Source organism: Rattus norvegicus, chromosome 19 (genome assembly GCF_021556685.1).
Source record: "Rattus norvegicus strain SHRSP/BbbUtx chromosome 19, alternate assembly SHRSP_T2T, whole genome shotgun sequence".
Lineage (NCBI taxonomy): Eukaryota > Metazoa > Chordata > Mammalia > Rodentia > Muridae > Rattus > Rattus norvegicus.
The window spans coordinates 44611365-44662263 of NC_141552.1; the positions used below are offsets into that span (position 1 = coordinate 44611365).

The 50899-nt window shown below is 44.2% G+C and overlaps 1 protein-coding gene across 1 annotated transcript; it reads left to right on the forward strand.

Moving 5' to 3' along the window:
* The first annotated feature begins 24453 nt into the window (after window positions 1–24453).
* Pou4f2 (POU class 4 homeobox 2) lies at window positions 24454–28085 on the forward strand. The gene is given in 2 exon segments (NM_134355.1): window positions 24454–24980; window positions 25413–28085. Coding segments are annotated over 2 exon segments (1239 nt in total). The 5' UTR covers window positions 24454–24683; the 3' UTR covers window positions 26355–28085.
* Window positions 28086–50899: the final 22814 nt, after the last annotated feature.

Genomic DNA, 50899 nt, shown 5'->3' on the forward strand with positions numbered 1-50899 from the left:
CACCGTTGTTTAGCTGAGATCACATAGCACTGAGTTGCCTTCTCAACATTTATGTTTATGCCCATAGATACATGTTACCCTCCGCAATAATCAGACAAGCCTCTCCTCCCGGTGGTCATCGGTGAGTAAAGAGACTCATGGCTGTAAATGGTGCTGAAAATAAGTGACAGATGAGTGCTCAGCTCTAATAAGACACTTAGACCATTTAGGGAAGATAAGGGGAATGGTGAGGAGTCAGCTTCTGGGCAAGACTGTGGTTGTAATCACAGCTCACATCAGCTGAGGGAACCTGGTCCGGACCTCAGTACAAATGGGTATGTCCATGTCCAGACATGGAAGGAAGAGGGGCTCGGAGGCCTGATCTTTCTCTCCCCAACCATTTGCTACCAATAGATTAGGGTGAGGGACTCATAGTCTTCTACTGTGACCTACAGATGACTTCATCAAACTTCATTAGAAAGCTCCAACCCAGTATTCTCACAGACTGCATGGTTAATTGAAACAGATCTTAAAACATGTCCGTGTTCCAAACAACACTGTTTCACTCTGGCCCTCTTCTCCCTCTGGCTCTTATAGTCTTTCTGCCCCTCTTGACCGATCATTCCTAAGCCTTCAGGGGAGTGGGTGTGACATAGATGTCCCACTGGCATTTATTCTCTAGGCAGCTCTTTTAAAAGAACTGTGTAGGATTTCTTCCTTCGGAAAGGCTTCTAAATGGGAACCTTCAGTGAACAAAATGTGTTGCCTCTGAAGCTTCTTACAGGCCTCCCGCCATTGCAGAAGACTCGAAGGCTGCCAACTGCTGCAGGCGTACATGTTGGTTCTCAGAAAGGACATCTCCACCACCTTCCTTTCTCTCTTGCATTGCCAGAACAACTGGGACAGGAGATAGGAACAGATATTTGGCAAGATTCTCAAGTTGCCAGAGGAATAAAGGATGAGACGGAAAATTAAAATTAATTTACACCTGGGAACGTTGTAACATTCCTTAGTAAAGGGAAGGAAATTGCAAAGAGGTAATTAAGCATCTAGCCCTGATGGGACCAAACCCTTTTCTCTGTGTTCACATACTTAACTATTGAGTGGGTGCACACAGTGTCTAAGGCAGTCTCAGAGAAGTTTTACCGCAGCGTACAATGAACTAAAGTTTAAGAGGATAAGGACATCCTATTTCGATGTATTTTTTGGGAATTGTTACTGGTCAAAATAGTATTTTAAAGTTATGTACTTGCACCCATTTAGCAGCCAAAAGAGTTCAAGGGAGAAATAATTAAGAGCATAAAAGTAGGTACTCCACATCCTGCTGGGAGAGATCTGGTCTCCCAGGAGCGCTGACATACAGGCTTGCACTGTCAGGCCACTGTCAGAAAGAGCAAGACCAGCTAACACCAGAGATAACCAGATGGCAAGAGGCAACTGCAAGAACCTAAGCAACAGAAACCAAGGCCACTTGGCATCGGCAGAACAGAGTTCTCCCACCACAGCAAGTCCTGTGTACCCCAACACACCGGAAAAGCAAGATTTAGATTTAAAGTCACATCTTATGATGATGATAGAGGACTTTAAGAAGGACATAAATAACTCCCTTAAAGAAATACAGGAAAACAGGTAGAAGCCCTCAAAGAAAAAACACAAAAATCCCTTAAAGAGTTACAGGAAAACACAACCAAACAGGTGAAGGAATTGGAAAAAGCCATACAGATCTAAAAATAGAAATAGAAATAATAAAGAAATCACAAAGGGAGACAACCCTGGTGATAGAAAATCTAGGCGAGAGATCAGGAGTCATAGTAACAAGCATTACCAACAGAATACAAGAGATAGAAGAGAGAATCTCAGGGACAGAAGATACCAACCATAGAAAACAACACAACAGTCAAAGAAAATGCAAAATTCAAAAGCTTCTAACTCAAAACATCCAGGAAATCCAGGACACAATGAGATCAAACCTAAGGATAATAGGTGTAGAACAAAGTGAAGACTCCCAACTTAAAGGGCCAGTAAATATATTCAATAAAATTATAGAAGAAAATTTCCCTAATCTAAAGAAAGAGAATAGAATAGATTGGACCAGAAAAGAAATTCCTCCCATCACATAACAGTCAAAACACCAAATGCACTAAACAAAGAAAGAATATTAAGAACATTAAGGGGGGAAAAGTCAAGAAACATATAAAGGCAGACCTATCAGGATTAAACCAGACTTCTCACTACAGACTATGAAAGCTAGAAGATTCTGGGAAATATCATACAGACCCTAAGAGAAGACAAATGCAAGCCCAGACTACTATATTCAGCAAAACTCTCAATTAAGGTAGTTGGAGAAAACAAGATATTCCATGAGAAAACAAAATTTACACAATATATTTCCCCCCAAACAGGGACTAAACAAAGCTGCCCACTCTCTCCCTACCTATTCAATATAGTACTTGAAGTCCTAGTCAGAGTAATTAGATAATAAAAGAAGTCAAAAGGATACAAATTGGAAAAGAAGTCAAAATATCACTTTTTGTAGATGATATGATAGCATACTTAAGTGACCCCAAAAATTCCACCAGAGAACTCCCACAGCTGATAAACAATTTCAACAAAGTGGCTGGATCTAAAATGAACTCAAACAAATTGGTAGCCTTCCTCTACTCAAAGGATAAACAGACTGAGAAAGAAATTAGGGAAATGACACCCTTCACAATAGTCAGACATAATGTAAAATACCTTGGCGTGTTAAACAAGCAAGTGAAAGGTCTCTATGACAAGAACTTCAAGTCTCTGAAGAAAGAAATTGAAGAAGATCTCAGCAGATGTAAAGACCTCCCATACTCATGGATTGGCAGGATTAATATAGTAAAAATGCTCATCTTTCTAAAAGTAATCTACAGATTCAATGCAATCCCCATCAGAATCCCAAGTCAATTCTTCACAGGATTAGAAAGAGCAATTTGCAAATTCATTTGGAATAAAAAAAAAAACCAAAAAACCAGAATAGTGAAAACTATCCTCAACAATAAAAGAACTTCTCGGGGAATCACCATCCCTAACCTCCAGCTGTATTACAGAACAATAGTGATAAAAACTGCATGGTATTGGTACAGAGACAGGCAGGTAGATCAATCAAATAGAATTGAAGACCCAGAAATGAACCCACACACCTATGGTCACTTGATCTTCAACAAAGGAGCTAAAACCATCCAATGGAAAAAGACAACATTCTCAACAAATGATGCTGGTTCAACTGGAGGGCAGCATGTAGAAGAATGCAGATCTATCCATTCTTAAATATTTGTTTCTATTTTTAAATATTTATTTATTTTATTTATAGATGGTTGTGAGACACCATGAGGTTGCTGGGAATTAAAGTCAGGACCTCTGGAAGAGCAGTCAGTGCTCTTAACCACTGAACCATCTCTCCAGCCCAAATCGATCCATTCTGATCACCCTGTACAAAGCTTAAGTCCAAGTGGATAAAAAGAAAAACCAGATACACTCAAACTAACAGATACTAACAGATACTCCACATAAAACCAGATACACTCAAACTAACAGAAGAATAAGTGGGGAAGAACCTCAAACACATGGGCACAGGGGAAAATTTTCCTGAACAGAACACCAATGGCTAATGTTCTAAGATCAGTAATCGACAAATGGGACCTCATAAAATTGCAAAGCCTCTGTAAGGCAAAGGACACTGTCATTAGCACAAAACAGCAACCAACTGATTGGAAAAAGATCTTTACTAATCTGATAGAGGGCAAATATCCAATATGTACAAAGAACTCAAGTTAGATTCCAGAGAATCAAATAACTCCATTAAAAATTGGGCTACATGTGGGTGTTGCATGAATCATGCATGGATGATGAGTACAACTTTTCGAGTCTGAGGTCCACATCAAAAAAAAATTGGGCTACAGAGCTAAACAAAAAATTCTCAACTGAGTAATATTGAATAGCCAAGAAGCACCTAAAGAAATGTTCAACATCCTTAATCATCAGGGAAATTCAAATCAAAACAACTCTGAGATTCCACCTCACACCAGTTAGAATGGCTAAGATCAAAAACTCAGGTGATAGAAGATGCTGGTGAGGATGTGGAGAAAGAGGAACACTCCTCCATTGCTGGTGGGATTGCAAGTAGGTACAACCACTCTGGAAATAAGTCTGGAGGCTCCACAGAAAATTGGACATAGTACTACCTGAGGACCCAGCTATACCACTCCTGGGCACATACCTGAAAGATGCTCCAACATATAACAAGATCACATGCTCCACTATGTTCATAGAAGCCTGATTTATAATAGCCAGAAACTGGAAAGAACCCAGATGCCCTTCAACAGAGGAATTGATACAGAAAATGTGGTGCATTTATACAATGGAATACTATTCAGTTATTAAAAACAATGATTTCATGAAATTCATAGGCAAATGGATGGAACTAGAAAATACCATCCTGAGTGAGGTAACCCAGTCACAAAAGCACACATCATATGTATGCACTCACTGATAAGTAGATATTAGCCTAAAAGCTCAGAATACCCAAGACAGTTCACAAACCACATGAAGCTCAAGAAGAAGGAAGACCAAAGTGTGGATGCTTCAGATCTTCTTAGAGGGGGAACAAAACTACTCGCAGGAGGAAATATAGAGACAATGCGTGGATCAGATACTGAAGGAAAGGCCATCCAGAGACTGCCTCACCTGGGGGATGCATTCCGTATACAGACACCAGACCCAGACACTATTGGGGATGACAATAGGTGCATGCGGGCAGGAGCCTGATATAGCTGTCTCCTGAGAGGCTCTGCCAGAGTCTGACAAATACAGAGGTGGTGCTTGCAGCCAACCAATGAACTGAGCATGGGATTCCCAATGGAGGAGTTAAAGAAAGGACTGAAGAAAGCTTGCAACCCATAGGAAGAACAATATCAACCAAGCAGACTCCTGAGAGCTCCTGGGGACTAAACCACCAACCAAAGGGTACACATGGAGTGATCCATGGCTCCAGCTGCATATGTAGCAGAGGATGGCCTGTTGGGTATCAATGGGAGGAGAGGCCTTTGGTTCTCTCAAGGATCTATGCCCCAGTGTAGGGGAATGTGAGGGTGGGAAGGTGGGAGGGATTGGGTAGGTGGGTGAGGGAGCACCCTCACAGAAGCAGGAGGTGGGGGGATGGGACAGTGAGTTTCTGGAGGGGAAACTGGGAAAGAGGATAATGTTTAAAATGAAAATAAAAAATATCCAATAAAAGGAAAAATAACATTAAAGTATTACCAAATCCATGTTAATTATGTTAGAAAAATGCTGTATAAAAACCCATATTCTAGGACTTTGGACTCACAGAAGAATAGCTATGATTCTAAGGCAATATTTCATCAATAAAAAGGAAATCCACAAGATGAGTATCTTACCATTGACATAAAAAAATTACAGGTTACCTTCAAAAGATTCTGAGAGCCACTAGCTACCTGGATGATGAGTTTATGTAAAAGTTGAACAATGAGGACCATAAAAGGGATCAAAGATCCTGAGAACGGATGCCTGGGGTTCACTTTACTCAATACAAGCTTCTGTGCATGAATCAACCATGTAGCAGGACAGCTCTGTTCAGTGAACTCTCCATCGGCATCAGGAGGTTCAGTTGGGCAATGTCTTATCTCACTTTCTTAGAGTCCTGCCTACTCTACAGCAGCATAAATTTGTTCTTGTGGCAGTTGAGTAGCTGGTATCTTTACCCATCCTCCACTGTCTCCAGACTAGCATCTTAAATCACTACAATGAGCCTTATAGCCTCTGTGTGTTCTCCCTGCCCCAGTCAGGACCTCTCTCATGCCTCCGTCCTGTTCTTTTAGAATTTATTTTCATGCATGTGGATGTTTTGCCTGTGTGTATGTCTGTTCACCAAATGTGTATCCAATGCTCTTGGAGGCCAGAGAGGGCATCAGATCGCCAAATTGGAGTTATAGACAGTCGTGAGCTGCCATGTGGGTGTTGGAATTGAATCTAGGTCCTTTGGAAGGGTAGCCAGTGCTCTTCACCATTGAGCCATCTCTACACCCTCTCTAGCCCTGTTCTTGGTTCCTTTTGTTTTCATAAACACATACAAATTTTTTATGAGTAGTGCTGCACCTTTATGAACTTGCAAACTGCTTTCAGGATGGCACGGGACAATGGCTACGAGAAATGATAGGCCTGTCAGGCTACACTCGATTGCTCCCTAACCGTAAGTTTGATCAAGGGTGGTAATAGTTGAATGGATTGCATTTAAAACCGACTCAGAGCAATGTCATACTCTGACTATAGATTTCTTATAAATAGACTTTTATGACGACTAAGGAAATTTAGACTGTATGAAAGAAAATGTGTTCTAAGCTAAAGTGAAATGTGGCATGAATCAACAGCCCTGAATTTTGCAATATGAATGCGTATAGCCAGTGATTCTTGCTAGAAGCTGAACCTTATTCAGGATAGCCTCAGCCCCTGTCTGTCTTACTTGATATCTCTCAGATGTAAGGGTCTCGGAAGCCCACACAGTGCAGTTCTAGATCTGCACATACATACAAATATTACTCAGTAAAGGCTGGATTTGGAGCCAGAGTTGCCTGGTCTGCGTTTACTGTCAGGCTTGAGTAAGCCTCTCCTCTGTCCTATGAGTTTCTCTGTGGTAAGATGGTCATTATATTTATTTATTGTGCATTGCAGAAATGAAGCATGGGCGAGTTTATCAAATATCAGTGTAACTGGTACACACTAAACTCTAATTACATACTGTAATTATACCTATATCTATGATCGCCATCACTGTTTAGAGCAGGGAATGGAAAATGATGGCTCTTGAGCCAAATCTGGCTTATCCAATCTCTATAATATGCAAGCCAAGAATGATGCTTACATATTTAAAAGTTCATAAGCAAGAATAAGAGGGAAATAGCCATCAAAGATTTATGTGGCCCATAAGTTAAGAATCATCTGTTAATTAAGCTGGCCATTTTCTTGACCAGAGGGTGATTTTTTTTTTTTTTTGGTTTTTTTTTTCGGAGCTGGGGACCGAACCCAGGGCCTTGCGCTTCCTAAGCAAGCGCTCTACCACTGAGCTAAATCCCCAACCCCCAGAGGGTGATTTTTAATTGGAATCTATTTACAATTAATGCAATTACTGGTCCAAGGTTTAAAACATCCACATGACTATTAATTTTGTTTATTACCTGAGAAAATTGTTCCCCATTACTAACTCTCAAGTCTTCTTTGGAGTTCACAGGACCTGTTACATTTTCATTTTTTCTTAAAAACCAACAAACAAACTCAAGCCAGGTGTAGTGGCTCATGCTTTTAATCCCAGCACCCAGGAGGCAGAGGCAGGCAGATCTCTGTGAGTTCAAGGCCAGCCTGGTCTACAGGGTGGATTCCAGGACAGCCGGAGCTATGTGGAGAGTCTGTCTCAAAGCAAAAGCAAAACCTGTTAGTAGTTATCTCAGGATGACATCATGAGCCTAAACATAGTGGAGTTTACTGAGCATTAGTACTGTGTCACCTCTGCATAATGATACTCTCAGAACACTTTATTTAATGCTGTCTTAGCCTTCTTTGCTCTAGTTATAATAGATTTTAATTCTGTATAGAGTTTTGTTTACTCCGTATTCATTTTTTTAATGCTCTCTGTGCTCCTCAAACTTCAGGGCCTGACTTTTAGGCCTTTTCTTTTCTGAAGAACTTCCTCTAGAATTCCTTTGGATTTGGTTTGGTTGCTGAGAAATTCTTTCCAGATTTGTCTGGAGCGTCTTTCGTCTTCGTTCCAGAGTCTATCGTTCGGTTACTGGGTCACAGATGGCAGTCACCGTCTTTTAGTGCCTCACACACACTGAACACATTGTTTTTGAAGTTTCCTGTGAGTCTTGTTGTTCCTTTGAAGTTCCTGTGCTCTTTCCTCTGGCAATGTTAAGATTTTCTTTGCTTTCAGAAGTGTTCCTGTGATTGCTTAAGTATTGTTTCTCTGTTTTATCCTGAGAGCTCGTGAAGCTGTGGTTCTTTTTGTATCTTCATTCTCTTTTCTGGTTAGTTCAGATTCATATTCCAGTCAAAAATTTTATCTACTGCGTGGCCTAATTTTATACTAAATTTGCTGTTTCATGTACTATTCCACTTACTTCTAGAATTTTCTTTAGTCTTTTAGGGATTGAAGCTGGCATTTAGTTTTTTAATATTTATTTATTTATGTATATGAGTACACTGTAGCTGTCTTCAGACACACCAGAAGAGGGCATGAGATCCCATTACAGATGGCTGTGATTCACCATGTGGTTGCTGGGAATTGAACTCAGGACCTCTGGAAGAGCAGTCAGTGCTCTTAACCGCTGAGCCATCTCTCCAGCCCAGGCATCTAGTTTCTTAAACCACATTAATTATGTGTATTTAAAAGCCCCTATCTGTCTAGGCGTGATGTCAAGAACATTTAAGCCAAGCTTTTGGGAGGTAGAGGCAGACAGATCTCTGTGAGTTCAAGGTCAGTTTGTTCTTCACAACAAACTCCAGGACATCCAGGGTTGCATAGGGATACCCTATCTCAAAAACAAACGAAGTAAATAAAAGCCCATACCTGATCATTTAAATACCTGGACTCTTATTGTAGTTAATTTTATCATCTATTACTATTTTCTGGTTATTTGGCCCTATTTCCTGACATGGATGATAATTTTTCTTTAAGTTCTTCAGGACTTCCATATGTCATTTTCAACTTCTATATTGGCTATTCCAGGCATCATCTCCCCCCCCCCCCACATGTTCAAGCAGACCATATGAGTCTCACGTATCCTTCCACTGGTGGATGTGGAAGAGAGGCAATTCAGGAGGGCACCAATTATGTCAGAAGAGAATTCCAGAAAATTTATTAGGCATAAAATATGTCATTTGCGTTTATTCTATAAAATTCTGAACAGTACATTGAATTCTATCAGGAAAAAAGTGGCACATTTTTATGCACGCCACTGATAAACCCTGCATTTGACATTGTTGTTAACTAGACATGCTAACAGCATTTGAGAATGGAAGCAGGCCTTACAGCTAGCAGGGTGGGCGGCATGGGAGCTAAAGCAATGGTGCAAGCTGCATGAATAAATGGTGCTCTTATGAACACACACAAGACCGTGCAGAGATAAGAGCGTGTACGCTCTTTGAACGCTTGACGGTGTTCCAAAAGCTGCTCCATTCTTACAGCGGGGCTATGAAACCGGTGAGGAACAGTCATGAACAGGAGGAGTAGGAGGTATTGCCAGCCTGTGTAAAGACTGGTTCCATACACGCACAAGCAGGCAAGTATCTATCCTAAATCCCTGTCAAGAAATCACTGTGCACCTCCCGCGGTCATGATTTTATAATAACATATACTTCGGGATCAGGTTGGCTGTGCAGACAAAGGCTATGCAGACAAAGCCCGCATATTGGTTGAGCGATCCTCATAGGTTTCTCTCTCCTGTTGGCAGAGTTGAGCTTTCAGGGGTTTGAAATGCAGCCTTTGCCTTTTCACCAACGTGAGTCCAGAATCTGGCAGAACTTCCAGTCTCAAGATTATAAGACAGCAGAATATTTTATTCTGCTCTTCTGGCCCAGAAAAAAAAATACACTGTTGTATGGGGGGAAAACAGCCTCCCTCAAAAAATCAAAACAAAATAAAACAAACAAACAAAAAAACAGAAAACAAAACCAAAACAACTATGGGCTTGATATCCTGAGTTTTACATGAACAGTCACAAAACTTCTGGCTCCTCCTCCCAGGCATGCCCTGTGCCTGATGATGTGTCAAAGGGTTTCAACTTATGCCTCAAATCACCAACATTCCAGGTGGGATACAAAAGAGCCTTTGACCTTAGCTTAGCTAGAAACATCACTTTTTCTAAAGTTCACAGTTTCCCCAGCTCACCATGCTCTTTAACACTTTCATTGTTTTCTAGTTGCTTTTTGCTTGTTGTTGATTTCGTTTGTTTTGGTGGATACAAAAGGCCCCAGAGGCTCATATATTTGAAAACTTAATCATCAGAGAGTGGCACTGTTTCAAAAGATTAGAAGGATTAAGAGATGTGGCCTTCTTAGAGGAAATATGTCACTAGGGGTGGGCTTTGAGATTTCAAAAGCTTGTGGCAAATCCAGAGTGTCTGTCTATCTGTCTGTCTGTCTGTCTGTCTGTCTGTCTGTCTGTATCTCTCAGAGGATGACCTGTCAAAGGCTGTGTGGGGGTGTGGGGAGGGGAAAGATGTACTCATGATACATTGTATAATTTTGTGAAATTGTTAGGAAATAAATGAAAATATTACTTAAAAAAGAGAACAAGAAAGAAGAATGTTTTAGTCTTCCAGGTTCCTCCATGATGCATTTCAATTTGAAGAAATGTAACCAATTGGCTTAAATGTAACCTGGACCAGCCAGAGAGCAAGCATTCACTGAACCGAGGCCCCTTACACATTTGTAGCAGATGTGCACCTTGGGCTTCATGTGGGTCCCCTAACAAATGGAGCAGGGACTGTCTTTGACTGTGTTGCCTGTCTTTGAATTCCTTTTTCCTGCTGCACTGCCTTGTCTGGCTTTAGTGGGAAGGGATGCGCTTAGCGGCACTTGCTGAAGCTTGATGTGCCAGGGCAGATTGGGACCTGTGTGGGGCTTTCCCTTCCTGAGGAGAAGGGGAGGGGGTAACAGGGCAGAGATTTATAAGGGTGGAGTTGGGAGGAACGGAAGGAAGGGGGTTAGGATTGGGATGTAAAGTGAATAAATACATTTAAAAAATGTAACCTAGAGCCAATTATTAATGAAAGGACACTAAGAAATGTTAGAGAATGAAATACGGCTCCCATCAGTCCTAGATCAAAATGAGGCAGGCAGCTCACGTGAATGGCTCACTGCTCATGCTTCCTTCGGCTGATGGAAGAATGTAGTCCACACCAGGGCAGTTTACACCTTTACCCTGAGGTATGACGGGATAGCTGAATTCATATCTGTAAAAGAAAACGAGGCAGAAACAGTGTCCTTCCTGGACACTCATGGGCGTGAAATGAGTGCCTTCCTTGAGAGTGAAGTACTGTGTGTCCTGCCTCCATTTCAGTTTCCTGTAAGTGACATGGAACGTGGAGCCACCGGTCTTCCTTCTCTGCCACCAGGATCTGCTTCCATAGCATTTTACCTGACCATGTCATGTGTCTCAGCTGAAGGACGGTCAGAGTGGCACTGCTGGGCCACCTAGAGTATGAACCCAACTGCTGAACATTGTTTTTAATTAAAACATAGTAGTGTTTAAAAATTCTCCAAGTAGATGTCATTTAGGAAATAATTTGGCTGGTAATAGAGATGCCATTTTAACTTTCTTAATAATGTGTCACTTTCCTTTAAAATAACCGAACATCCATTCGTTCTGAAGTAAACATCAGGGAGAGAGAGTGAAGACAATGCCTGATATCACAGCTCTCATTCCCTCCTCTTACCCGTGGAAGCATGTGGTCAGCAAAGACAAAGGGAGATTTGCAGAAGTGATTTAGCCTGTATTTAAAGGGTCATTTTGTGGGATGCCTAGCTAAGCATGTGGTAGTCAAGACTGACTCCTTTTATGAGCTGGTGAGCTTTTCTGCATTTCAAAGATGCACCATAAAACCTAGATGGCAAAATGCCCTCTGATACCTGTGAAATATCATTCCAATCTGTGAGTATTACCACGCTCGTCACAGTGAATGGGTTCAGCTGGTGGGTCAGTTATTTACAGCACTTTAAATGAGAGACGCCATGAATCTTACATGACAATCACACACACACACACACACACACACACACACACACACACACACACACACACACACACCTACATCCAAATCTAAACATGTATCGAAGTCTGGTACTAAGGAGACTAATGTTTGTTGTTGATAGTTTATAAAATTAATCTTAACACTGTCATGCATTAACAAATGAAAACCAATTTTCATGATTCGGACAACAGCAAACGCCACATTGTTTTGCTACATTTGCTTCCCCATTAAGCATTTCCTCATGTTGTTAAATGTTCTCCGAAAGGGCCGATAGTGGCCGAGCATTCCTTGTTAGCACAATTGCACTATAAAATGGGTTCTAGTCCGTTTCTGTATTTTTTTTTTTTATTGGTTCTTTTTTTCGGAGCTGGGGACCGAACCCAGGGCCTTGCGCTTCCTAGGCAAGCGCTCTACCGCTGAGCTAAATCCCCAACCCCCCGTTTCTGTATTTTACACGTGTAAGTTGTCTCAATTTTATACAGCTAGGAATACCTTTTGTCCTTTTAGCTTATGTTTTCTTATTTTTATTTTTCACGACTTTTATATATAGAGAGTAGCACTCTATTTATAACCAAGACTTCTTGGAACCTTATAGCCCAGGCTAGCCTCAAACTTATAGTCCTGCTGCCTGTGTCTAAGTGTTAGGATGACAGATGTGACTCACCAAACCCATGGCTTAAACAACAACAACATCATCAACAACAATAATAATAACAACAAAAAGAAACCCTACTTCTATAAGAAGGTCCCAGAAAAACACTCAGAGGGAGAAGTGACCTCCTAAGGTCTATGATAGGTTTTCTGTGGTTGTTTCTCAGTGTCCTTCCTGTCAGCCAGTAGTGCATGTTTGCTATGGTTTGCATGGTGGAATCTCCCCCACACTTCGTGTGTTGAATGAACTTAATAGCTGATGTAATAGCATTAAGAGGGATGATGCTGGCCTGGATGTGTTAATTCACTTGGTAGAGTGCACAAGGCTCCAAGTCTAATGTCAGTGCTGCAAAAAGAAAAAAAGTAGAAAAATGAAAGAGAGATGAGCCCTTTGAGTGATTAAAATGACTGGTGATCATTGAAACAGGGAGCCATTTCCCACTTCCTGTGCACTGGGGTCCTCAGAGATGAGCCATTATGATTGGATGAGGGAAACTCAGGAAGGCTGTGAATGGTGAGTTGACTTCTCATCCATGTGAGGACACGGTGTTCTTGCCCTCTGTCCTCAAACCAGACAGACCAAAGTGCTCATGTGTCAGCACGTGATTTCGGACTTCCAGCTCCTAGAACCTTGAGAAAAGACTTCTGTTCTTTATAAATAATCTGATCTAGTTATTTTGTTATGGTAGTAAGGAGCCTCTAAGGAGCTGAGTATATTCTTCAGGCTTATATGTTACATATACATAACTTTATGTTGGATGTACCCAAATGTTTTGTGTATATGTGTATCAGTGTGTCTTGCATATATGTTATCAATGTGTTTTGCATGCATGTTATCGGTGTGTTTTGAGTGTATGTTTATTATAGTGCTCAGCCTTTTAAGACTATCCTATATTTTCTTGGGTTATGGCTTCTGCCTGCTGCCTCTACCTCTTTTCCATGTTAAGCAAGACTAAGCTGACACATATGCAAACTAGCAGTAAAATGGGCTTTCACGATCATTTCTACTGAAGACTGTTAGCTTGGTTTTGCAATGACCATACTATAAAGGTATTGATATTATTTTACGGTTTGTCCATCATATCTCCAATAACTACTGATGTGGTCTGCCTTCTCGGTTTTAAAGAGACTATTTATAAAGTGGTCCATCACTGTTTTAATTAGTACTTGTCTAATACTTGGTAAGATTTGGAATTTTCCCTAGCCTATCTAGACCTTAGCTTTACCAAACCTGTAAACAACTACCGAGTTCTTTGTTGGGCTTTACTGTTGGATCTCTTTTTATGTTGTTTTTCCAGAATACTTCATATAATGAAGGCTTTTCCTCATGATTTTCTTCTCTCCATTTGTCACCTGAGTTCATTCTTCAGAAGAGAGCAAGCAAGCTTTAGAGTGACTTTAAGACTTGACATTCATGTCCTTTATCAGAGCCACCATTCAGTCAGCCTGCAGCTACATATCAGATACCTTCCGCACCCAGGGCCTAGTGGCAGCCTGTTGAGTTCACAAGGGGATGCTAAGCACAGATTCTGTCTTCAAGGATCTTAGGGTTTTGTAATACTGGTGAAGCGAACCAACAAGGAAAAAGAAAATAGGGAATATATACAGACAGACAGACAGACAGACAGATACCTATCGTTGCACAATAACTACCTTTCTGGAAGTGAGAAAGTAGCAGAAAAAGGGAGAAAAGGAGATGGCTTCTCTTCTGGGAGAAGCTGTAAGAGTGCGCTCAGCTTTAGATATTCACTATTTTTCTTTCAGTCTTTTTTTTTTAATGGAATAAATTAGAAATGATGTGAAACTCGTAGGAAAACCACAAATTCAGGTTCCCTTGAGCAAGATAAAGCACTTAACCAGTAACAATTAGCCCCTCGTTCTATGAATACATCTTTGAGTCAATGAATAAATGATGTCTAAGTTCTTACTTTGTCTACAGCAGCCTAGAGGAGACACGTCACTGGGGAGCTGGCCTTGTTTGATGGACAAGAGCAGGCGGGAGACCTGGGAGAAGAGACGAAGCCTGGTTTAAGGCTTGATCTGCTGAGGGTGGCCTGTCTCTCCTGTAGAGATCAGATGCTGAGCTGCATGGCAGTCTGTTTCAAGACTGAGAGATTGTTAGCCTTCGGTCTCCAGAGGCTGCTGCTGCTGTGGGTATTGTCTGGTAGCTCTCATTACATGCTTAGTAAATACAAGGACATATGCTAAGCCCTTTGCGTGCAGCGTGCCATCTAATCCACTTGATAACTCTGAAAACCAAGAGGCAACGCTGACACCTGTCTTCCTTCACAGAGTCAGAATCTAATCAGAGTCGACTATTGGCTGGCAAGCCAGAGAATGTTAACTTTGGGGGGAAAATGCCACAAATTTATAACCTAAAGGGTTATTGGTACCCTACAAGACAGCACCATGAGAAGGAACTTAGGGAAACAAATGACCTCGGCAGAGGTTAAGAAATGATTGTGTTGGGCTGGAGAGATGGCTCAGCGGTTAAGAGCACCCGACTGCTCTTCCAGAGATCATGAGTTCAATTCCCAGCAACCACATGGTGGCTCACAACCATCTGTAAAGAGATCTGATGCCCTCTTCTGGTGTATCTGAAGACAGCTACAGTGTACTGATATGTAATAAATAAATAAATCTTAAAAAAAAAAAAAAGAAATGATTGTGTTAAGAACACACGGAGAGAGCTAGTGAGATGGCTCCGTGGGTAAGTGGACTTCTTCCAGGGGTCCATGGGATGCTTGCCAGCAACCACAAGGAGTCTCACAACCATTTGCAATTCCTGTTCCAGATTCAGGAATACCCCATCTCAGAAGCCTACAACTGTTGGCTCCAGAGAAATGACACTCCTCTTAGATTCACAGTCACTGGCAATGTGAGCTCACATTCCTGTCTCTCAGTCCCAGCTGTAAGTCTTAGAAACGTAACAGCCTAAGAGAGTCACACCAACAGTGTGGTGCGGGTGGCGAGTGTAAAGTCTTTATTACATACATGAATAATACATATGTGATATGTAATATGTAATATGGGATATGAAATTAGAATATAGAATTATATGTACTATAGACTACAGGCAACGGAATACAGAATAATATATTATATAATGTGCAATATGTATAATGTGTAATATATAATATGTAATATAATATACAATATATATCACAGGTCACAGCTTTGAATGAAAGTAACCTAATATTTTTACACTGCCCAGCAAAATCAGTAATCACTTGACAAACGTGGAGAAACATGGAAAAATACAGGATCAAAGCAATTAAGGTGTTTCAAAGAGACATTCTAATAGTAACTGCTTGTGCGGCTTAGATTAGGTATATAAATGGTAGCCAAGATGAGCAGTAGTGTAGCAGGATAGAAATATATCCAATGAGCACAACCTTGACTTTGGCATCGAAAGAAGGACCATAGTGGGCCCGAGACATCACAACCTCTATCGTAGTAACACTGAGGATGGGCGTCTTTCATGCTTTTATGTACTGCATGCTTGTCAGGGCGCTAAAGTAAATCCACGCTTTGGACTCCTGTCATGCAAATCAATTCAGATACAAACCTGCAGCTTCACTTGGCAGTCATGCAGCTAAATCCCATCTTGAGGATCTGCACCGTACGAACATCTGTGATGGAGAGAAAGGAAGAGGGAGACAGTAACACTTTGGGGGCATACAAATATAATTTTGTTTGTTTTGTATACTTATGCATGGATGAGATTTACAGGGATATCATGAGACATACTATGACATATCGAAAAAAGAAAATGACGGCCTGGCAAGATGATTCAGCCAGCAAAGACGCTTGCCACCAAGCTTGAGGACCAGGGTTCGGTTCCTGAGACTCACATGATAGGAGAGAATCAACAGCTGAAAGTTGCCTGCCAACCTCCTCACACACGAAAGGCAAGTGCACACCTGTGTGCACGCACACAATAGCTAATACATAGAATGTAAGAATATTAAAAAGGAAAAGATAAATGTCTAAGGGTGAGTTTGTCATCGATTATAGAAGGAGGGGGGGGGGGGAGAGAGAGAGAGAGAGAGAGAGAGAGAGAGAGAGAGAGAGAGAGCCTACAAGCAAGTGAACATGTTTTATTCACTTACTTCATATTTATATAGCTGAGAAGTATTTATAATCTTTGCAGCCATCTTATTAGCATTTCTTCTTAGGTGTCTTCTGTTTCCTACAGAATGTATGCTGCTTTGTTTCTAAGCCATCTGGGGATGGGAAAGGAAGGAAGGAAGGAGGCTTCACATCCTTCAGATGCGTGCGATTTGACATGGGCTGTAGTCCTCTATTTCCTGGTGGCTTCCCAGCAGATGTCGCAGTCATGGCTTTATTCAATTCCTGTTGGATGTCTGCAAATCTCTCCTTTTGTAAGTTTTTCCTTTATCTCTGGGAAGAGGCAGTGAAGTTTGCTTTCTGCCAGGTGGCTTTGATTCCTCCCTGAGCCTGGGACATCAACAGAGCTCCGGGGGCAGTCCCATGTGTCTCCCTAGCAAAATAAAAAAAGAATACACAGTGAGGGGGAAAAAAAATCAGAATCGAGGCACTGTGTCTCATTCCCAACACCCTTACAAAAGGTCTGGTGCATGATTAAAGGTTTACAACCTGATTATCTGTGAAGAATACCACTCTAAAGACTTTGGAGACCGAAAGAAAGAAAACCATGCTAGCACTAAAACAAATCTGATACAAGGAACAGAAGAATGCATCCACGCAGTGAAAATGCATGGTGAGGCGCGCACAGATTCTGCAAGGCATCTGTGAGTAAAAGATCAGGTTGAGCACAGGGAACAAGCTACTGCTTTTAAAGGGCCATTGTTTTTGTGAAATCCTTGAGGGGTGGGTGAGGCAGCTGTCCAACCAAAGTCTGTTACAGAGCAGCGAATCTTCCGGACACCTGTAGGTACGCATCCCGCAACACAGGAGCCATCTGATGCCTGTGCTCCTCAGTTGACACTACTCCAAAGAAGTTGCACAAACTCAGGCACTGGGTGCATCTATAGATACGAGAGGAAGGTCTGGGGGTGTTTAAAGAAGATGTGGGTTGGGGTGACGAGGAGAACTGTGTCCTTTGACAAAGGCACAGCCTCGAGTTGGCTTCTCATTGGCAGGCTGCTCACATCTCACTGTCATTGAGTGGAGTGTGTTTCCTTTGTCTAAAGCGTTGAGTGGTTATGAATAGTAAGAGTAGACCATCTGTAATTATTTTTTAATTATTAATGGTTTTGTTAGATCCTTTCCCTTTTACATTCCATTTCTGTTAATGTAAGTTAAATCAAATGTACTTCAGTTCCCAAGCTGCTCCCCAATGTGTTTTTCATTGTTCTATAACACTACTTCAGCTGTCTGCGAGGTGTCTCTGAAAGAGCCTGCCTCCACAGAGCCACCCTTACCGTGCTAACAGAGCCAGGTGCCATCTCAATGCACATCCAGTATGTCTAATACACAGCATTAGTCTTGATCAAATCCTCAAATTCCCAGTGGTGTCCAGCGTCAGAGTCATGGCATGTGCAAAAGCTTTCGGCTCTTAGCCACTGTCTCAAAGGTGAACACAGGAACATCTATTTTTATTTGGAGCCCTGGGTGAAAGGTCTTTTTAACAGTTTACATGTGCAAAGGTTTGTTTGTTTGTTTGTTTGCTTTTCACTTAACTGGAAGCTAAGTGAGGAGAAAGGGGTAAATTTGAAAAGAATTAGAGGGAACAAAACTGGTGTCCGAGTTTAGTGGTCTGACTAAAGGCTTGGCCGAGTAATTTAATCAGAATAAATACTTTACTTAGTATCTGGAAATTAGGAAGATAACGACACTGAAGAATGCGCGGGAAAAAGCTTTCCTTTGAGAGAAGAAGAAATCCACCATTTAATCAATTTTTCATCACCAGCAGAATGGCTTTTGATGGCACATTATCCCCTTGGAGAAGCAGTTCAGGGCCTGCTATTTACCATGGGACCTGGCTTCAGATCTACTCTTAAACATCCAACAAATTCAGGCACAATAGTCTCGGTGAACAAAAGACAAGGAAGAGAGAGTGGGTGAGATTTTAAGTTTTGTTTTATTCTATATAACACTCAGCCTGAAGATTGCAGTCTAGGAAGAAATGGTCAGGACTGGTCAGGAGGCAAGAGGACTGAGGAGAATGAAAGGTCTGAGGTGGAGGAGGGCAGTAAGCCTCACGGAGTCTTACTTGTAAGGGGGCAGCTATGTCTCCAAAAGCACACAGGTAACATACAGTGAACCGAACACAAAAGCTACTAAAAATGACCGGATAAATTATGCAAAGGGATTTCTGGATTTCTTTCAAGTAATTAAGTTTCGATTTCTTACATTTATTTTTGTTCCATGAAACACAAGGCACCAATGACTGCAAAAGTCTAAATTGATTGTTCCAATACTTTCTGTTAGATTTCGTGACTGGACTTAACTTCAAACAGAGGCAAATACGCTAACTAGACCGTGGAAATTCCCAGGGATGAAAAATAGTTTACCTGGACGGTAGACCCAGGGGAGTCTGCAGGAGGTTAGGAAGAAGGACTTGGCCTCTGCCCTTAAGTTTTCTGGGAGAGGAAGGAAGGGGCACATACCTCTCCTCCCCCCCCCCCCCCCCCCCCGTGAGTGAGTGAGAGTGTGTGTGTGTGTGTGTGTGTGTGTGTGTTGAGAGTGTATTCAGAGGTATGTGGATTCACACCAGCTCTTTGCACAGTTGATAGAGGAGGGGGTCCTCTCTGCCCACTCCTGGCCTCCAGTATTAGTCTTGTCAGAGGATCCAATCAGCATCCCCTCCTGGTCACTCTTAGCGGCAGCAAACTCACTAGCGGCAACAGCAGGGATGGACCCCTGGGAGGCCCAGGGCTGCAGGCTACCCTCCTCCTATTACCAGAGAGGGCTTTTCTTGAAACTCGTCTCTTTCCTCGCCAATTAAAGGGAGGGCCGTTGTTTTCATTTTCTTTTTCGTCCCCCTTTCATCTTGTAGTCTTCTGTCCGGTATAGAAGCCTTACGTTTGACTCAGGCTCAAACCTCCTAGCCACCTGAGTTCTCAGTGCTAGCCCCGCGTAATTTTGACCTCCTTTGCCCAGTGGGTTCAGGAGGTGGGGGATGGAGGAGGTGAGCTCTTTAGAACCTTCTGGGAAGTGCCATATGTGGAGAGATCTGAAGGCGGCTAACCTCTAAGGGGAAAATTAACCCAAAACCCTAAGAGCTGTGTTGAACAAGGGAAGGCATCTCGGTGAAACAATTGACCTCTCTTTCAACATCTAGTACCAGAAGTGTCCTTTCCTGGCGTTTTCACAGATCCTTGGTGTCCCAAGAACTCTAGTTCTTTCCCTCCTTCTTTTCTTTTTTTCTTTTTCCTTTTCCTTTTTCTTTCCAGGTACAGCCAAGGCTCAGGAGTTTTATCACTCCCCGACATCTCAAGTCAGTGTCCGGTGAGAGTGTTGGGGGCCAGGGTTCGTCATCCTGCAGAATCTGAAGCAAGTTGGTTGATCACCTTGCATTTAATGACCTGGAAAACGGGACTTAAAGAGACCGTCCTCTCTTCCCATGCTCATTTAACTCCAGTGTGTTGGTGCACTCAATAGGGCAGATTTGTCTTTTGAGAAATCTTTCTTGTAGTGCATTTCAATTCTGTTTGAGATACAAAGAAATCACACTGCCCTTAATAAATTAAATTTTAATAAAACACATTAAGTCCAGTAAAATATGAATGTGCTACTTAAAATTTGAATAGTAAATTAAGACCCAGGAAGGAGGAGACAGTGGTTTGTCCCCCTGGGATGGCTTCAGGCATCAGTCGATTTCTGGGTAGGGGGTGGGATAGAACTTCAGGGACCCTGCCTGCTGCTGCTGCCAGGAATCCTTGGTGGACTCCTCTTCGCCTGGAGGGAGGCAGTTCACATCTGTCTGCACCTGGCAGCGGATGGGACAGAAGCTACTGTCAAACAAAGAGGCTGGGTGGGAAGGAAGAGAGAAACCCTGGGTCTAATCACACAGCTGATATACTTCTCAACAACAACACCCACCCACTTCGATTTGCCTAAGTAGGTGTGTAGGTTGGCAGACATAGAGTTTTGGGCAAGAGGGTTTACAGACGACTGTATCTTAAACAAGTTTGTAATCTGGGTCCAATTTACTGGCTAAGGAGTGGGTAGGGTGGAGTTGGGGGTGGGGGTGGGGTGAATCTGGATTCTTTTTCTCAGAGCAGCTCCCACATTCTACAGCTGCTGAAGTACTTTCCAGCAAAGCTGGTGGGCAAGACTGAAATGGGTTTTATTGATATGACCATAAGGATGTTGGTATTTTGGACACTCCTGAAGGGAGAGATGGCAAGACTGGCAGTCTTGCCCATGAAGGAAGACTCGCATTTTCTCTCTAATGCAAGGTAACCACTTGCTCATTTTTCACCTGGAGTAGGAAAAGAAGTGAAACTCTGACTTGACTCTTAAAAATGCACGGGTTTTCTAGAAGGAAGGAGACAAGGGGACCATTTCCAAGAGACAAGAAACAATTTCTCTCCAGTCACACTTTAGTCTCCACTTGGTGATTAGTTAACAGAGGTGTTTCCTTTCTTGTCTGCAATTAGAGATAACACTAAAAATATCTCAGAGCTGAATAGTTATTTAAGACTAGCTTAATGAGGTATGGAATCCAATCATCAGAAAAATTGTTTCATGGGAGTTTTCTTGCTCAAAGAAATAGTTTAGCCAATAAATTTCACATTAAGCAAAGTTTGTCCAGTCAGTTCATCAGTACCCTCTCTATTTCATGAATTTATCACACTATCTTATTTACCATATAAAGTGGTGACAAGTGTTTAGCATTTTGGAGATCAGTTGTCAGTTGGTATTAAAATCAAGATTAATTCACATTAACGATATGCATTTCTCAATACTCCCAGATGACAACATACATTAATACAACTATTACAAGTGATTAAACACAATGAAAGAGGAGGGACAAAGAGAGGTTCAAAACACCCCAAATATTTGATTTTGCAATTCAAGTTCAGCAGACTGTTGCCACAAATAGTGTTTGGGCAACTCCTCAGGGCTGCTTTTGACTTTACATCTAATTAGACACCTAATGAAAGAGAAGAATTCTTTCCCCGTGTGGTTTTCCTCCTTAGTATCTGTGTGCCTTTATTCATACACATAAACACACTATTTAGGAGTTGAAATACCACAAAGTATTTTTCCCTCTTTCTTTCTATAATTCACTCACTGTAACTATCTGGGGGAACTAGATGGATGAAAACATTTGTCTTCCTGCTGTTTCCTACTCTGCCCAGAGTTTCTTTGGGCATGTGGTCCTTACTCAATATGGAGAAAACACACCCACATCTTTTAACGGATTTTTATTAGGCATTTGAGATGCTCAACAGTTTATACTAATTAGACCATCCAAAGCCTTTTGAAGATTAAGCAAATTGGACAACCCTTGTTAATTAGAACATAATTTGAAGTTTGAAATTATATCACTGATGAAGTGGTCTAATTAGTATGGCGATATGTTAATGGACCAGTGAGACACCAGCAGTGGAGTTTGGCATGGACCTCTCTGAGGCACGCACAAAAATTCTCTCTCTTCTACTGGCATTAATAAAAGATTTCTATAGACTCCAGCTTTTTCACGATGACATACAATTTATATACACACAATGCCCACAGTGCTGTTCATTTTTTCACTATTATGAAAACTAATAAATTCGTCAAGCTGAATTAAGCATACAAATCAGACGAGGCATAGCAGATTACACGGTGAAGCTCGGTGTCTCCCGAGCCTAAATGAAATTTCAATCTAATAATTCCTTCCTGGCTGGGTCATAATTTGTTTAGAGATGCTGTTGTACTTCTTTCAAAGCGCCATTCACACTATAATTAAATGATACTCAAGCTTTTAACTTTGATTTATTTCATTTCGCGAAGCTTGAGACAGTGAGAACTGCACAATGTTATTTTTTTTTTATTTCCTTGAAAATTACCTTGGCTGCTGAGGTAGAAATTAAACACCTAAGCACTTACTTGAACAGTCTTGCACACAGCCACGTTCTTTCATGTCAACGCCCCCCTCTTTGAGTCCCGTGCCCAGGCTTCTCAGGGCTCTCAGTGGAGAACAAGGCTCGTAGGAATCCCCTTTGGCTACTGTTTATTATTTTCCTTTACGCAGGGGAAGAGAAAGGCGGGCTCCAGACTGGCGAAGAAAAGCGGCAGAGATTTAAGCACCACGGACAGATCCCGACGCGCTGTAAAAGCTGAGGCTTTCTTTGGGGGGGGAAACTCCGACCACTGCTTTCCTAACTTGAACCTGCCAGCCTTAGCCTGGATGAGGTCAGGGGAGGATCCGCGGTTTCCTGCTCGCCGCTACCGCCGCAGGGCTTCCGGGTGCTGACTCCCGGAGGGCTCTCCTTTCCACGCTTGCCCTCCACTTTGTTTTTGTCCTAGAGCGTGCCAGTGCCTCTTAGGCCTGCCGCCTCCTCTCGCACCTGCTGGCCTTCCCAGGCTCCCACGGCCTGCACCTGCTCCGGATCACCCCTGTCCGGGACCAGCCACCCGCAGGTCCTCACCGTTGTCTGCACCTAGTGTCTTCCGCGCCCTGGAAAGATGAGAGTAGCCCCAAACACCGCAGGACGTAGAGGAAGGATGGGAACGTGAAGGAGAGTAAATAGGTTGTGTTTGGGGGGTTGGAGCTGGGGAGTGGGCCACACTGTCTGCTTTTGAACTGGAACTCAGAATGTGTGTTCACTTCCAGGAAAAGTGGTTTGCACTAGCACAAAAGTGTAAGCTAAAAATAACCTCTGCACACAGCGATTGTGGAAATGAAGATAAGTGGGACTTACGCCAGCCTCTCTCTGTGTGTGTGTGTGTGTGTGTGTGTGTGTTTGTGCGCTTGCGTGTGCGCGTGTGCCTGTGTGTTTGTGTGTGTGTGTGTGTGTGTGTGTGTGTGTGTGTGTGTGTGTGTGGTGGTGGTGGCATTCGGCAGCACATGCGCTCTGTATTGCTGGCCCTTCTCTTCCTGTCAGTTGCGCCTTTCCCTTTGATTGTAGTTAATGAAGAATAATACATCCAGAGTCAGGGTTTGCCAGGGGATCCTCCCAAGTCCCAGCTCATCCCGTACTGGACATAGGGAGGAGGTGGAAAAAGAGAAGGGGGTGGGGGAAGAGGAATCTGTACATGTGTTAGAGGGGGATATGCCCATAAAGGGGGGAGTCGCATGCGCACACACGACCCTAACGGGCTGTGTGGCTGTCCAATCCGCTGAGAGCTGAGGGAAATCGAGGGAGAGAAAGCCCTGCAGCCGGGCAGACCCACGTCTTTCTGCACTAGGCACCCGCCGGGCGGTGGGATGCGAAGCCCGGGGCTGACCTCAGCACCCATCAAGGCGGGAGCTCAAGGCAGAGCGGAGGACCTGGGTCGCCGCCGCAGCGTCTAGATCCTCATCAGTGGCCCGCAGCTGGGGAATCGGGGTCACTGGAGCTGACGGGAGGGGAGGGCCCCTGAAACTTAGTGGTAAGCAGAAGGCAGGAGAGCAGGTCGCCAGGTAAGGTGCACCTCACAGTACAGGGCCAGTCGCGTCTTGGAACGCAACTTTTAGGGGGAGTTTCTTCTTCTAGTGAGGCGGAAATCTGGCAGAAGCGGCGGGAGGGGCTGGAGGCTGGCATTTAGGTGACTGGCACTGTCGGGTGACCTGAAGCACGGACCTGGCTAGTTGGGTGGGGTTGAGCTGGGGCGCGATTGGAAGCAGGAGTTGCAGGCGCGGCGTAGGAGTGGTAACAGCTGAGCGCGTGCCGGGGCAGGGAGGGCAGCGATCCCGTAGCAGAGAGAGAGAGAGAGGGGGGGGGGGGGCGGTGCAGGGAGAACTGAAAGGACCAGAATCTGGGGGGAGTCAAGGGGGAGCCAGGGCGGGGAGAAACCCACCCAGAGCTAGTGCTTCCTGGCAGGGGAGGGCGGGGGAGGGAAAGAGAGGGGAGGGCGGGCGGGGGGGCAGGCGCGGGAAGAGGGGACTATAACTCCACGGCCTCGACGAGCTGGGGCACTTTGGGGCGCTGAGGTCTGAAGCCAGCCCAGGGCAACAGCTTGAGCAGACCCAGCAGGCGACACAGAAGCGGAGCCAGACTGGGAGAGCCGAGCCTGGAAGCGGTGGCCGCTGAGCACAACTTTGCCGTGTTGTTCCCTCTGCTGCTCCCGCCGGGTACTTCTCCGGAGGGTCGGTAGCTGGGACCAGAGTGAGCCAGCGACGAGCGCGCCGCGCAAGGAAAGATGATGATGATGTCCCTGAATAGCAAGCAGGCGTTCAGCATGCCTCATGCCGGCAGCCTGCATGTGGAGCCCAAGTACTCGGCGCTGCACAGTGCCTCCCCGGGTTCCTCTGCGCCCGCGGCGCCCTCGGCCAGTTCCCCTAGCAGCTCCAGCAACGCTGGCAGCGGCGGCGGCGGCGGCGGCGGCGGCGGCGGTGGTGGCGGAGGCCGGAGCAGCAGTTCCAGCAGCAGTGGCAGCGGCGGCGGCGGCGGCGGGGGCTCGGAGGCGATGCGGAGAGCTTGTCTTCCAACCCCACCGGTGCGTATGTCTGCATAATCACCGCTTAAAGGCACATTTTGACAGCCTCCTTTATCTGCTTGATGTTTTTTTCATGTCTGCACAGCAAATCACCCCACACCTCCAACCAATCCCCCCCTCTCTTAAGTATTCAACGGGTCTTGCCTTTCATATTAATTTTTATGACCTGGGATGCTGCCTGTGCGCGTGTTGTGTTGTGTTGTGTTGTGCTGTCTGTGGCTCACTTTCCTCCCCCTGCACATTGGCTTCTCGCGCAGGCTTCTCTTCTCTTCTCCCGGCCGAGTTTCAGGATCCTTGTCGTTATTATTATTTTAACGTTCTGGGAATGCTGTAGGCACGGTGGCGGTGGCGAGCCCTGGGCCGGGGGCTTCCGGAGAGAGCGCGCACAATTCCCTGCTGAGCGTAATGTGTGCCTTCTACTTACAATTGCAGAGCAATATATTCGGCGGTCTGGATGAGAGTCTGCTGGCCCGTGCCGAGGCTCTGGCCGCCGTGGACATCGTCTCCCAGAGTAAGAGCCACCACCACCATCCGCCCCACCACAGCCCCTTCAAGCCGGACGCCACTTACCACACCATGAACACCATCCCGTGCACGTCTGCCGCTTCCTCTTCATCCGTGCCCATCTCGCACCCGTCCGCTCTGGCTGGCACCCACCACCATCACCACCACCACCATCACCACCACCACCAGCCACATCAGGCTCTGGAGGGCGAGCTGCTGGAGCACCTGAGCCCCGGGCTGGCCCTGGGAGCCATGGCGGGCCCCGACGGCACGGTGGTGTCCACTCCGGCTCACGCACCGCACATGGCCACCATGAACCCCATGCACCAAGCAGCCCTGAGCATGGCCCACGCGCACGGTCTGCCCTCGCACATGGGCTGCATGAGCGACGTGGATGCAGACCCGCGGGACCTGGAGGCGTTCGCCGAGCGCTTCAAGCAGCGACGCATCAAGCTGGGAGTGACCCAGGCGGATGTGGGTTCGGCGCTGGCCAACCTCAAGATACCGGGCGTAGGCTCGCTCAGCCAGAGCACCATCTGCAGGTTTGAGTCCCTCACGCTGTCGCACAACAACATGATCGCGCTCAAGCCCATCCTGCAGGCGTGGCTGGAGGAAGCAGAGAAATCCCACCGCGAGAAGCTCACCAAGCCCGAGCTCTTCAATGGCGCGGAGAAGAAGCGCAAGCGCACGTCCATCGCGGCGCCCGAGAAGCGCTCACTGGAAGCCTACTTCGCCATCCAGCCAAGGCCCTCCTCGGAGAAGATCGCGGCCATCGCCGAGAAGCTGGATCTCAAGAAAAACGTAGTGCGCGTCTGGTTCTGCAACCAGAGGCAGAAACAGAAGAGAATGAAATACTCAGCCGGCATTTAGGGACCCTTCTCCAGGGATGGCCCTTTCCCTTCGCCCTCTCTTTTCTAACCCCCCTCTTGTCTCTCCTGCCTCTTTTCTTTCTACTTTGGCTATCAGAAACAATTCCGGTAAATGTGAACCCAGACCAAGTCAGGAGCAAAGAAACAAGCAGCTGAGCCCAAATCAGAAAGATTGTGAATTGATTTCGCAAAGTGAAGAAAAAACAAAATCACAAACACACCACAAAAGGAATTTGTCACGTTGTAACAGAGCTGTCCCTTTTAAGCGCACCTCGACTGCTCAGCTTCATCAGAGGAAGTGTGGAGCTGGTTGTCAACAGGAAGACAGAGGGACAAGCTTCTGAAAACCCCGCAAGAATGAGCAAGTAAGATTTGTTTTTATTCTTACAGACGTCACCTTGTTCACGTTTAAAAGTACACTTTGCAGCTATTTTTCAGAAATAGAAATTGATTCAGGACTGAAACTCGAAGCTAGAGTTGATGCTTAATGTGACACGATAGAGACGCCTCTAAAGTATTTTGAATTAAAAAAAGATGGCAGATTTTCTGCATTTACACTGTATATTATATATATATTTTTATTGTGGTTCTTATCGCTTTCTTCCTTCTCTAAAGTGTTAATACTTACGAAGGAGTTGCGCCTGCTGTGTTCACTGATCTTGACAACTATTATTAGATTATTGCCGTACAACCTTCTGTAAATTATTAATTTATCTCTCTGGCAACTTAATTTTGTGCACATCCTAACTAATTAAACTTCTTTAGTCTGAAAAATAAAACCGGCGGATACATATAGGTAGTGATGCTCAAATGTTCTTTTTTCTTTTTCCGTCTGATGAGTTCCCTGGAGTTTCACAGCTTTCCCGCTTAGACTGTGTTCTCTTCGGCCTAGTTGTATATTCTCACTTTGAATGAAGATTGTTTCCTCCCTTTGTTTTTAACTGGTAGCGTTCTAATTTGTGAGCTGACACTTGATAATGGATGTCTTAATCGTGTAGATCTGATTCACTGTCCGAAGTCTTGTTTACTTCCTTCCATATTTAATGGGGATTCCCACATTGTCCCCCGCAGCACACGTGCTCTCTCACTCACTTTACAAGCCTACACACAGACACACAGTACACGTCTCTAACAGAAGAGAAGGGGCAGTTGGAGGTACGACTGATAACCAGTGTATCCTTTTCCAGCCTAGGTGCGTTCTCCACTTGGTGCTTACTCTGCTGGACTCAAAGATTTCACCCAGGTATTTCAATCTCCCAGCTTTTAGTTGCTTTGTGGCTACATTTGACCTTTATAGGATCCTTCAGTTTTTCCTTTTAGGATGTTTGTTTGTAGGGGAAAATTTTGGAACTATAAGAAAGACAGTGCACTGCCTGTAAATTCACAGTGTTTGGTAGAATCCTTTTGGAGCACACACACAAGAATAGGTACACAGCGACTGGTACCTTCTCTATTGTAAATATTTCATTCAAAATGATGCACATATAAATATATTCTTACAGAATTTGCTGTAATTGTTGATCCATTTGAGGCTCTCCAAAGTTCTGAGTTCTGTATATGACCTCGTTCCTTGTTTTTGTTAATGAATTATTTACTATAGTAATGTATTAAGTTATTTTGGGTGTTGTTTCATTGTCTTTCATCGAAGAGATGATTTTAATGTTTTATTGGCAAAGTATGCTACTTTTTTCATTAAAATATGCTATTAATATTAAATGACTTTTAAAACGTGATGCAGTTTTTAATCATTTATGTGGGAATTATTTTGGTGCTGATTCTTTTAAAAGACAGGAACACAGAGAGTGGCTGCTATTAAAATGTGGCTTGGACTTTGTAAGAGGCAACTCCCTGGGAAAGGCTAAAAGAACAACAGGGTTTATAATATCACATTAATGGTCAGAGCTCATCTCACAGGGCACTTTGCTTTTTAGCTCAGATGAAATCATGATGTCTGGCTCCAGATAGCTCCTCTGGAGTCCTTTCTTCAGACTTGAAATAATTCTGTAAAGAGAATCTTACAAAGCCAAGGTCAGATGGAAACTATTCCAGCCCTTCTTTCCCACCTCCCATGGGGCAAAGGAAGAAAGGAACTCAGCCCACATTTCAGTAGCTGTGGGAGGGTGGGTGTGGCAACAGGGGGGGCAGGACTTGGTAAGCAAGGAGAGAAGTTCAACCCCATAGTTCTCAGTTCCTTAGCCTGTCCTGGAGATCAACACACAAGTCATAGTAGAAAGCACCTGGGGTTCTGGCAGGTGAATAAAGTCTCTGTCTTGGGGTTCTCTGTCTCTGTCTTTTTCTATCCCCCATAACCTTTAAGGAAACTAACCTTATTGCAATAGACAGGGTGTGGCTGAGGAAAATCCTGGGTAGTTAAAAGGAACAAATTTTTGTCCCTTTTTGTGACTTTGTCTGGCACAGGAGCTGGAGTAAGCCTATTAAACATTGATGTGGCCGTGGGTTCTGCCCATTTGGCACAGTCACTTCTTTTTTGAATCCTACTTTAAGACAATTCCTCTCCCATTAGAATAATTTTCAGGTCCTTCACAATAGTTGGGCAATGTATTGGGCTTTCAAAGTTTATATTTTCTAGTGAGGCTATGATTTGTATTTTTACACCATCTATAATTCATGGAATTAATTGGCAAGGAAACATTATATTAATGTATAGATTAAACAAGAAGAAAGAAGCAGGTACTGACCTGTCCTGAACACACTCGCTGAGGGTAACTCTTGTTAACTATATTGGCCTTCCCCACATGAAACTGCCACAAGATGCCTCTTTATTAGGAAGAAGCTAAGGAGACAGCCCACAAATGTATGAAAATTGTTACACTGGCCCAATTTGGGATTAAATGCTTCAGTGGAACTGATTATTATTTCCAGACAGAACAAAAATAGTTATAGAAGTTGGGTGGTACATGCGTGGAGAGACCATTTCTTTTATAGCTGAAACAAAGTACGTGTCACAAAAACAAGATCCAAGTGTCCATTTAGAGATGCACTTACTCCATAGGTTTGGAAGAAAACATGGACATATAGTGTTTTAAGAAAAGAAACTGTAAATGTAGGCACAGTGCCATTGGTGGTTTGGTTTTAGTCCTGTGTTTAGGAGGGCAGAAAGTTCTGTCTTTCATTTCTGTTCTCATCCTCGGTTTCAGGTTTCCTGAAACTTTTTAAAGACAGCTCTAAAAGTCTCAGTGGTCTGCGAAGAAACTTCAGCACCATGGCCAGTGACCGTGGGCTGAGAAGGCGGTGCTGCTCCAACAACTGACCAGCTAAAGAACTTTTCACTTGTTTTTATTTATTTATTTTTCCTCCACTTCGGACCAGAAATAATGAGAGCAATAAGTTGAATGTGTAGCATGCCACACTTTATGATATGAACTAGGAGTGATTTCCATAAGTAATAATTTTCGTCTTCTCACATGTGTGGGTTTTAAATAATGAAGGTGGAGATTAGCTCACCAAGAGAAGAATTAGATGACAGAAGATTGATTAGTGTGCTAGTGTCTTCGAACGACAATAAGCCATCTCTCAGTATAATCACACAGAAGCACTGAACACAAATATTTTTTGAACAGAGATAAAATAGGTATTTATTCTTCTTGGTTCATTTTGAAGTATAAAGCAATTTACACATATGCTTGCATGGCCAAAATTCTTATGAATTGGAGAACTTTTCACTTCGATAGTTAAGACTGAAGTCCTGCATTTCCCTCTAATTTACCAAGTTCGTATATTCCTGAATTTCAACTCATTTATCCATTAGTAAGAGACTGCTTCAATGTGTGTTTTATTGAAAATTAGAATTTTAAAAAAGCAAACATATTCTGAAAGCTTTTATTAGTGAGAGTTGCAGAGATATTCAAAGCCAAAGATTTGGAAAGAAGAAAGTTGGGCTTAATAAAGGATTCAGAGGTAAGAATAGACTAAATTAAGCAAATTCTTGAGAAATATTCGTTTGGTATTGACAGCAGAATCTGTCTGAAGGCTTTGCTGTATCAATCAAAGCCATCAGCATTCATGACTAATTTTTTTTATTTTCCCTCAAGACCACAATTGCTGTCTTATGCAAAGAGATATATTATGGATTGACTTAGCAACCTTAGTGATCCCAAACCTATGTATCTAGTTTCTTTTTGTTAACTTCTGTAAAAGCAAATGATTTGATCTTTTTGTGTATATGACCACATAAATCCACATTGGAATGAAAAAAAATCACTAAAATGGGCATGATGGTGCACCCTGTAATTATAGACCTCAAGAAAGTAACATGGAAAATCAAGAGTTCGAAACCCACCTGGAATACATGGAGTTCAAGGCCATCTCAGGCTCCCTAGTAAGATCCTGTTGCAAAAAGCAGAAAACAAAGCAACATCACACACACACACACACACACACACACACACACACACACACTCACACACTCATTGATATCTAAGTACTCTAAGCCATACAGTGTTATACTGTCCTGGTGGAGGTTATCGATTTCACCAACACATTACTTAAGGAAAAATAATGAAGACATGAAGATTTGAGTAAAGTAATTAAATTTAGAAATCCCTCTGTTATTTATGTGAAATACATTTGTCGATGAATAACAGGCATGATGATGCCTTGCACTTATAATCTGTTCGTGTGTGCAGAGCTGAGGCAGGAGCGTTGCTGCAAGCTTGTGGCCATCCTGGGCTACTTAGTGAATTCCAGGTCAGTCACAAAACCCAACTTCAAAACAAAATGAAGCAAATCAATAAGAAAATAACATTTAAAGTAAAATAAATAATAGTATATTGTAAGTTTTTTTTTGCATCATTTAGTTTCTGTGCTTCTTTCCAAGATAATTGAAGTGGAGGTGTGATAAGCTAAACGGCTTTATTTCAAACTCCACATGGAATTATTAATTTTTCATGTATTGGGAAAACTCTTGAGGGCGGGACAAGAGCAATGAAGGACAAAAAGTCCCGCCCTGTTTTATAAAACATTCTGTTTAGAGGGTAAGCCTCAGACTTTCTAGGCAGGTTCTGATAAAGGCTTAGAAACTTGTTTCTGTAATTACTTGGCCCAAGTGATGTCTAACTTTAGGCAAAGAATTCACACTACAGCGCTCAACTTCACTTTCTTTTTTTTTTTTTTTTTTTTTTTTTTTGGTTCTTTTTTTCGGAGTTGGGGACCGAACCCAGGGCCTTGCGCTTCCTAGGCAAGCGCCCTACCACTGAGCTAAATCCCCAACCCCTCAACTTCACTTTCTATTGTAGCTGGCTGCGAAGGGAGGGGCTGCCACAAAAAGTCGGTCTAGGTGGAGACTGCTCCCGCACAACAAAAAGGGGGATGAAGGTTTCTGGTTGGCTGTGATATCTCTGAAATCTACATTTGTCAAGAGACAGATTTATAGCATTGAGAAAAATATTGCTAAATTTCCCCTGCTTCGCCCCTTTGGAAGAGTCATTCCCAGTACTGAAAGTCTATTATGAGCGAATTAATAAATTACACAGCGAATTATTAAATCCAGATAATTACCAGGAATAAGTAAGTAATCATTAGTTATCTCAGCTAATTACTGTGGGTCAGAGTCAGCCAGAATGGAAACCCTCCCCGGGAATTGAAATTAACTTTGCACGGCAAGTCTCTCTGCTTGACACCCTCACTCGGCAGGCGCACGGCAGCTCCCCTGTGAGCCAGTCTTTCTGTTTAACTTGGAGAGAATAGAAATAAAATTAAGTGGCAATGTGATAATAGGAAACCGCTCAGAAAGCAAACTGTGGGTTTTATTTCGTACTTCCGTGCCTGGAGAGGAAAAGGTTTATTTACACCAGTTTCAAAAAAAAATTTTTTTTTAAGCACCCTTGTTGAGCTGTGGCTCCAGGAAAACACCAGCACAGACAACTACAGTCTCTCTCTCTCTCTCTCTCTCTCTCTCTCTCTCTCTCTCTCTCTCTCATACACACACACACACACACACACACACAGAGAGAGAGAGAGAGAGAGAGAGAGAGAGAGAGAGAGAGAGAGAGAGAGAGAGAGCGCTGTGAAAGGAGGTGCAAAGAAAGATAAAATTGTTACTCTTTTCCCTTTTATCCTCACAGTGGTGGTGGAGGGATTGGTGATGAAAATGCCACCCAGGTATAATAATCTGCGTGTTTGGGTAACAATACACTTTCCTCTTGCTACAGGAAGACCCAGTTCTGTGTGCATGTTGTCTCTAGTTCATCTCTTCACCATATGCTTCATGAACTGGCGTCACTTTTTTTTTTTTTTAAATCTAGCATCACCTTCTGTATCCAGCCTCTCCTACTCTCCCCACCCCCTCTTCCCACCAAGCTCCTAGGCCTTCCAAAGAGCAGAAAAGAGGGTGAAGCCTGGTGCCTGTTGGAAGGTAGAAATGAATCCGTGTGATAATGTGACTGTGTGTATCACAGGTCTGGGAGAGCCCGGGTATGTGAAGAAAACGGCTGTTAATATATTAAAATGAGGGGGAAATCTAAGAGGGCTCTCTAGCTCGCTCTCTCTTTTTATCAATTGCAATTAGATGGACGGTCTTTCCGCTCGTTCCCTGCTCTAGTCTGGGATGATAATAAAAATTTAATGAAGCCTGGGACGAGTCGAGAGCTCTGTCGAGGGACCGTGGAATAGAATATTTTAACTGTACATTTATACCAACTGTCTAGCTTCAAAGACGTGACTGCTTTTAATCTCGAATTATAAAACCACAGACTTGAAATTAAATATTAGATACCCTCGGATCCCCTTCCTTTCTGAAATATTGTCACGACTCTGTTTTCCTCCATCGCCTCGGAACACACGTTATCTTGGGTCTCCAATTACATTTCCGTGAATAATAGATGCCTTTGATAGGGTATTCTAGAGCTTTGTGTGTGTGTGTGTGTGTGTGTGTGTGTGTGTGTGTGTGTGTGTGAAAATAGAGTTGATGCAATATTAATTGGCTGTAGATGTTATAAAAATGCACAGCCCCCTTTGCAGGAACAAATCGATGGGCTAGGGGTGTGGGAGAAGATGATGAAGGCGAAGGTTTCCCCCAGCGTGGGTCACTTCTTCGAGAAGGGGACTTTTCAAAGAGCCAGTAAGTAAAAAGACGCCCTAACTTCCGGAACCAGCAGCCTCAAGCGAGGTCCAGCGGCCAGGACAGAGTAGAAAAGGTGGGAAGAAGTAGCGGCGCGCGGAGCAGCCACTAACCGAGGCTTTCTTTTCTTTTCTAGGTTAATGCTTGGGCGCCGAGGAATCAATATCCTCGCCCCACTCTGTGGGCCGGACACCTTACTGTGTGCGCCTGCTGGCCTTGGGTTGTCTTCTTGTTACAGGGTTCGGGGATGTGCGGTGGCAGACAGTTGGGAGCGGAGGGAGGACAACGAACAGAGCCACCCTCCAGTGGCTAGGGAGCCTTCACTAGCTCTGGGCAGCCTCCCCAGAGCACTGGGTAACCTTACCAGGCGCACAGCCAGAATCCCGCAAGAAAGAGAGCCCCAGATCCTAGCTCCCTTGCATTTTACTAATCACGTCTATTTAAATTCTAGCGCGGTCTGCCTTGCTCTCCCCGGGAAAGCTCTGGAGAACTGGACCCATCAATTATTCTGAAAAAAAAAAAAAAAATCCCAGACTCTGCGAGGCTTCCAGCCAGCCAGAGGGAGGCGGCGGGAGGAGGTGCCCACCCTCGTTCCCACCACGCTCTCTCCCCTCCGCCCCTTCCAGGCGACCCTTGGGTGGACACTTAACTTCAAGGCTCTGGAGTCCCATGGGGCTTGCGCATGGTCTCTGGGGGCGGAGGGCGTTCGCACTTATGTGGGCAGAGAGGGAAGGTGGTACGAACAGGTTGAGACCCGCTTTGTTTTCCCTTCACCTCAGTGGCCAGGTGTCAGTCCTCTGCAGAGACACCCAGCTCTTCGCCCGCACCTCCGTCTGATGCTCAGTTTTACCAAGTCCCTCATGCTCCCTTGGTGGTTGGGGACTGTCGGGGAAGGGCTTAGGGACTGCGTGGCTGCTCCTCTGTTTTACCACTCTGCCTTGGGTACTAGTTCAGAAGTCTTTTAGGAATGTCGGATTAACGCTCCCTAGCCTGCTCCCCACCCCCATTCAGTCTGTGGGATGCCCGGAGGCCGAGCAGCAAAGCAGCAATCCCTGGTGCGCAGCTGGATGCGCAGAAAGAACCCGGGTCCTTGTAAAGTAGAGAGGCGGGTGAGCTTGGCTAGTAATTACTGCTCCCCATCCCTGCGCAGCCTCACCCGCCCCCCCTCCTCACTGGGTCTGCAACCATTACTCCACCTGTCACTTGGCGAGAATAAGCTCCCTCCCCCCACTTGGCTGTAGCTGAGAGCGTCAGTGTCCCTTCACCCTCACCCTTCCACTGGGTCTAAATCACATCCTTACTTTTTTTCCTTATGTTTATTAGTACCACATTTCTCTCTATCCTCTAACTTTTTCAATTTTCTGACCATGGGAGGGGACTCAAAGTCTTTTGTTGTTGTTGTCGTTGTATTTTTTTGGGGGGGGGGATATATTGGTGAGTGGTTTTGTTCTGAGCATCATTAGCAAGGGCTTTGGTCCTTTGCAAGTCTTCCTGAACAATTTGAAAAGGGAAGACAATGAGAACTGTCGTCCTATGAAAACTGATATTTTTATTTTTACTTTATTTATTTATTTATTTATTTATTTATTTATTTATTTATTTATTTTTGGAGCTGAGGACTGAACCCAGGGCCTTGCGCTTGCTAGGCAAGCGCTCTACCACTGAGCTAAATCCCCAACCCCGAGAACTGATATTTTTGAAAGGAGCCAGCTTACTTCTGAAATGACTAGGAGGTGCCATTCTCCCTCTCCAAGCTTGAAAGCAAATGCGTTTGTAAATTATTGAAAGGCTTAAAACTGTAAATCAACACACCCACCAGTGTGCTTCTCTTACTGTACAGTTTGTGCACTTGGAAGATCTTGATGATGAAGGTTTCCAGGCTTAATCAGTGGGAGAGGAAAGACTGACAGCCACCAGGCTTCACCATCCTGTGCCCCTTCTTGGCCGCTCTGAGAACTTGTCGGTCTGGCATGGAGGTATAAGTGGTGGAAGAACCCTTTTGCCAAAAACTGATCGCCTTATGGTGAAATTTCAGTGACACCCGGGGCCAGGATGTAAGGGCTTTCCTGCTGACCCTCGTCCAGACTGTGCATCTTTCCTGCTGCATTCCTGGTGCTTGGCCTTCCTAGTTATCAACTCCAGGGGGCTCTGATTAGCTATCCTGGGGTGGGAGTGGAGTGACTGTCCCTGGTGGTGACTAGTCAGCCTCATAGTGTGACACAGTCAGGCCTGGGTTGTAGAGGTGCTTGAGCCAAATCACTTCACAAGAAGTAGAGACAGGATGCGTGTTTTACATGGTGTGGAGAAGGGACAAAGTTTGCCAAATCTTTTGCAGGCTTGGATTTGAAGTCATTCAGAGATTCAGACACTCAAAGCCTCGACTTCAACTCCTATTTTCACACACAATGCTCTCCTACAGTACATTGTAGGAGGATGGAGGCTCATGAGTGTAGCCTGAGAGAACTCCCCCCACCTCTACCCCCACCTCTACCCCCACCGTGAAAGTTTAGACTCGCACGGAGTCTCTTCTCATTCTAACCAACACCCCTCTTCTCTAGTGAACACACTGAAGACTCAGGTCTATTTCTACCTCTTTGTCCCCAGTGCATCTGCCGGTTTTGACTTTATCTGTTACAGGCGTTCTTGCTCAATCATTGGTCCTTATTCAGAAACCAGCGGTGACGTCTAAGTGCAACACCTTTTAACTCCAAAGGTGAAAAACATCCCTGCCTCTCTGAAAACTGGAAAGCACTGTTGGCCATTGTGATCAGCAGGGATGAGGGATCTCAGTTAGCTCAAGGGTTCTTTTCAGCGAACTTGATTCAGAGCTTCAGGCCCCCCCCCCCCCTCCACAAGTTTATATTGCCTTCCAGGGAGGGCAGGCTGGCTAACATGTTGCTTCTGGTCTTATTTAGATACCAAATGTGAGAGTCTTATCAACAGTAACCAAGGTGGCTAACTTCCTTCGGTTCCTGAAGAGGAGTCCTTCTTCACCTGATATCAGGATGAAGGCAGCTGCTTTTCTCCCCTCACCAACATTCTGGAGTCTGTAAGAGAAGGAGAAGCTGCCTCTAACTGGGCATTTGGTTCCGTCTGGGAGAGCAGTTTCAGGGGAGCCTGTGCTGGTGCTCTTAAGTAAGCTCTCACCTTTCTTAAGTAGCGCAATAAGTGAACTCAGAGAGACTGCTTGGTAACTTGGATTTTCTTCTATCATTTCTTCACCTTGCAGTTTTGAGAGGTTTTAATCACAGCATTGTTGGAGGGATTCCTTCCTTCCTTCCTTCTTTTCTCTTTCTTTTCTTCCTTCTTTCCTTCCCTTCTTTCTCCCTCCTTTCCTTTCTGTCATCCTTTTCTTTCCCCCTCTTTCCCCTTCCTTCCTTCTTTCCTTCCTTCTTTCTTCCTCTCTTTCTTTCTTCCTTTTGTTTTTTTTTTTTTTTTTGAGACACGGTCTCGCTTTGTAGCTGAGACTGGCCTTGAACTCATGGAAATGCACCTACCTCTGTCTCCCACCTGCTTGGATTGAATGTACCACCATCCCAGCTTATCCTTCCATTTCTTAAATAATTTAATTTTCCCTCAGCCTATACTGCTTTTCTTTCTTTCTCTCTTTCTCTTTCTTCCTTTCTTTCTTTCTTTCTTTCTTTCTTTCTTTCTTTCTTTCTTTTAGTAAAACATCCCCCTCTAGGATTCACTCAGAGATTCTGAGCTGGATAAGAAAGAGGGAGAACTTGAGGAGGCATGGTACAGAATCTCTACTCTCCCCAAAGGGACTGTGGGGGGTATGATCCTTCTTCTACCTCCCTAGGTTACTATTACAATGGAAAAGAACAACAGGGAAATAGTCCCAGTGATACAGGGCTTCCCTGCAGCATGCAGAGGATCCTGTTTCACCAATATTGTGAGGAGAGGAGCCAAAATGCTCCCTCCCCCATAAGTTGTAATTAGTTTTGGTAATAAGTGTTGATTTGCTGTAAAGAAAATGATGTCTCCAACACGATGGTCCATTAACTGTAGATGTTAGGAGGAAGGAGGATTTCTGAGCTAAAGTGTCACAAACAGTTGCTTCCCACTGGGAAAACTTAGCCACCTTTCTTCTTGAAACCAGGTGAGACCAGAATTCCATGGTTTTGCTATTCACATTGTGATTTAAATAACTATTAGCTTTCTTTTTTCAAAAATATGGCTTCCTTGTCTGATTTTGGCACCAGAATACAAGACAATCCAAGGCAGAGGGAAACTGGAGATTTTCCCCATTGCTACAAACTTAGCAGCTTAGAAATTAGTGGGTGGAAAAAGAATGTCAGGATGTTTCTCCAACATCCTTTATCAGGAGAAATAGTTGTAATTGGGGTCTGGGGTTTAGAAGGCAGAGCAGTCAGATTGAATGGAAACTCAGAGCAGTCATATTTACTGGGCCTCAATCGGAAGCTATTTCACAACTTAGTAATGATGGTCAGAAGCAACCTTCCACCACAACACTTAACTATGGCCACTAGGTATCCGTTACTGCAAGACAAAATGATTTAATCGGACTAGAAGTCTCTTTAGTGCCTAGTCCCTCACCTTTCTCCTCCCCTCCCCTCTTCTCTCAGATGGATGAGGAAATCTTAGAAGCTTCTGCCACTTATTGAAACAGAATTTTGCCATCAGCTTTAGTGTCATTCATGAGTTGCATATAAAACTGGTCCTGCCCAAGTCTACACTGAGTCATTTAGAAGACAGAGAATCCACATAGAGATAGCACTGTTTGGCTTTGCAGCTGGGGTAAGGTCAGGATTTTGTTTGTTTGTAATTTACAATCAACAGGCTGTTGACAAGGCCAAGCAGGCAGGCTTTCCGGGTTTTGCAAATCCATTCGTATGGGTCCAGTTCTCCAGTGTTTTGCCTTCTCCAGGAGAGGGTAGTATCCTTGAAAACTGAAGCCAAATGAACGAAGTGTCAGGAAGTCTAGTTTTAGACATAACCTCCTTCCAACACATGGCTACCAGCAGAAACTGGGTGGAGAGAACAACGTAGAGTGCCCTTCCCCACTAGCTTCCCATGGATCATCAGAAGAGGTTAGGAGGAACAAAGAGCTAAGAGTCTGGTCACACAGCCATTCGTGGTGATACCTTAAGACTTATTGTATAGTGTCTAAATGCAGAAGAACAGAGCAGGCTACGTGAGGGAATGAGCCTGAGGGCTCCCTCACTTCTTTGTCTTAGATTTCTTCCGGCCTTTCCCATAGGCATTACTCTCAGATTTTTGTTTCTCCTCCCTCCGCCTTACTACTGCATCTCCATCTTCTTTCTCCTCCTTCCCACCATTCTTTCCAGCACACTTTTACAGACTGTGAAATTTCGTGCCAAGCTAGGGGGAAATGATCTCAAGCAATTTCACATTAAGCAAAATCTCACCGGATCCTGAAACGTGATGCGTGAAGCTCAGATCCCAGCTTTGAGGGGTGATGTTGGTTGGAAAGCACGTGAGACAGATTGGAGTTCTGGGAAAGAGATTAGAGTTCCAGAGAAGAGCAGAACTGTGTGACTATCCTGGGTCTTGGGTTTAGGGTGTTGGGAAAAGAGAAAGGAAGAATGAACAAGATATTCTCGTTCTGTGACACTCTTAAGCTTAGTCGAAGAAGGCACCAAGGACTCTCTTCTTTTTCTTAGAGAAACACACATGGATATGGTTTTATATTCACTACTCAAAGACCCTGACTTTTGGGTAGAAATGCCATCAGTTGTCTCTGCCCAGCTCTTTTGCAGATGTATTAATCATAACCACAAGGATTGCTAAAATGGCAAGGCTCTCTTCGCTTTTCAGTTTATACAGAACAGAATCATTTACATAAAGTCCTTAAGGCAAATAACTGTTGGGGCTCTAATTTATATCTGATCGAAAATTAGCCGTCATTATGCGCTCCATTAGCATCGTCTTTAATGTGCTTCTAAGCACCATTTGTCAAGCGGCTTGTTAATATCCTTCAAGTCTTTAAAGTTGAGAGCTCATTAAAGAGTGCGCTCTGTTATTGATGTAATTTAGATGAGTTTGGAAGAGCAAGCACACCATGCCTTGAATGGGCAACCTCCAGAAACCAGGGCTAAGGGGCATTTGGTGACCAAGTTCAGAATCAATGATTTCCTATATGGCTCCTAGTTCCCTGGACAGGAGCAGCTTTAAGCCCTCTAAGGAGTCTTCCATGGCCCACTCCCTGTCTGAGAGTCCACCATTCACCTCTCCAGGAAGACCTGTGTTGCTTTGAATTGCCTTTTCTTCTCAATTTATTTTGCTGAGCTCTCAAAGAAGGAGACTGTTAAATGGGTATCATTTGTGGGAGAACTCCATAGTGTAGTTTCTTTTTTTCACAGCTCTGCCCCTGTTTAGCACCTACTTAGGAGATAGACCTCTTTATTCCCCATTGAGAGAACTCCAGGCCTGGAGACAAGATGTTGCCCTTGAACCTATTTTGACTGAGGTATAGCAAACCCGCTTAATTATGTACATGTTATTACATTATCTATCAAAAACCCCATCAGAAGAGCATAAAGGCCAATAAATTATCCCAGTTATTCATCTAAAAATCCATATATTTTGTCATTTTCTTTCAGGAGGAGATTATGTTAGTGTAACACAATAAAGAAAACCATTAGCACAGCTAGAAAATTGCAACTGAGTGCAACAATAATTCCACGGGCAAGAATAAATAACAGTTAGAAAGTGGCATTCCTGCCTTAGATTTCCTCGGGTGGAGGCTGTAGACGCTTCCTTTCCATGCCAGTCTTGACTTTATCAGTGAATCTTGCTACCAGAGGCTTAGTTACACCTCCCCTCTAACTCTTACATTAAACAATTAAACCCCCATAATTTCTGAATCCCCTCTTCTATTTCTACTCTAAATTCATTCCCCCTCCTGAGACCTTCCCAGGACTTAGAGATTAATGCAGATAATGAAAGACATCAGGAGTTTTATTCTCCCCTCTAAATTTCTGAGATTCCTCCAGCTTAGAAGGTTGGGTGCCAGGAAGGCTCTATTCTGCTAGAGTGGAAATGAAACCGTAGTTTAGGCCGTGGGGGAGGGGCGTCCCAAGCCCTCCTGCTCTTCCTCGCCCCTTCTTTCCCTCCCTCTGTAAGAATAATCTTTCTCATCATTTCTGGAACAGCGTCTTCTCTCGCACGTCCACACCTTAAAAGAGTTCATTACACACACAACAGAGACGGAGAACGGAGAAAGAAAGATATAATAAGATCAATTTAAGGACATATTGAGGTCATAGAACAGCACAAATACTCAAGTGCTCTGTATAATGTGCGGCGGGGATTTTGGGCAGTTTTATTGTGTGGTTAGGATCCTCATCTCCGTTGTTTTTTACAGGATTCCTCCAGGCTAAAGTAATAAAGCGAGTAATTAGAATGCTAAAGACAGATGTAAATAACAGGAACGAGACAGCGCTGACAGATGAGCGGCTGGGTCAGGAAAAGAGCCCAGTTGGTGGAAATGACACGGCTCCACACTCCCTCCCCCGCCCCCCACCGTGGGCCTCTGCTCTCTCTGGCCGTGGCCTTAGGCGGCCAGCTGGGGACACAGTGGTCAAAATTGCACTGGGAGGTGAGGCGCTAGGGGGTGTGTGAGCCTCGGGAGTCACAGCCAGGCCACTGCTCTGCTCTGCGAGGAGGACGCAGCGCGGGGCTCCCCGGACAGTCTCGGGTCTCCAGGTCTCCCAGGTCACCACCCTGAGCCTCGCCTCGGTCCAGCTGCCTTCTGCTCTTTCTTCCCAGCCAGCTCGCAGCAGACCCCTCAGTCCAGCTATAGCCCAGATCCGAGGAAACCACCCAGGCGTCGTCGTTCCACAACCCTTCCATTCCCTTCCCTTCATCGCGGAATCCAACAGTTTCCACAAGTTACCAGAAATCACAGGAGAACTCCCAAACCCTCACCTCCCCTCTGGCCCCAAAAAGCAATCCTTGTCCCCTTTGAGCAAAAGGTGTAACCAAATCTCTGGCTTTTCCAAATCTGACCCAGCGATTACTCTGGAAGCAAGTGGAACGATTTCTAAGAAAGTGAGTGAATTTCGTTCTCTACACAATCTGGGTGGAAGAGCAGCAGGGGCTCAGTTTGTTACTGAAATTTTACAAAAGGGCCAGAGCTACTCAACCATTTTAATCTCTGGCACCAGAGGATGAACAATGAGATCTGATTAAAGCCTCATGATGAACAGGTCCTCAAGTCTCATGACAAAACCCCTTGGGCCATGTTCAGAACTGGTGTGTAACTGGTCTCTTATTTCCTTTAGAAGAGCCTCAGTGTAGACACGGAGGCCTGTTAAGGTGTGCTGCTTTACCTTAAGGCTAATTCCTGGGACACTGCTGCCAGTGGGCGTGGATGCTGTCTAAACAGACTAGCTTTACAGCATGAAAGGCTGTCTAACACTCTTTATAAGCAACAGACCCCAGAGGGAGCCATAGTCTACCAGAGAGCTTCCCTAGTATCTACTGAGAAGGTTGGTACTGGGGTGGATTCAAACCTGCTTGTGAAGCAGAGCCTTACACAGCAGTCCAGAAATCCCTGCATGTGGTCTAAGTTAGAGACATTAGCTATAAATTCGGTGGAGAAAAAGAATCCCAACACTTCACCCTATTCTTAGTGGTAGGGGGTAGAATAATGGGTTGGGGTAAAATAAGGCAGGGTAACTTGAGATCCAAGGATGTTTTTGGGTTTTGAATACCTAATCAGTCCATAGAGCTTTCTCATTTCCTCCCATCTGTTACAGATGCACTTCTCAGTCCATTCCCCACCTACCTCAGACTCTTAGCATCTCCTCTTGGTGTAACAATGTTTGATCATCTCTTCCTTATAAGACCTAAGGACCCAATATGAGCGAACTCTATATTTTTGTCTCTCGGTGTTGACCTTAACTTCCCTCTTCTCTTTAAGCAAGCAGAGCAATGGCTGCAGTGTGTCCACGCAGCTGGCGAATGCTGACAACGTTCCACTGAGACTTCTTAGGTGTGCACAGCCACTGCCAAATCGCTGCCTTTCAGATCACTGTAACTAGGACGAAAACTACATTAGTACGGTCAGGTGAGATGGAGAAATCACAGCAGCATTGGAGGAAAATCGGTAGCCTCCTTTGGACAATCAGTTCCTGTCCTTACCAGGCTGGCCAATGGCAGACACTCTGACTTGGATAGGACTAGAGGACTTAGGACTAGAGGACTTCACTGTGCTCAGGGACAGACAGTCTAGAGAAATCTCCAGTTATCACATTTGATTTTTGAGAAAAAAATGATGAAATAAAAAACCCCAGTGAGTTTTAGTCTGAGGATCTAAAATACAAAAGATCTATGATCTAGAATTCTTGTTTTGCTGTCTTTTTTTTTTTTAAGATTTATTTATTTATTATATACAGGTACACTGTAGCTGTCTTCAGACACACCAGGAGAGGACATCAGATCTCATTACAGATGGTTGTGAGCCACCATGTGGTTGCTCGGATTTGAGCTCAGGGCCTCTGGAAGAGCAGTCAGTGCTCTTAACCGCTGAGCCCTCTCTCCAGCCCTCTTGCCTTCTTTGACAGCAATCTTTGTTTATGCTCACAAGGACAAGCAAGCTTCAAGCTTGCTATCTATAAACCAAGTCCTGGCGATGGTAGAGGGATGGCAGTAATGCCTTAGAGGAAGTTGCAATGCAAATAGAGTAGCCACTGGTAGGTAGGTGCACATTCCTAGGCAAGCTGACTACTCCACTGGGTGTAAGGTCACACACAGCCAAGGTCATCCAGGGGAGGCTGTAAGGAAGAGTTAGCAGTCCATGCAATTGCTGAAAGTGTTTCCTCCTTTGTGAAAGGTTCCTCTTCTCTGGGGAAGGTATTTCCTGTGTGCAGAAATTCTGTCTGCTGTGGAAGTTCCCAGCCCTAGGTTGTGATTTAGTGATTGAAGAACACACTTTGAAGGGCAGAAAAGGAGTAATGCCCGCAGAACCCGAGTCAGAGTGTTCTCATGCCGAAGCTTTGGTTACAGTGTGGTGCCTGCTTTCGTTGGGCTGTGGCGTACAGTGTATTTCTTTCTGTGTGTTTTAGGGAAAACACTTAAGAATGCACTTTGTGACCAGCCTTCAGTGAGAAGTCTTTCCGAGTCCCACCAGCCTTGCTGATTTATCAACGTTTTGTTCCACTTGAAACTTTGTGCATTCAACACTTCTTGGAACTCTTAATGTCACCAGCGTATTTTATTCTAAGGAACTGAAACTCCTTTACAGGTGTATATTCTAGGCTGCTTGAACACTTCATGGTCTCTACTCGGTTTTGAGCAAATATATCACCAACAAACGTAGTTAGCTACGTGTTTAATTAAAGCAAGTCCCTCTCAGCTCTAATACTTCCTCCCCCCTCCTTCCGTCTGTCTGTCTTCCTTCCTTCCCCTTCCTTCCTTCCTCCCTCTCTCCCCCCCTCTCTGTTTTTCTTTCTTTCTTTCTTCATTAGAATCATTTCTCAGCCTGTTCTCTCTCTGAGCGCTAAACTCTCTCATGTTTCCTATTGTTGCATTTCATTGTACTTTGGAATGCTTATCTAACTCTGGAAGGCACACACACACACACACACACACACACACACACACACACACACGCACATCCTGAGAACTATAGCTAGAAGACTGAGGTAAATTAATCAATGTGCCTTTTGACCAAAAAGATATAACCTCTAGCAACTCACTTTTCCAAAACCTGATCTAGCAATCCAGAGGGAAGGCAGAAGGCAAATACTGCAATTCCTGAGTAACCTTCACTTTCCTTCTTTCAAATTAAATCGCTGAAAAGCCTGGTTCTAGTTTGCTTGTGAAAATTAAAAAAAAAAAGGTCAATACTGTGTAACCTCTGTCTCTGCTACAAGACGACAGCTAGGTCTGCTGTGGGTCTCCAGATGGACGGGCCCTTCAGGTGCTAGAATCTCACAGGCAACACCGGGAAGAGCAATGTCTTCCCCTTCTCCTTCAAGACATTCTTAGGATTAGTCTTGGCAACTTGCTCTGTAGGCGAGGCTGACCTCAGTCTGGCTCTAGATCTGTGGGGCCAGCTGCCATAACAGCTGCATCTGGTTCCGGCAGCAGAGAGCAGACAGCATCAGGGAAGCCCCGATCCTCGAATCTGCCTGCATCCAGTCCTAATGCAGCTCACAGTGACACACGGCCACTCAATCGTTGACTGAAGGCTGAGCTGAGCCACTTACAGAGTGACCTGACAGTCAGGTGCTTTTCTTTCTTGATGTCAAGAACTCATGATGGGGAAGGAAGACTTAAAGTTAATAATCAGACATTCCTGGTCAGAAGGTTGAGGTACCCTAATGAGACTATTTGGGGAAAAAAAATGAACTGAAAAACAAACAAACGGAAACAAACAGTAAAAGCCTGATGATTGAAGGAGTTAAAAGCCTGTGTGATAGCACGGCTTTCTTTGTTTCTCTAACGCATGCTGTTTGGATCCTCTGTAGCCTGAAAGAGGCCCCTGTAAAAGCAGTTATAGGAAAATAGAATTCTCTGGAAGAGGTTCAGTTTCTGACCTACACAAAAACTCGATGGGATGTGTGAGTTATTTCTTCTTCTGGATAAATGGGGAGCTCTCTTTTTATTGGATAAATGAGGGCAGCAACCCCTGTAAATCTCCCTCTCTGCCTTGCCTGAGGTTTAGGTTAAATTATAACAGTTTTTTCGTCCATTATGGATCTTATCAAACACTTACCAGGTGGTAGTCTAGTGTTCTCAGCTTGCTTTTTCCCACTCACTGCCCCCTCCCTTCAACTTGCTTTAAAAAAATGGTTCTACATCATTACTTTCTATCTGCTACCTGACTCTATCACACTGTGATAGCCTAGCTCAGAGGGCGTGGCATGCGCCATCTTGGATCTTGATGGACCTGAGTTCAAATGCTGGATGAAGTCAGATTGGAAAACTTTCTAGTCATATGATATCGCAGGGGAAAAACTCTCTATGAGTTGTTATTTTTTTTTATCTCCAGACTTACAGTGGTCACTTTCCTTATTGTTTCAATTATCATTTGAGACATCATAGTGTTTAGTGTATGTATGTATGTGTATATGTATGTATGCATGCCTGTATTATGTATGTATTGATTCATTTAGAGGCAGGGTCTCTCTATGTAGCCATGGCTGTTGTGGAGTGCCCAACGTAGATCAGGCTGGTCTTTACAGAGTTGTTCTTGCCTCTGCTAGGATTAAAGGCTACCATTCTCAGCCCTGCATGAAATGGTGCATTTTTAAATATTAAATAAAGATTTGTGTTTTTCCTTTTTATTTTTTCCCTTTAAAAAAAGTCTTTATTTTATTTTTATGCATGTGAGTACACTTGTTGCTCTCTTCAGACACACCAGAAAGGGAGTCGCAACCATGTGGTTGCTGGGATTTGAGCTCAGGACCTCTGGAAGAGCAGTCAGTGCTCTTAACCACTGAGCCACCTCTCCAGCTCAGTGCTTTCCCTTTTTATTTTGACCTTTGCATAGTGGAAGTGTTCTGGATGGTGATTTTGTGTTGCCTTTTGAGAACATGGCAAAGTAATCTTATTTTCTCAATTATTTCATCTACAAAATATAGGCAATAATAATTGTATGTCCTTTTATAAAATTTCTTTATGAAAGACCATCAGTGGGCTGGAGAGATGGCTCAGTGGTTAAGAGCACAGACTGCTCCTCCAGAGGTCCTGAGTTCAATTCCCAGCAACCACATGGTGGCTCACAGCCATCTATAATGGAATATGATGCCCTCTTCTGGTGTGTCTGAGGACAGGTACAGTGTACTCATATAAATAAAATAAATCTTTAAAAAAAAAGACTATCAATGGATATACAATTTTTAGCAATATTCGTGTATTACCTAAGAATCACTTCAGAAGGGCACACGGGTCTCCTACAAAAGATGGCTCAGGAGGCTGGGATACCATTTCTAGTTTGGGTGATCAGCTTTTTGCAGCAGTACTTCTAAAATGTAGAATTTTACTAATGTTCTAGGCATAAACTTAACACTTATTTCTTGAGGAAAGTGAAATTAAAATAATTTACCTCCCCATTCTGCTAAGTGGTTCTAACGCATATAGAAAAATGTGAAGTTGGTTGCCACTTTGGCTTCAGGGGCACGGTGCTGACCTAGGCATATTGGCTGGGTGAATGGAAAGCTAAGATCTAAGCAGTGGCTGCTTGCGTCTGGGTGGTGAGGCACCCACACAGCATAGCCAGGCTCCGGAGTCCAGCCGAGACTCCAGGTTGCAGGGGGCTGGTACCCTGGGAGGAGACATCATGTTTTCTGATGTTTTCTGACATCAGAAAAAGGCAGGGGCTGATGTTGCAGGGGTGTTTCACATGTGTTCCCACCCCAGGGATGAAATGGACAGAGGATCTGTCCCTGTTTAACTTTTGCCTTGTGAACTTTATATGGATTTTGCAGGTGTGGCCTGGAAGGATTTGTAGATTAGGGCATTCACCCATTAAGTACCTGGTTCGAGGCCAACATTGTCTTTCATACTTAGTGATGCTTTCTCTTTTATCCAAGATTTTTAGAAAGGTTATATTAGTAAGGGAAGCCCCGATCATAATTCCTTTCCTTGAATTTCAGGGAGCTAGAATGGTTATATTCATAAGGGAAGCATTTCAACTACGTCTGTTGACTTTCATTGGATTTCAAGTATTCTGAAACATGTTGGGAATGAAAAACACACCCTAACTTTGAAAATCTAACCGTTCTTTGGGAGAAACACAAAGAATAATTTAAGGATGCTTGTGTGCCCACATTCTATGGAAGTAGAGTACAATTAAAGCCTGTTGGTACCTGTAGGCTGGCATCATGCACCTCGAATTAATATAGGCAATGGAAGATTTTTTTTTTCTCTTTCTTCCTCCCCTCCCTTTTAGGATACAGGTTCTCTGTATGCAGGCTGGTCTTGAACTCCTGATTCTGCACCAGACATTCCAGTGCTGAGATTACAGCCACCATGGCTCTGTTAAATTGTAACTATTCGTTGAAGTCACCAGACTTTAAATACAAGTGACAGACTCTCAGTAATTCTGTGTCTTTTAAGGTTGACCCTGAACTAGAGAAGACCAATAGTTTGCCTCTTAAGTTAGCACATATATTCCATTTCAATCAATGTATTTTTTTGTTTAATCAATGTAGTTTTCCATACATTTGCTCAAGAACTTTACTCACATTAGTAGCAAATATCATCAGCTAAAAGGAAACATAAAAACTCTACCCTTCATCCTTTAACGAGGACAGACAGACTGTAGTCTTGACTCACAGAAAACAGTATCGTCACCGGAAGATCCAGGCTAATGGTTCTGGCCTACAATCTCAGTCACTTGGGATGTGCAGGCAGGGGGATTCCAACTTCAAAACTTGTTTCATCTGCAGTGAATTCAAGGCTTGGGCCTTTAGTGAAGCTCTGTCTTAAAATGGAGAAATGCAGACCGGGGCTGGAGAAAAGGCTCAGTGGTTAAAGGCATGGATGGTTCTTTCACAGGACTCAAGTGCAGATCTCGGCACCCACACAGGACAGCTCCCAATTGCTCCTAACTCTAACTCTAGGCGGAATGCCACACCTTTGCGGGCACCCTCACGCAGGTGGGCATAACAGCATGCGTACCCACACATACGGAGCTAAAAATAAATCTTAGTATTTCAAAAGTAAACAGAAGGCTGGGAACGCCACTCCGTGGTAGAGCGCTCGTTCAGCATGTCCTAGACTTTGGGTCAATCTGTAGCACAGAGAAAACAAGAGAACACAATGAAAAGCGGGCAATAAATGGTTTCCGCTCTGTTCACTTTATAAAGCTGGTATCGTTTCAGTTGATGTAGGTGCTGGGGATGAAGGCCAGGACCTTGCTGGGGCTGTTTACTAACCTGCCTGCTAAGCTGTACCGCAGGCTTCGGAGGGAGTCAGCAGTCAGCAAGGCAGGGTGCTGTTTATCCTTTATCCTTCTTGTGGAGCTGTGTGATCGCATTTCCTGTCCTGTTCGTTCAAAGATATTTCTCTTTTATTGTTTAAAAAAAAAAGAAAGGTTAGTTCGTTATTTTGGGGAAAATCTCTCATCTGGGGGAGACTGGAGGTGAACGCTTGTTGCTGTGCACAATGAGAACCGTGCAGCACCGGTGATGACGCGTACTCAGTGATGACGCATACGTACCGTGGTACAGTACCGGCAAAGCTCAGTGATGACGCATACTCAGTGATGCTGCATACGTACGGTGGTACGGTGCGGGCAAAGCTCAGTGATGACGCGTACTCAGTGGTGACGCATACTCAGTGATGACGCATACGTACCGTGGTACGGTGCCGGCAAAGCTCAGTGATGACAGGTCAATAAGTCCCAGAAGCTTATCTATGCCTCACTTGCTTCTACAATGAAATAATTTGGCCGCTGAATTTGCTTCACATTCTTTAGGACTTGGCTGGGGGCCAGGCCACTAAAGAAGGCAGCATGGAAGCCAGGGAGGGAGAATTAGTTAAGCTTTTTGCTAATCTACATTTTACTTTTAGAGGGATGTATAGAGAGATTCCCAACATCTGTTAGACGTCAGCCACTCAATCCCGGCCACTCAATCCGGGCCACATAGCACCTGTACCTGACGAGGCTTAAAGCCACATTTACGGAGCCTTGAGGACGATGGGATACACAGAGTGAGCCTTAGCATAGACGGAGCTGAAGAGCCTAAAACAATTCGCATAGACCTGGAGGGAACAGACACCTCAAGGGGCTGAATTTCACTCCGCTCTGTGTAGCTCGCTGCTCTGGTGGGCCTGGAAGGCACAGCCTCTTATTACTGAAATAACCGAAAGGCATTCAAACTCACTCAACTCACGTGTTTGCCCATAGCTTAAGCCAATGCATCCATTCAACTTACGCCTGCAACTTACTGCCCTTTCGGGGTCTTTAGTAGGTATAGGTAGGCTCATCCATAAAACCTTCCTTACAGTTCCTACTTCTCAAAGATCACAGGTGTGTGTGTGTGTGTGTGTGTGTGTGTGTGTGTGTGTGTGTGTGTACATGTATGGTGTGCTCACCTGTACAGAATCTGTGAGGACCTCATCTTTTTGAAATGTAATCTTTCACTAGTGCTCACTCAGCTAGTCTGACTGACCTGTGAGCTCATGGGATCTGCTTGTGTGTATGTGTGTGATTGTGTGTGTGTGTGTGTGTGTGTGTGTGATTGTGTGTGTGTGTACATGTATGAGTGTGTTCACCTGTACATGACCTGTGAGGACCTCACTGTTTTGAGATGTGGTCCCTCACTCAGCTCATCTGGCTGACCTGTAAGTCATGTGCCACTGCTCAGACCTTTATGGAAGTGAGAGAGCTCTGAACTCGGGATCTCATGTTACAGGCAGATGGTTTTGTCAATTGAGCCATTCTCCAGTTCCTCCATTTCCTAATTCTTGTTTTGTTTTTAAGGCAGGGTCTCACTTTGCAGTTGTGGATGTTCTGGAACTCGCTCTGTAGACCAGGCTGGCCTCAAATTTGCAGAGATCCACCTGCCTCTGCCTCCTGAGTGCTGGGATTAAAGGTGGGCACTCATTTTCTAATTCTTCTGTGCCACAGTGTGAGTTGTCATCTACTGAAGTGGCCACTGTCTCCAAAGCTAATGCTTAAATAAAATACTGCTATCACAAAGCAAGGAATGCTGAGTGTGGACATCTCAAGTTGCAATCAAGAGTAAAAGCAGCAGCTTACCTGCTGGAGACACGAATGGAACAGCTTATTGCCCACGGAGCGTGATCTATCTACCCACAAGTAATAGCCATTTGGGTCTTGGGCTTTTCAGTAAGTGCAGACCACACATGGTGCATGCCATGAAGTAGACAGTCAAGGACTCGGCTGTCAGCAAAGCTCTCACCGGGTGATGTTTGTTCTGTATTCTATTGTAATGAAGGAGGGCAGAAGCATGGACACAGGGAAGGGCTCTATGAGCTGTCTGGAGGATTTATTATGATTGGAAAAATGATACAAAACAGATGTCCAAGTTTGTGTGTTTTTCAAATGACAAAGTTTTAGTGACTCATTTCTTTTTCATGTGTGTGTGTGTGTGTGTGTGTGAGAGAGAGAGAGAGAGAGAGAGAGAGAGAGAGAGAGAGAGAGGGAGAGAGAGGGAGAGAGAGGGAGAGAGAGGGAGAGAGAGAGAGAGAGAAAGAAACAGAGGCAGAGACACACACAGAGGGGGGAGAGATGGGGGAGAGGGAGAGAGAGAGAGGGAGAAAGGGAGAGAGAGAGGGAGAGAGAGAGGGAGGGAGGAAGAGATAGAGGCAGAGAGAGAGAGAGAGAGAGAGAGAGAGAGAGAGAGAGAGAGAGAGAGAGAGAGAGAGCTCACTTTGCAGTCAGGCTAGCTCTAAACTCAGAGCCTCCTGCTTCCGCCTCCACATGCTTGGCATATGTGAGGGTTACTATGTCTGTTGAGGTGACTCTAAAATCCAGTTCCTGTGTTGTGGGACAGTAA